At 41.3% G+C, this 72,089-nt stretch overlaps 3 protein-coding genes across 7 annotated transcripts in view; all 3 read left to right on the forward strand.

Moving 5' to 3' along the window:
• Nucleotides 1–461: 461 nt before the first annotated feature.
• poc1bl (POC1 centriolar protein homolog B (Chlamydomonas), like) lies at nt 462–20,190 on the forward strand. Of its 2 annotated transcripts, none has more exons than XM_028598055.1 (12): nt 462–482; nt 1,136–1,281; nt 4,101–4,547; nt 7,457–7,626; nt 9,237–9,426; nt 9,584–9,769; nt 11,517–11,634; nt 13,357–13,533; nt 14,832–14,963; nt 15,749–15,859; nt 18,160–18,312; nt 18,406–20,190. In XM_028598055.1, the coding sequence occupies exons 3-12, from the start codon at nt 4,165–4,167 to the stop codon at nt 18,535–18,537; spliced, it is 1,752 nt and encodes a 583-aa protein (XP_028453856.1). In that variant the 5' UTR covers nt 462–482; nt 1,136–1,281; nt 4,101–4,164; the 3' UTR covers nt 18,538–20,190. The 2 variants fall into 2 exon arrangements, with proteins under 2 accessions (XP_028453856.1, XP_028453855.1); XM_028598054.1 differs by lacking the exon at nt 462–482 and adding an exon at nt 602–775.
• Nucleotides 20,191–22,337: 2,147 nt separating this feature from the next.
• Nucleotides 22,338–34,955, forward strand: galnt12 (UDP-N-acetyl-alpha-D-galactosamine:polypeptide N-acetylgalactosaminyltransferase 12). Its single transcript, XM_028597440.1, is given in 11 exon segments — nt 22,338–23,337; nt 24,474–24,643; nt 27,934–28,123; nt 28,434–28,619; nt 28,821–28,938; nt 29,417–29,578; nt 29,580–29,594; nt 31,515–31,646; nt 31,888–32,001; nt 32,984–33,139; nt 34,699–34,955. Coding segments are annotated over 11 exon segments (1,734 nt in total). The 5' UTR covers nt 22,338–22,984; the 3' UTR covers nt 34,837–34,955.
• A 24,684-nt stretch (nt 34,956–59,639) lies between these two features.
• The window catches only part of gabbr2 (gamma-aminobutyric acid (GABA) B receptor, 2), a 198,783-nt gene continuing 186,333 nt past the window's right edge, over nt 59,640–72,089 (forward strand). For all 4 annotated transcript variants that reach the window (XM_028598347.1, XM_028598348.1, XM_028598349.1 and 1 more), the window contains exons 1-2: nt 59,640–59,834; nt 60,929–60,990. The gene's annotated coding sequence lies outside the window, so the exon portion shown is untranslated. The remainder of the gene's footprint in view (nt 59,835–60,928; nt 60,991–72,089) is intronic.

The following is a 72,089-nucleotide window of genomic DNA, read 5'->3' on the forward strand; positions in this document are numbered from 1 at the left end:
TCTAATTTCATAAATTACATATCTTTTTTAGAATCAGTAGAAACCTCTGTCAATTAGAGCAGTGGTTCCCAACCTTTTTTCCTTGGCGCCCCCCCTACTCATGTCTAAGAAAAGCTGAGCCCCCCCCCACCCAAAACCGAAGTTGAGGTAACTCTCGAGATAGAGCCTCTCTTTCTTTTTTGATACAGAGGAGTTATCAGCACTGTTTCTCCGGCATGTTTCATTCATAAAATAGTGATGCCGTGGGGCAGGAAAATTGAGGATACAACAAAATATATAGTTTTCATACAGACTTTTGTATACATTATATATTCTAGTGTATTATAATTTGTTTAACATGTGCAAAACATTTTTTTTTACCTCAACCTCAAACCAGATAAAGACTCGCGCCCCCCCTGTGATCTTTGCCGCCCCCCCTGGGGGTGCCCGGACCCCAGGTTGGGAACCACTGAATTAGAGGATGAACGTCAACTGACGCTGAGGTGAGTTTAGGAGGGCACACTGGCACGCACGCAAACACACGCACACGCACGCACACACACACACACACACACACACACACACACACACACACACACACACACACACACACACACACACACACACACACATTCGGTACAGAGTACACAGATTGAATAGGTTAAAAAATGTCTGGAGGAGCAATTATATATAGCTAGAGGTAAATCGCAGCACAGAGAAATAACAGCTAACAGTGGTTAGCATTGAGTTCTGTGTCAAACTAACTGGAGATGATGCTACAAACACCGGAAGTAAGGTACAATAAAGTATTTTTCTTTCTTTTCTTGTATGTCGAGTTTAGTATGAGGAAACAGTAAGAGGAAGTAATACGCTAATGTAAACGCTAATGTTAATTACACTTTATGCCAGGTAAAGGGCATTTTAATATTAGTGACCAGGATGACTTCATCTTATTTTCAACGAATACGTTAGGTCAGATGTTGTATTCTATGTAAAGAACCTCACTTAACATTTTAAATTAAAATATGTTTTTATTGTAAGTAAGTATTTCATTTGCATTTGTAGTGTTCGTCAAACGTTAAGCGGTTCCCGTTATGCTTTTATTGTGAAAGGTCGTACCGGAACCTCTATTATTTATGTGGTTGATTTGACACAGGTCACAAGCCCAACGTGGAGGAAAGGATGTGGGTAAACTGACATCTGCAAGCCAGAGGTTTGACTGGAAGACGACCGCAGTCAGGCTGACAAACAACGGCCTTAGCAACCTCGAAGAAACTCCGAATCATGTAACTTGTTTTGAAGGTAAACTCTAACAAGCTAATCTCGTACTTTCCTGAGAGAAATGCACTTTTGTAACAGTCGTGCACGTAATGTTCAAAGTATAGTGTGTTTGTTAGCGTTGTCGATAACTCGACTTCCTTCCTTAACGTTACCAGTAAAGTCACACATTTAGTCGGCGCGGTGGTTTGACAACGAAGTTAATGTTGACGTAAAAATGGACTGTTTTGCTGAAAAGTTTAGATTTGCCATTATTATTGTTCTGAGTCGCGTCTCCGCTAACCTGCATATTTAATGCGACGTTGATTAATAGCGTGCACCCTCTCTGCCGATTAAAAGTAATTGTAATCCTAACATCTAGCTATGTGACAGACGAACTGTTGCTGAACCGTGTGTTTTGACTACAGCTATACTCGACTCCCAACAACCTCTTTCCTCATAAACTTAAAAAAGATAATGTCCTAAAGATAAAAGCTAGATCTCTAGAGGCCGTAGAGAGGCTGACATTTAATTCAATATTAAATATGAAGGACATTGAGTTTTACTTTGTGTTTTCAAGTAGAGCATTTTTTTTGCCCAAGTGAAGCCAAAGAAGAGAATTTGGGTTGTTGGGTATATATTTGGATGTGTGTTAAGAGACGTTTTGATGAAAACAAATCTATCCAGCTTTTAAATTAAAACAGTTGCTGTCAGTATTGTATACACACAATGTAAGCAGTAAAGAGATGTTGAGAGGAGTTGGTGACCCTGTCTGGTATTTTTACAAACTGAAAAGGACAAACCTGTTTGGGTGGAGAGTTGTTTGTGTAACGTGTTCCACTGGTGCTTGTTGGCTATTTGTCCTCCTCTTGACTGGATATGAGGGAATGAGCTATGCATTGTACAGTACGCTGTTCCACATTCCACATTAAACAGACATTGAACACTGAAGTCTCTCTGATGTGCCACATAGTTAACCTGACATCTGAGAATCAAGTGACTCCAATATCAAGCCCAGTTTGTTTCTATGTACCGTAACATAAAATTATAAATTTGCAACATAAATTGTTGGACAACATTTTTCATTGCTCTCTCTTTTTAAATTCCTGTTAGCGTAACAGGATTAAACATGCACCACCGATTGCAGCTTGGGAAGCAAACGCAAATCTTATCTCTCTCTTTTTTTTCAGTTTCATTCCCTCTTAGCCACAAAGAATTGGGGCAGGATTTAAGCTGCATATTAGGATCTCTGTCCCCTACTGCTCGCATGGCTCCCCAGTTAGGCTATCCGATTCAGAGAGAGTGGAAGGTGTGATGGACAACCAATAAAAGGGTTTTTTGTCTGCAAGCGTCTCCATTTTGTAACCTCAGGACTCCCGAGTCCTCTGGCCAGGGCCCAGACTGGAGTGAAAGGGCTGTGCTAAGACTCACAGTGGAAACTGAGTTTCCTCTGAGTCTGTGTAGAGTCTGTACAGACTCTCACACAGCACTTTGCACCCACAACTTTTATTTGAGAATGTTTTCTCTGAAGACATAGAGTTCCCAGAATTAACCATTGTTTTGCAGAATTAGTTCTCAAAATCATTGTGCTCTCGTGAGGAAGGGAAGTGTGTGTGTGTGTGTGTGTGTGTGTGTGTGTGTGTGTGTGTGTGTGTGTGTGTGTGTGTGTGTGTGTGTGTGTGTGTGTGTGTGTGTGTGTGTGTGTGTGTGTGTGTGTGTGTGTGTGTGTGTGTGTGTGTGTGTGTGTGTGTGTGTGTGTGCGCACACTTCAGTATTTCTGCTAAGCCTGTCTGGCACTGACTGGTACTACTGTAAATGGCACCCTGCTCTAATATTGATGCAACACAATCATGTGATTACATTCAGTTCAGTGTCAACATAGCTAAGTGGTCTGTTTTTACCGCAACCCTCTTTTAAATCCTCGCGTGCTAAGATGATATGTCAGACACAAACGTCGAAATGGCTGTCGACAAACCAAAGCTAATCCCATTTCTAAATCGGGGAAAAAAGGGATCCGTCCTTGTACAAATATTCCACTCAAAAGACTTACTACTTTTTTTTTTTTTTGGCTCAGTGGAAATTCTTAAATGAGGAACCCTTCAAAATGCCTGAGTTTTAATCTAAGGGCTAAAACTAGTTAAAAACCACTCCGGTTTGTGTAATATTTCATGTAAAGATAAGATGAGCACAAGCTGAGAATGCTGTATTACAGGTGGTGTGTAATTAGTAACATTGCACAAGCTTAACTGAACATGTGTTTCATCAAAATAAACTTTTCCAAAAGATATTTTAGGGAGAGGGTGGGGTTGATCTTGTGGACAAGATTTAAGACTTCCTGGAAAAAAAACTCCTCATTATTTGAGATTGACTAAAACTGTACCACTTTAAGGAAGTTCATCAGGTTAACACATCTCTCATTGGAGTGCATCAAAGACATTTATTATTTAAGTCATAATTTAGCTTCTTCTGTCTTTGCAAATTGTATTTGATGAGCATCTTAATGCAGCCCTGAGCATGTGATTATATTTATGATGTCGGTGTTGAGATACTACTAGTCTGCTCTATTGGAGCGGTGTTCTCAGGGCACTTTCAAATTTAGAGGCAAGCACCATCTTACTTTGTGTTTAGGTGAGTAACTTCACTTAACTGTGAATTGGTTCGTTATTTGATTAAACCTCATTCTAATGGGGAGAGCTTTGATTAAAGAGTTCAATCTTGTAAATCTCCTCCTGTCAGTGGCAGTTACTTGGTGCCATGGTTGGATTTTTCTCACAATACCTACACTTATCTTACATGTTATTATTTTTTTAATTTCTTAATGATCACGTTTTGTATGTAATAATGTGTCTCTTTCTGTTCTCCAGAGGCTTGTGTCCTGTAGGGACCCCGAAAATCAGCCAGTCACGGTGCTGGCCTGGGCTTTCCGTCATGAGGGGACGTTGCTCTCGAAAACTTGGTGTGCTGGCCAAGGCTTGCTTCCTGCTCTGGGTGCTGTGGCTGGGCTACCTTCTGTTAGCACGCTCTTTCCCCTCCTCATCCTCCGTAGAGGAGGAAGATGAGGGCCGCAATGTTCTGGTGAGACAGCTCGCCATAGAGACGAACGAGGCCGATGGGCAGCTGGCTAGGCCCCTCTACGTTAAGCCATCACCAGACAACAATGCGCTCGGCGAGTGGGGCCGGGCCACACACCTCAACCTCAGCCCTGAGGAAAAGAAACTCGAGCAGGATGGCGTGGAGCGCTATGCTATCAATATCTATGTCAGTGATAAGATTTCCCTCCATCGGCACATCCGTGATCACAGGATGAATGAGTGAGTAGAGCAAAAAGGCATCCTAAACCGGAATGACCCATTAGTCAGAAAGTGAGACTAAGTTGACTTCACTAATTCTTTTTTCATTGCTTGCTATTTTCTTTGAGGTTCTAGCCAAAACATTCATCTCTGGCATTGAAAACTGCATTGAGCTGATAGCTATGCTACAACTGTGTCAGGGATAAATAACTCAATAGAGATTAGGTTGAGCTCTTTACTGGGGTCAGTTTTCCACTGGCAGTTAGAAACAAGGATGAAAGCTGTCAGGATGCATTGTAGTGCTTATTGAAGCTGGTGTAAGCAGCCTCCTGGCTGAATGGATTTATTCCATCTAGAGTTGTTGTGTACAGCTATTCTCAGCTCAGCCTCTGTGATGATGACAAGCAGAGTATGATGTCTTTTATTAATAGCTTCTTCTTTCACTTTTGCCTTATCCCTTACCATCACCCATCCTACTGAAACCCAGTCGTGGTATCCATCAGTGTGGTGAAAACTGTCCTTTGTGTAAAAGCCATGTATTTGTTTCATATGACCTGGAGTGTCCCAGATTCCCAGTTAAGCGTATTTTCTTAAGCAGTCAAATGATTACATCTAAGGATACATTCTTAAAAATGTCAAAATGTCAATGTCATTAAACGTGTCATGCTAAATCTTCTAAACTGGGCTTAAAACTACAGACAAAGAGGAATCAATGTAGTCCTGGTGAAACTGGAATAAACCATTTTACCAGCGTGACGTCTGCATATCTAAAGATAAGACTGATAAGATGCTTTGATCTTGTCACAAGGCTAAGGAAACTGCCCTTGAGGTTGAAAATCATTCCGTGGCCGCATTTTGTGGAGCTTTTTAAAACAGGATTCACTGCACTGTGCAGACTGTCACTTTTATGACAGTGCATGATGGGTATTTGCCCTGGCAGAATGACATATTTGACAAGTGCACAATTGATAAGACACAATGCGTAAGCAGGGATGAAGGTGCAGTTTTGGTGTCATGGAGCCTGTGCTTGGCTGTCCGCCTACTCATACCATGACGGAGATGCATAAGTATTTTTCATTCCACAGGAAATATTACAATAAACATAAAGGGCTTTATTTATTTATTTATTTTTTTACATTTTCACCCCAACCCCAGGTCCCACATAGAGTTTGCAAGAATAACAGTGGGAATAATTTGTACACTCACATATGTCTGTACACATAATGCAATTAGAAGAATATATAGGTCACATGTATACATATACAGAACCAATAAAATATCAATTAAAAGAAAAAAAGGGGGGCGGGGGACAAAAAGGAAAATTAAACGAGAAATCTTTCTCGTCATTAAAGCACAGCGGCAATGGTACACCAACAAGGAATGCAAATCGGTGGCACTATAGATCATATATTGCATGAACAATATTCTATTCAGAAGCGTGCAGATTTGTTTTGTAGATATTTCAGCTAGTTTTACTTAAATAGTGTGAGGAATAACATGTTTTTATAACTATACACTGGTAGCTAAGGTATAAATGATCTGCATAGAACTGCCTGTCAGTCGTTATGGGCTATTATATATGATGTGAGATTTGTGGATTGCATCCTTCACATATATCAGTTAACGGATGGTGAATCCGTCAAGCTGTCCCCAGTGTGCTTCTGTTTCTGTTTGGCTTTAGCCCTAGCAACATTGAAAGCAAATGTGTAACTGTGTAATTTATTTTTAGGTGGTGGTGTGTATGCGCTTGTTGTAGTCCTGCACCTACTCCATAATTACATCAGTTTCTGCCTGGGAACAGGTTTTGTGGCAGATGAACTTTACACTGCCCTCTCTCATCATGAAACTATGAACACAGTGCTTTTGAAGGAAGGGAAATTAGCTTATATGATTGGTCGTGCGTAAACCATTTGTTCTAATCCCAACCCACTTCCATCAGTGTCCTAGTTTTAAAACTATCAGAAGTCATTCAGCCCGTGCCATTGGTTACACTCTCAGCATTGTACGTCACTGATTGATCAAGATTTTCTGAAAAACACAGTTTGCAATGTTTCCTCTCTCGTGACACCTTTTGTTCTCATTACCTCAAGTTAGTTGTTTACAGCAGGGGTCGGCAACCTTTTTAATATGAAGTACCTTTTTTTTTTTTAAATGTTCTTGTTAATCAGTGTGCCATATCTGCATTAAGCCTGCCGTCATCCACCGAGCCCGCTCGGGCGGGGTGATCTTTTGTGCCGCATTCTGTGAAGAAGGCAATGAGTACTAGCCAATCAGAGGCAGAGTAAGGCGGGTCTTCACGGAATGCGGATGGGGAAAAAGTCAATCAAACTACCGTAAATAACGTACTGTGCTCCTGGCAATGGCTGTGAAAGAGGTTATTTGGCATGCAGATTGGAACATTTCCAAAAAACACACTTACTGCTAGTGTGGCAATGGTTGAGCTACAGGGTGCCAATGGTGGCACGCATGCCTAAGGTTGCTGAACCCTGGTTTACAGTTTCTCACTTTGATTTTCATCCAGTGTTGCCCTGTTCCCCTCTCTCTATTCTGCTCTTTTTGTCTCTGTTTGCTCAAGTTTCTGTGGTCTCTCCCAGAGCACTGCTGTGGTATGTTGCTCACTGGTGTGATACCCTCCCCACCCCCATCCATATTTCTGCGACTCTTTTTTATTGTTTTAAGGACTGCCATCTGGATTAAGACCAGATACCTCCTCCTACCACAATAGTTGCTGAAGCTGCTCTGGCCATAGGAAAAAAATAATTTCTGCTTTTATGGGTTTGTTCAGGATGCTGATGATTTTCTTCTTCTTTTTTTTATAAATATGTACTGTACATGTTTACTGTTGCTTATGTCAACTATCTCTCTCTCTTCCCCCACACTTCCTCCTCTCTCTCTCTCTCACACACACACACACACAAAACATACTTCAGATGCCGAAGTAAGAAGTTTGACTACCGGCGTTTACCCACAACCTCTGTGATCATAGCCTTCTACAACGAGGCCTGGTCCACTTTGCTGAGGACTATTCACAGTGTCCTGGAGACCACGCCTGCCATCCTGTTGAAAGAGATCATCCTCATTGATGACTACAGTGACCGAGGTCTGACACTCTACACTGATAAATAAACCAATGTGGGTTTTCTTTTGTCTGTAAAAATAAAACCGACAGAAAAAAGTATTTTAAGCTTAGAAACAAAGAGGACTGACCGCCTTGGCCTAGTTTAGTAAAGCGGACAAACCAAACCTCAGTTGTGCTTTAATTTCTCCACATTGACGGCTAACAAGAGAGCGAGTTAGGACTCCGCTATATATAGAAAAAAGATGCTATATATGGAACAGTGAATAGATAATGCCTTCAGGATATTTCTGAAAGCAATTAGAAAAACAGCCTCAGAAATTAGTCTGGACACATTTCTTTAATGATGAAATAAGGTATTGAGTTACTTCAAGGCGTACTGAAAAGTGTTTGGTTTTGTTTGTGGCCAAGTAATTTCAAATTATTTGTGTTCATTCATGTTGGTCTCCCTGCTTCCCTGCTCCAGCCCCTGCCCTTCTCTGTGTGTGTGTGTGTGTGTGTGTGTGTGTGTGTGTGTGTGTGTGTGTGTGTGTGTGTGTGTGTGTGTGTGTGTGTGTGTGTGTGTGTGTGTGTGTGTGTGTGTGTGTGTGTGTGTGTGTGTGTGTGTGTGTGTGTGTGTGTGTGTGTGTGTGTGTGTGTGTGTGTGTGTGTGTGTGTGTGTGTGTGTGTGTGTGTGTGTGTGTGTGTGTGTGTGTGTGTGTGTGTGTGTGTGTTAATATGAGGTTTCTTTTAACGGAAGGCTCTTATTTTTTGTTTTTTTGGATTGAAATACAAGAAGGCAAAACAAGAAGTATTGCATATCATTAAGTCTTGAATGTAGCTGCACAGCATCAGCCTCTTTGTGACACAGGTATAAATATCGGTATGAATTGTATGACAAAATAGTCTCAACTCAAAGGTCAACTTACTAGCTTTTCTGAGCTTTCAACCGCATCTCACGGCCTCCCATCAGCAAACTCTGTGAAGGATACTACTTTGTCTTAGAAACTGATGTCTGATTGTCTGTCTTAATGGAATTAGTATTCAGTCCCATCTAGTCTAGTCTGTGTGTGTCGGAGACATTACACCATATGGTTACTTCAGTGTGCACTGAGCTGCTATGACATAATTTCCTTTCCCTGACCATCCTGACCAAATGGAATGCTAGACATGCCACTCCCGAACCAGAATGGTTACTGCAGACAGCAACTGGAGGACTGACGGCTTTCTCTCCAATTCGATTGAACAGGGATTCAGTACAAGGCTTGTTATGCTAAAGCATAGCAAACCTTACCTAACTGAGAAAAGTGTTTTATTTAAATAGCTATTCACTCGTTATCAAATAACGGTTAAACCGACATTAACCAATATTTTTTTTATCTTAAGATAATTTTATGTTAACGTAGAATCAAATGACTTAAACTCACAAGCTTGAGCGTATTGTTCACCATAACAAGCTTTATAAGCCACTGATTTGGCAGTAGCTGTGTGTATCTTTCAACGTTTTTGCCATTTGTCTGTCCTCTAGTGGCTAAAAATCGATTTAAGGCAGCTTTAAAGAAAAAGAAGTTACATGTAGAACAACGAAATAATATAACTTAAATGTTAAAACTGATGGTTATGTGTGTGCTTTTGTGTCTGTTATTAAAAAATAGGCTACCTGAAATCCCAACTGGCTGACTACATCAGTGCTCTGGAACGAGTGCGACTCATCCGCACCAACAAAAGGGAGGGTCTGGTCCGGGCACGTCTCATTGGTGCCACCTATGCTACAGGGGACGTACTGACATTTCTTGACTGCCACTGTGAGTGTGTCCCTGGCTGGATTGAGCCTCTGCTGGAAAGGTGGGTACACCAAATTGATGAGTAAGAGCTTTCGGAAAATCTTTTGTATATGTTGTCAACCTGACTAGAAATTTAAACTATAACCAAACACTAATCCAGAGTTGAATATTTTTTTTCCCCTCTCCCTGTTTTCTGCATGTTCTTGCTTTGTGTTTAGGATTGGTGAGAATGCCAGTATCATTGTGTGCCCTGTGATTGACACCATTGACTGGAACACCTTCGAGTTTTACATGCAAACGGATGAGCCGATGATCGGAGGTTTTGACTGGAGACTCACCTTTCAGTGGCACTCAGTCCCCGAAGTGGAACGCAAGAGGCGCAAGTCACGCATTTACCCCATCAGGTGACCGTTTGATACGAAAAGGTCTACTCTCGTGTAGGGGAGGGCGGAAAATATCGATACAGCATAGTATCTACAATTTTATATTGTAGTGTTGACTATTGGTGCTTTCACAAAATATTTAAACAATGAGATTTTTGATAAATAATCATCAGTAATGTGGATATAATGACTAAGTGGGTAAAGGCAAATAATAGAACAGTTACAACAGTCTGGTAAGTTCAGAAAATGACATCACTTTACTGTAATGCAGTCTTTAAAACCAGGAAAAGACAACGCTTCTGCCATATTACGATATCCAAAATCTAAGACGATATGTAGTCTCATATTCCAATACCGATCAGGGTTCATACATTTAAAAAAAACCTGGAAACGTTATGGAATTTGAAAAATGCAAATTCCAGGCCTGGAAAGGTTTTGAAAACCCAAAAAGACCCAGAAAGTTTTGAAAAAGTCATGGAATTGTTTTTAATACCGCATAATAATATGTCATTAATAAATGTATTTTTAAGTCTTCTTAACCTCAGCGTTCTATTCGGGGAGCGATTATTATGAATCCCACTATGAACCACATAAATTGTCATTCATTTTATAATTATACCTCTGAGGGTAAACCTTAACACAGATTTTTATTCTTATTGTGTAATGTCGACTGACATTTTCAGGAACACATAGTCATGGAAATTTGCCAAAAAGTCATGGAAAAGTATTGGTTAAAATGCGTATGAACCCTGACCAATTTAATATCGGATATATTGCCCAGCTCTGTTATTATATAAGTGTTGGTCAGTTTGTCTGCTTGACAAGCTGATTTTGCAGCAATAAAATTCAAGTGAGATGAACACAGAGGAATTTATCTTTTTAGACAGAACAGATGTTAACAAAGTTTCCTTTCAGGGACATAATTTGAAATTGGGAAAAATTTGAAGTTGGAAAAAAGGTAATAAATTGCCATATATTTCACAGAATATTGCAATATGTTGAAAATTGCTATAATATCGTACTGTGAGGTAAGTATAGTGATGATATCGTATCGTGAGGCCTCTGGTGATTCCCACCCCTACTCTCATGGGAGATCACTTTACCAGATTATGTGTTATATTACTGTATTACTTTCTTTCTATTTTCACTTCTATACACCCTATGAATGTTTGACTAATCTTTGAAAAACTGGGATCACTAAATCAACTCAATTAGGGAAATCTATTTAGATTTGTTGATTTTTAACAAGCTCATTCTGAAAACACGGTGTAGCCTACTGTAATTATCAGTCCTTTTAGTTCCGTCTTTGCTATCGGAAAGCAACGTAAACTCTGATATAGTCCATAGCATTTTTATTTGAGGTCACCCTGCCTCAAGTTGAAGCTGCTGCTACTTTTAAAGAGCACCTTCACACAAAATCTTGTTTGGAGGAAAGGCATCACTGCACTGCCTTCTATGGGTTGAAAGATTAAAGTCTGTTGGCACTTCATGTGGTCTGTTGTGCTTGTGATCGCACTTATTCATTCATTCAAATTTTCACTGTACAGGGTGTGGGCAGGATGATTATTATCTTAGGTATAGTTACTCTTTAAAGGCTTCTTTTAATAAGGTGATTCGCATCTTCTAAAGGTGGTGTATTAGACAGTTGAATAACTCAATTTGCATTGGGTTAAAATCAAAAAAGGTTCAATTATTTCTGTGGAAGGGGATGGGAACATAGCAATGAAAATGTATGTTAACGTTACCTTATTTTCACTGTTTCACCCAGGTCTCCGACAATGGCAGGTGGATTATTTGCTGTAAGCAAGGCCTACTTTGAGCATCTGGGCACATATGACATGGGCATGGAGGTGTGGGGAGGAGAAAACCTGGAGCTCTCCTTCAGAGTGAGTTCAATTCTTCTTCAGTAAGGACCACATAGTCACTACTTTGCCATTGCTTTACCACTTAGCAACATGAGAACAGAGTAGGGCTTTTACACAATGTGGGTTGCTAACCTAGCTTGCTTTTTTACTAAAAATATTCCGATATTCCAATGTTCCCAATGTTCTGATACCAGTATCGGTATCTGCTCCGATACTGCCTAAAACGCTGGTATTGGGAAGTACTGGAGTTTATACACCGATCCGATATCATGTAATAAAGCCCTAAAGAAAATCTACGTTAAAAGTAGTTTATTTTCCGTTATAACTGACTGTCAAACTGGATAATAAAAGAAAGTTCTGTGGCCTTCATTGTTTGTGTTTGTTCATGTTTCACAAAGAGTTTAACCTGAGCCAGACAGACAACAAAGATAGAAATCTTATCACATCCATACAGGGATAGTAGTATACAGCTGTTAACACATAATAAAATATATGACACACTGGTATCGGATCGATACTAGGTATCGGCCAGTACGCAAGTTCAGGTATCAGAATCGTTATCGGGAAGCAAAAAATGGTATCGGGCTGTCTCTACTAAACACTCAGAACATCCATTGACTCAGCTTGTTTGTTACTGGGATAAAGAGCAGACCGAAACACCAATGAGGTTGATTGGCACTTAATTTCCAAAGAGAATCTCATCATTTGATTCATCCATCTAACCGCTGACAGTCAGTGGGTAGTTGGTGTGAGAGAGACACATGTCAGTGTCAGATCACAGTCAGCCATGGCATCTGACACTGCACCCTGATGTTGGCTGATACCTTGTTGTGATACGTTGGTGTCACTTTACACTTGTTTGCTTCAATCAAATTGGCCCAGATTTTATGCTATGTTTGAGTTTGTAGCAGGAGCATGCAAATGTAAATTGTTTGTGCATGATATGTAGGGCGTATGTGGTTTCAGTGTGAAGACGGATGGGCTGTTCCCCTGAGTGATGTGTTATGCATGTGGAAATAAAAATGCTTCTCACTGGGACTTTTTGAAATACATAATTTATGTTTAGTGAATTGGTTTTCAACCCGGAGTGCTAAAAAAATATGGTGCAAAGTAAAACGCACAGTGCATTAAGATGGAAGGGACTGTCATGTAATGGCTGTTTGGCTATGGATATATGATAATAATTTTGCCTTGTGTTATTGGAACATAGATCAGCCAAGTATTAAGATATACGGTCTAACAACCTTTCATTCTTTAGGTTTTTTTTTTTTTTTTTTTTTTCTCCATGCTGGAAGATCAAGCAATTATACAATGCATATGTATACCATAAATCCAAGGTGTTTTCAAATGCAGCCTCATGAGAGCCATGACTCAAGAAGCAGGGGTTGAATTTTCATGAGGTTGAAGGTAAAGCGCTGTGTTTGTCGTTCAGTAAGGATTTCTAGCATTGCATCAGTCCCCACAATCAACACCCATCAAGCTGGCCTATTGCAAATGACAACTTGCTGCTTACAAATGACCTGCTAGTTTATTGGCAGGTAGGTCAAACTTGAAGGACACACAAAGTAATAATTGCCAGCAGTAAATTCAAGTGCCAAAGTTCACCAGTTCTCAACACATGGTGGACAGTAGACATTGTACTATTTGGTTAATGATAACCCTATTTGTGTAACCACACACAGTACTGTTTATGCTGCTATCAATAAAAACCTATATGATATGCCATGTGTTTAACCCCGCCAGGTGTGGCAGTGCGGAGGCAGCCTGGAGATTCATCCCTGCTCTCATGTGGGCCATGTGTTCCCTAAAAAGGCCCCTTATGCACGGCCCAACTTTCTCCAGAACACCGTACGAGCTGCAGAGGTTTGGATGGACTCCTATAAACAGCACTTCTACAACAGGAATCCCCCTGCCAAAAAGGTAGGACAGTTACAAATAAAAAGAAGCAAGTTTATTTTAAACAGTATATGTAGCTTGGCATGTTGCTGTGATGCTGTGTTAAGGAATGCAAGAAGGTGACCTTAGAATACTTTGTGAATCACATTTGGACAAATAGATTCTCTAGGCGCTGAGCTCGGGCTTCTTACAAGCTCGTTTTTCATTCAACTGCTACTAAATTGAAACCCTGCAGTGATGCCATGTTACACCTAGCAGCACAACGTTAATAGGGTACAGAGCGGCTAACCTTTGATGTTAGATTTGAAGGTTCTATCTGATAAAATTCACCTGTCTAGGTGTCAACATGTGATGCAACGCTGTCTGTCTGACTGGGTCAGGCATATGTGTGAGACAGCGTGCACGAGTGTGCATGTTGCTCGTGTGCCTCTCAGGTTCTGAGTATTGGGAACCATCAAAAATTCATGTATCTCAGTTTCACCTATCTGAAAAAAAGTACATTATTAATGTCAGGGATCTTTGATCAAACAATAAATTACCTGGTCAGGGGGAGATTGAACACAGCACTGGCAGACCAGATCACCAGCTCCAAGTATATTATGCTGCTGTCATAATGTGTTAACAGACTGCAGAGCTACAGACAATGATATAGGTTTGGAATAGTACTCAATTCTTTTTCATTAAGCACATTTAGGGACTTATATTGATTTTGATATTCAGGTTTTTAATGAATATTTGTATCCTGGATTTGGAGATTTATTGTAGAATGATTTGGACTTTTTAGAAAGGATTACAAATTGTTCTTTTGTTTGTTTATATATTTGAGAAACTGCATTCCTCCGTTGTTTATCCCAGGAACATGTTCTGTGTGTTCTGACCTTGAAATGTTTGAAATGTTTGAAAAGTTTGTGACTGAAATAATTTAGTGTATCTATGATAGCCTGTAGTTACATTGCACCCTCAGGCAGTGCAAATGTGTAAAGGTGTGTCCATGTTCTGGATTTTGAATTGCTTAAGGAAAGCAGTTCCCCACCTCAGCAAACACAGCTGTCTGATAAATGTACATTTGCTGCAGCCAATCCCCTGCTAGTTGGTATTCCTGGTCGGTCATATCTACAATGTAAATATTTTCTTTTACGGTGTAACTGTTTAGTTTTAGCATCAGAAAAGGTCACTAGTGCGATATAATAATGAATACAGTCAAGATCAAAGGGTAGAGATAAGAGATGTTCTAAGGTGTGTCCTTAATAAACTTTGGCATCCTCTCCTGCCCTTTCACTGCCAGTGAAAGATGGCGTATTCATTGTGTGCTTACTTTCTAGGAGACGTATGGGGATATCTCCGAGCGGCTGCTGCTGAGGGACAGGCTGAAATGCAACAGTTTTGACTGGTATCTGAAGAATATCTACCCTGAACTACATGTACCTGAGGACAGGGAGGGCTGGCATGGGGCTGTGAGTGTCTGCTATAGCCGCATCTGTATTCCATTATTTGTCCTACTGCATCAGTGTTTCATTAACACTAATCACAGATCTTGTGCTGAGTTGCACCAGCCTAGTCACTGTTGTCAAAAAGAAATGGCATTGCAGTTGCGCTTTGCTTATTTCATTCCATTTTATTTTGAGTCTGAAACAGGGTGTTAGGCTGGGTCAGGATATGGGAAAATCCTGTTGAAAGTGAGAAGCCTGAATTAAGAACAAACAAAGGCTTTGAAACTCAAGACTTGGGCTGAAGACCAAAATAATCCACCTGGTGGATTATTCCATTGTAAAATGCTTTGCACATAATTACTGGTTGGCTAAATGTTAGATTTTTAAAACGATTAAATTTCAGCCACCACGATGCAACCATTGTGTCCGAAGAAACATTTTTAATTCATAAAGGATATCTTTAACATCCAAAATTCCCCCACCTTCCCATGCTTCCATTAACAAACCAGAAAATACGGCATTTTCTCAGAGGAAGAAATGTTGACATTTTGATAGGAAGGCATCAGCAAGGAAAAATGGGTCTATTTCATTTTAATTGCTTAATAGGTGTGCGTCTATGTGAAAATTAGCAAACAGCTTTAGTTTTCAAAAAATGCAATTTCAGAGGACTGTATCTAGCAGCTTCGGTGGTGCTGTTCTGTATGTGACCTTCCAGTCTGACCTGCCTGCAAAGAAATAAAACTCCTCACAGAAATCAATCAAGCACAGCATTTAAATTTGTATTGATATTATTGTTCTCCTCCTGCCAGGTGCGTAGCTCAGGGATACACTCCGAGTGTCTGGACTACAACTCCCCAGAGCACAGTCCCACAGGTGCCCACCTTTCTCTGTTTGGCTGCCACGGCCAGGGAGGCAACCAGGTACGTTAAGCATTTCACACCTCGTTTATTCTGTCTTTCTTCCTCCCTCTCATGCACGTATTCTCTCGTCACCATCTCACAACCTCTCTTGGCCCAGTGGGAGATGTATCTTAAAATGTCAACGCTTTCTGCTAACCCCTAAAACGAGCTGCCACAGTTGATTCACACCAGAAAATTGCTCTCTGCCGGTGTGTCCAGCATGACTTGAATTTAATGATGGGGAAAAAACGACTTTGGAATGGTATCCACATATACCCAAAAAATATCATGCACTTGAATCACAGGTACTTTTAAACTGAATACCTGCCAACTCCAGTGATGGATGGTTTAGCAAGCAGCAGATTATTTGTCTGTGAGGATGTATATTTAATGTTGGAGTCAGGCAACAGGCAGGGCTCCTTTCTGTGAATCTCCAACCCGCTCGATATCTCTGATTACCCCACCGATGGACTGCATCAGGTGTCCCCTGTCACAAAAAGCACCATTTGTGACTGAAAATAAATGGCTCCCCGCTGAAACAAAAACCTTGAGGGCCCTTCACCGCTCCCTCCTGCTCCCCCTTCCCTGGCCCACATTAGAACCACGCTCCATTTAAAAGATACATGAGCCTTGCCGGCAGAATGAATGGCACAGCCTGGGTAAATAAGTTTGAAGCCGGACACATGGGCCTAGAGTGAGTCTTTTATTAGAAACTACCATTATGGGCCACGATGCACCTGAAAGATGTATGAGATGTAAAGAGAAGGATGGGGAAGTATGACGATTGATTACCTGACCCTCTGTTCGACGGGTAGCCCAGGGAGTGTTGCATCTTTCGTCGCGACGGGCCAGGATGTTGAACTGACACCAGAGAGGGGAGGGTTGGGTTTGTGTTCACGTCTGGTTGATTGAGAGGGCCAAGGCCCTGTCTTTACTGATGAGGTCCTTTGACGCAAACGCAGACACGCCATGCAATAGGGGCTTAGCCAGGACTTGATGCCACAACAGCGTAAGAGGAAAACATCCTGTAATCCTAGTAGGAAAAAAACATGCCAAACTGCACTATTGTGCTTGTTGAAAGGCTTTCTTAATAAAGCAGAGAGATTAAGGTAGAAAGCGAGATGTACCAAAACGATTGGAAAGGAGGCCGAGCCGTGTTTCACTCTTCAGTCACTGCTATTTTTGCAGTTGTGTTTCTTTCTAAAATCAATCAGACAGTTGCAGCTGACTCAGAACGCTGCTGCTCAAGTCCTCACAAAGACCAAGAAAGTGGATCACATCACTCCAGTTCTGAAGTCTTTACACTGGCTTCCTGTGCCTCAAAGAATTGATTTAAAAATACTTCTGCTGGTTTATAAATCACTACACGGTTTAGGGCCAAAACACATTTCAGATCTGCTTGTAAACTATGAACCACCCAGACCTCTCTGATCATCTGGGACAGGTCAGCTTGCTGTCCCAGGAATTGGAACCAAACAGGGGGAAGCAGCATTCAGTTTTTATCCACATATCTGGAACAAACTTCCAGATAACTGTAGGTCCGCCGCAACTCTCAGTTCTTTTAAATCAAGGCTGAAGACCTATCTTTTTGATGTTGCGTTTCTTTAATTTCTTGTACTGCACTTTGGATTTTATTCTCGTATTTTATCTCGTTGTTTTTAATTTTAATAAAAACACTTTGAATTGCCGTGTTGCTGAAATGTACTACATAAATAAAGCTCAGTCCTTCCTTTTGTGATTGTTGCAGGCAAAAATCCTTGATTATGCGGCACGTTTTCTTAAAAAATGCGATGGAATATGCAGGATATTTATGCAATTTTATGCAATGAAAAAGCGGGAAATTGCAAAAATTGTGGGAACATGCAAAAACTGCGGTTTGATGAAAAAGAGGAAAAAAAGTGATTCCCCCAACACCCTGCTTTTCGATGATGTTCACGTCGCGTAATTACGTCACTTCATAACGTTCCCATGGCTCCTCTTGTGTGAAGTAAACGCAACATTTTTCAACTTCAAGATATATGTGACTTTTTTTGCAATGAAAATACGGGGATTATGAACTCACGCAAGCCCCGCATATTTTGCGCGGAAATCAGCAATTTATGCGGCGTACTTGAAAAAATGCTGCCCCCGCATAAATATGTGGACTTTGGCTGATTATGCATTGAATTATGCGATCGCATAATCACGTTTTTCTGGAGGGACTGAAAGATGCCTTGCCTTGCCTTTCCAAAGTAATTTCCATTTCATGGCAAAGACAAACATATTCACGCCAATATACACAGAGCAAGTAATCTCATAACCAGGTCTTTCTTCCGCTTCAGTACTTTGAATACACAAGTCAAAAGGAGATCCGTTTCAACTCGGTGACAGAGCTATGTGCTGAAGTACCTGAGGGACAGACCTCCATCGGTATGAGGCACTGCCCTAGTGATGGAGAGCTTAAGCCACCCAGTATCACCTGGGACTTCAGAAAGGTAGGGGTTCACATATAAGTAAAACCCAAGTACCCATTATTCCAATAGACAAATGTTCACCTTTTCACCCATTTTCTCCTTAAAACCATTCAGGATGGGACAATCTACCACCCTCAGTCAGACATGTGTGTGAGCGCCTACCGCACACCAGAGGGCCGCACAGACACCCAGATGAGGCGGTGTATCCCAGGAGACAAAAATCAGCAGTGGAAGTTTGAGTGGTAGGAGGAAGAAGAAAGAAAGTAGCATTGAACCACAAGTGACCTTCTTTTACCATAGTGCAATTATTACAGTGGATGTTTCTCTCCAAGCTGCTCTCCATTTGAATGGGAAATGGCGGGCGAATGAAAGGTGGTCAAAGAGTCACTTTAAGCCAATGAACCACCCAGTTCAGAGCTTTTATACCCATGTGAATGACTGAATTAATGCAGATTGCAGCGGAGTGATGAAGATTGCAAGGCAAGGTTTATTTGATCTTTTTAAACAGGCCGTCTGAACTTGGGACTTGTACTTTCTTGTCTCTTTCATCCAAGTACCTCTGCAACAAAAATGGAGTCCAGCGCACATCTGTCATTATCGTCTTGTGTTCTTGTCATCTAATGCAACAACTTGAAAACGGTGAAACTGATTTGACTGTCCAGCGCATGGAAAAAAAGTGCCTTTTGAAAGAGATTGAAGCCTTTCCTAGAAAATCATGTTGCACTACAAAATGTTACCTTGATGTGCAATGTAATATTAATTATTATTATTATTATTATTATTATTATTATTATTATTATTATTATTGTTGTTGTTAAAATCCTCATGCTTGTTTGTTTGAGTTGTCAAAAAAAGAAGCAATTTTAAAGACTAAACGCTGCTCAAAGAAGACTTGCCAGGAATGAAAGGTCAGCAGCATTTTTCTCCAAACCAGCTACTTCCAAACATGCTCCATCATGTAAGAGGAAAATGGGGAGAGTGCTGCTGTCATACTAGACTGCTTTTCTATTCTATGTTGTATCTGTGGAGTCCGTTTCATGGTAGAATGCTGTCTGAACAAGACGTGATGCATTGATTAAGCATTTGTACTGTGTGCAATTTGCCCCAGAGGGCTTTGTGGGTTGACCGGAATGTTTTAATCTATTCTTCCCTGTTGTGTTCCATTAAGGAATACCCTCTAAACCCATCTGTCACTGTACCTTTTTAAAAGGTTGTCATCCTTAAAGAACTTGTTAGTGCCGAACTGAAATGTGCCAGCTGATGTCAAATGTATTTCGAAATGTGTTTAAATGCAAAAACCTAAAACGACACTGGCTTGATGCACTTGATTTTATTTAGACACAAAAAGCCTTAAAGGGAGCATCTGTTTTATGTAGTCCTTCAACTTGACAGTGCCAGAATGTTTTCTTAAGACTCCTGTGTGTAAACCCGTACTTGAAGCAGCATAAAAAAAAAAAAAAAAAAAAAAAAAAACTTTTTCCTCCACTGAAGACCCATTGGTGTTTCTACTGGGATTCAGTGACCAAGAGATGCAGTGTAACTGTTGTTGAAATGTTTGTTGAATAGCAGCTGTATTTTCAGAAGCAATGTTTGGTGTCTGTGGTCCTTTGAAATCACGATATGAGATATTCATATTAGTTGATGGATACAGTAGGTAAAGATGTAAAAATGACCCCTGTTTTGTGTTACCTTTTGTAAATAATGTTTGGTTTAAGGGACCAGAGTGGGACAGTGCTGTCGTAAAGCACCTTTTTTTTTTTTAAACTACTGATAATGCAAAAGGGATGGTGACGATGATGATAATTACTTGATATGAAGAAGAGGGTGAGTGAAATGGGATGGATGTTTCACTGATTAAAGCTGTCAGGATGATTGAAAGAATAAAAAACTAACCACAGATGTACATTGTCATTTTCTTTGTTTCTATCTCAGCTCTCCACATGGCATATTGTATAGTGGAACTGTCAGTAATGCCACAGCAAAATCTTTTATTTATTTCATTTTTTTCTTTTTACGGTTTGCACACAGCATTGCACCCCTTTTCCCCCACTCAGACATGGATTACAGTATTCACAGTCATTTGGCCCCACCTACTGGTAGGAAAGCAAATAATTCAATTCAACAATAATTTGTACTGATAACACTGACCACTAATTGCAGGCCACAGTCTGTAGAATGGCCACAGGGTCAAGGTTAGAGAAGGAATTCAAATTGGTGATAGTGGAAACCACTGAGACCAAATGCTTTTATGTATTTATGCTATACATGGTATGGGTGGTAATTGTTAACAGCTACAGCTGTAGGATCTGCTTGCAGCAAGTTCATCTTCTCCATCTACTTTTCTCTATCCCCTTTCACACATGGCATCTGTAAAACAGTTTGCTTCATCCATCTGATTAGGTACTGGCCTCTGCTGTAGCTAGTGTCATTCACATTCATTGAAGCCTTTGATTGCTTATGACAGCTTTGGTGGTATTTTTGCCTCCAATACCTTTGTGCTTGTCATAGTTATTTTCTTTTCAGGATAGATTTAGTGCTTTGACAACTTTAGGTTGTGCTGTGTTTGCATTTCTGGCCTTTCGTCCACTTGCCCAATGTGACTGTCACACTCTAATTTTTACTGTTCGAAGGAAGCTCACATTCAAGCAGAGTCATCAACACACACAGCCGACATGAGGTGTGACAGACAGGATCAACTACTTTCCTATTGTGTCAGAAAAAAAGTTAATGAAGGACTTGGTTCAATGTAATGCTCTCCATCACGTCATGGGTGATTAAGGTATAGCTCTTTCACTGCTTATGATGGTTTACGTTTCCATTATGAACAATTTATTTTGTATTAGACCTAGGAAATATAAAAGTAAAAATAAAAGCTAAATGTATTTTTTTTTTTGTCCATGCCAGACATATACCTGCTTGTAGTGGAGTGACAACAGAGATAATCATACCTTAGCCCAAAGGTGCATACGCAGTTCACCATTGTTTCATTCCCCTGTTAATATGTTTGCACCAAATATCTGTTGCATGGAAAATGTTATCCATCATCCGGTCCTAATTGAAAACGCCCTCATGCATTAACATTAATATTGTGTCTCTGACAGACACGACAAGCCCAGTCTACCGTGATATATTACAACACTCCGGCTGACTTGTTGCCTTCCAGTATCTCTTTGTAGTTTTCACAATATGAGTCGTAGATCAAACAGTATGCCACTCAAATTACCTTATCGCCTTGAACGATCGCTTTAATTATTTAGGATTTTAATTTGCTTAAACATACATTTTGTGTCAGATTTCATCTTTAGTGTCAAGAGTTTTCATATCAGTTTCATATGAGTGACTGCATGGCGGCATAAGAAATAAGACCACGTACCAAGGTAAATTACTTCTAAACTTGGGTAATGGGTTCTCCCAGGGACAGTGAAGAGGTTTCAGAGTGGTATAGAGTGTTGGGAAAATATATAGCTAGAAATGTGTCGTATTTTGGGCTGTCTGTTCGTGAATAAATATCTCAGACTCAGGCCATAATATTTTTTACCCCATGTAAAAGATTTATCTTCCGCTACACTGGCGGGTGTAAAACTAATTTGTCAAGTTACAGGAGCCAACAAATGAAGCTTCCGGTTGAACTATTTTGCCTTCAAGTTAAAAGTGTGTTGACAAAATAGTGGGGCGCAGAAACAGGAGAGCTAGAATCAAAACTACAGCACCTTAATTTTTATAATTAAACTAACCATGAAAACAGAAACTTTCTAGCAACTAATGTTACGGTACAGTCCTATAATAAACTACACAGACTGTGTGCATTTGTGTTGCCTATCGCTACATTCAGAAAATGTATAGCTATATACAGGTAACATGGCATTGTATGCCATTATAATATGCCACTAGCTAATATACCTTTTCGATTTACCCCAAGAAAAAAAAATGAATAACTGTATTTTACCTGCTGTTAGATTTAATTGTAATAATTTAGGCACGCTGCAGTATTTTACTTTGATATTCGTAAACCGAAAACGTAGTTGCTACCTTGGCTCACTTTACAGTTTAACTTCAACTCAAATTCAAGTAGCCGCCCGGATGCAAACTTCCTCGTGTTTAAGGACAGCTGTAGCTAACACTAACGGTTTAACAAGTCAACGTTAGTAGTTGGACACACAATGTTGAGGACGGCTTGACAATTTCAGTTGAAATGGGTCTTTTTGAAACATGTTCTAAACGCATACTAAACTAGCTAAACAGTGGACGGTTTTTTGATTTGACCTAGATTTGTTTGGTTTCCAGTGGGAGCCTAGGTAGGTAGGTAGGGTTAGCTATAGCTAATCCGAGGAGATAACTATCGCTAATCCCAGTTTGTTAATCCTTTCACACTTCTTTTCAGCAAACCGTTAAAGAGAGCTTGGGAGGAGTGTCCAGATAAAGACGTTAAGTTTCCGCTCAACAAGTAACTTAACCAAAACTCACTAGCTTAGCTAGTAGATGGACATTTCTCAGACCGCAAGAAAACTTAATTTAAGTACAATCGCATTAATTGCGCCTAAAAGAATGCGGACTAAACTTGAAGTCGTCAAACGGAAACGTGACGAGGCTGGTAAAGGGTCACTACTCCAGTAGTAGCTAGTTGCCAGCGCAGTACAGCTTCTCAGGGCATGAGACTTCAACCCAAGTTTGCACCGAGGAAGAAGGCGACACGATGGCACACTGCGGAAGAAGGAATCGATCCAAGTTACTTTTGTTTTTCTTTGGTGTCACTTTGGTGGGATATCTAATATTTTCCAGACACAACTCCGCGGACGTGAGGGTGACAAATCGACGAGAGGCCCCCGGAGAGCGACAGTTGGATAATAAAGAGCTAAAGAAACCCGTCTACGAGAGGCTCCCTTTGGATTTAAATGCCCTGGGTGAAATGGGGAGAGCCGTCAAACTGAATCTGAACGGAGAGGAGAAAAGAAAAGAGGAGGAAAGCATAAAAAAGCATCAGATTAACACTTATGTCAGCGATAAAGTGTCGCTACACCGGAGGCTGCCAGAGAGATGGAACCCTCTGTAAGTAACTAGCTAGTTGAGTGGTGTCAACCATACCAAAGCAAATCTATTATTATTATTATTATTATTATTATCACACTGTAATAAAGTTCAAGGGGATTTATACACCTTGGGTGCCAAGCATAGCTAATATTCAGCCCAATAACTTCCATTGATTCAAGATGTTTATTAATATAATTATATAAGTAAATGTAAGGGACATATTAAAAGATAATAAAATAAAGTGATAACACATCTAAGAGACATTGTAGTACTAGTGAGTCATTTTTTGTTGGGGAGTAACTGCTGCTTGCCACATCTGAATGTTTTTCTATTGTGTTCACTTCTTTTGGTTGTGCCAACCTGGGGCGTAGCACAAAATTCTGGGCCCTGTAGAAAGGCATTTTCTATGGGCCCCTCCCTGCATCCACAGCTATTCATTCTAGGATCTTTTTGGGCTCTCCTTACATGAGGGCCCTGGGTACTCAGTCCCCTTTTCCCCCCCAGTCCGACGCCCCTGATGCCAACTGAGTATTCACTGCAGCCACATTTAAAGGTCCCATGACATGATGCTCTTTGGATGCTTTTATATAAACCTTAGTGGTCCCCTAATACTGTATCTGAAGTCTCTTTCCCAAAATTCAGCCTTGGTGCAAAATTACAGCCCCTAAAGCCAGTCCCCAATGAGCTTTCCTTAGTATGTGCCATTTCTGTGTCTGAAGCTATTGAGGAGGGGGGGGCAAGGTGGAGGGTGGGGATGTGTCCTTGACCAACTTTGCTCGTTTGAAAGCCATGATGTCTCTCTCTCATGGGTGGGCCAAATTCTCTGGGCGGGCAAAGCAGAGAAAGAGGAGGTAACCTTGCTCCTTATGACCTCATAAGGAGCAAGATTCCAGATCGGCCCATCTGAGCTTTCATTTTCTCAAAGGCAGAGCAAGATACCCAGGGCTCGGTTTACACCTATCACCATTTCTAGCCACCGGGGGACCATAGGCAGGCTGGGGGAAGTCATATTAATGTTAAAAAACCTCCATAAAGTGAAATTTTCATGCCATGGGACCTTTGACCAAGATGTCAGTGTGCAGTTTTAACCCAGTTACCCAGCTTCACTTCCTCCGTTTCAGTCCACTTACATGTAAATGATCCTTATGTTGCAGTTGCAAAGAGCTGAAGTATGACTACCGGTCCCTGCCGACAACCTCCGTAGTCATCGCCTTCTATAACGAGGCCTGGTCCACCCTGTTGAGGACAGTCCACAGCGTGCTGGAGACGTCGCCCGACATCCTGCTGAAAGAGGTGGTGCTGGTGGACGACTATAGTGATAGAGGTACGAGCGCATGACTGATGGAGGGAGACTGAGACAGACTGATGGACAGTAGGGCTGCACGATATGAGGAAAATATCTAATTGCAATTATTTTGACTGATATATAGCGATTGCGATATGATTCACAATATTGGAGGGGAATGATCGTTTTTGTATCATTATTCTCATTTTCATTGAAAATTATTAACATTGAAAGAAATTAAAATGATTATAGTGTGATTTTTTGCGAGGATCTGTACCAAACAAAGATTTTTTCCTTTAATCTGTAGGTTACGATTCGTAGGCCGGGACGTCTCTGCAGCACCACAATAGTTAATTCAGAATGGTTTGACACATATTTTGGCATTAACAAATATTGCGCCCCCCCCCCACTAGTCCATATTGCGATTTCGATACAATTGTGCAGCCCTAATGGACAGGCAGATGGGGCTGTGGGAAGGCAGCCTGGCTGATTGACAGTCCGAAAGGACAGAAAGGTTGTCAGAGGGACACACCATGAGGCACATAGACAGGTGGCAATCACCGGTTTGTCAGGTAAATAGAAGAGAGGAGGACAGACTGACATGTTGGCAATTAGGAAAGTCAAACAGAGATCCAGGAAGTTAGTGACAGGTGGTGAATCCAAGATGTAGATAAAGGGGAACTGAATATGCATCCAGATAGACTCACAGATATCGATGCTGTGTGTCTGGGCAATTCTTCTTCCATATGAAGATACAAAAACATCTTGCAAAATTATAATAATTAATGACCGTATACATGTAAATTGCATCAATGTAAATTGGCGGTGTAGTAAATTGTTTCAAGCATAGTGCTAATGATCAGACTCTAATTGGAAGGACCAGTGTGGCCAGTTGCAGATGAACTAAAGAGGGATTTATTGTCAAGGACGTGAGTGTGTTCTAATTTGAAGTCCTTCATTGTTTTGTCTTTTGTACGCAGACTGAATGAATCACCTTAAGGGATCTAAAAACTATAGAGCATTCTAAAACGTATAAGCTCATGACGGTATAAATGAAGCAATGCCTGCCTCTCCCTCAGCCCGAACATTGGCTGCATCTTTCGTCGCGACGGGCCAGAATGTTGAAATGACAGCACAGAGGGGAGGGTTGAGTTTGTGTTCACGTCTTTACTGATGAGGTCCTTTTGACGCAAAACGCAGACACGCCATGCAATAATAGGGGCTTAGCCAGGACTTGATGCCACAACAGCGTAAGAGGAAAACATCCTGTAATCCTAGTAGGAAAAAAACATGCCAAACTGCACTATTGTGCTTGTTGAAAGGCTTTCTTAGTAAAGCAGAGAGATTAAGGTAGAAAGCGAGATGTACCAAAACAAATGGAAAGGAGGCCGAGCCGTGTTTCACTCGCAGTCACTGCTGTTTTTGCAGTTGTGTTTCTTTCCAAAGTAATCACATAACCAGGTCTTTCTTCCGCTTCAGTACTTTGAATACACAAGTCAAAATGAGATCTGTTTCAACTCAGTGACAGAGAGATTTTGTTGCCAGCGGTTTAGACATTAATGGCTGTATGTTGAGTTATTTTGAGGGGACTGCACATTTACACTGTTATACAAGCTGTGAACTTAATACTTTACATTGTAGCAAAGTGTCATTTCTTCAGTGTTGTCCCATTAAAAGATATAATGAAATATTTACTAAAATGTGAGGGGTGTACTCACTATTGTGAGATACTGTACATGTGTACCGACAAGGCTAGCAGCAGCAGCACCGCGTCAGACACGTTTCTGGTGTGTAAAGACATAGATAAATCCACGCAGCTGACAAGCAACAGAAACGCCACGCTCAAGCCACGCTCACGCCACGCAGCCAGTGTGTAGCCGGCCTCATCACAACAGCATATAGGGAGGGCTGACGGTCTGTTTAAGAACCACAGATTAATGAGATCACTACCAACGCCAATTTTATTATTCAAACCCATCCAAGTACTGTTATTTTAGTGACAAGACACCTGGTGGATGATCGGAGTATAGTAATCGTGAATCAAACACTCTTATTAAACACTGTTCTACTCTTACTCCGCTTTACCAGCTGCTATCAAAACCTGGCAGCAGATAGTAATTGCTTTGCTATGCTCGTTGTCCTTGTTCCATTTCATCATTTAATGTTTGAAGTGATTTTGAGAAACACAACTGCTCTCAATACAAACATGGCCTTACACACACACACACACACACACACACACACACACACACACACACACACACACACACACACACACACACACACACATCAATGTATATCTATCTATCTATCTATCTATCTATCTATCTATCTACACTACCGGTCAAAAGTTTGGGGTCACTTAGAAATTTCCATTCCACTCCATTCCAGACACAATACCAGCTGAGATCAGTTGCATTGTTTTTTTAATCAGAACAGCAGTTTTCAGATTACATTATGTGCTTACATAATTGCTAAAGGGTTCTCAACTGTTGTAGACAGAAGTGGCTGAAGAAATGCTTGAAATCCATGTTTTTTGGTCTAAATGTCATACCCAAATTAAAAGTGGTACAGCTCCCATATACTTTGACACTCAGGGGTGTGCCTGATATCATTGGAAAGGTGATTGATGTGGGTGTGTTTGTGTATTTGAGAATTGTTGTATTTTGTAGTTTTTGGGCTTTTTTCTTTGCACTTTTCAAATGGAAATAAAAAAACGCACAGACATATCTGTAGAAAGAAATCATATAAAATCCATTTTTTGAGTCTTTTGGTGTCTGGATTGTTTCTGTAGTAAGCTGAGACATGGCTAATGCCCTGTGGCGTCTGTCACCTGTCAAATGTGTTTACAGCAGTGTATTCTAATCACTTTACAGATGTATGACTTGGACGGAAATAAAACCCCTCCATTCTAGCCTCTGTAACTCTGTGTCAGTAAGGCCTAGAATCGCCCTGACACTTGTAACAAAAACTTGAGAATGTTTCCTTTCCAATGATATCAGGCATACCCCTGAGTGTCAAAGTATATGGGAGCTGTACCACTTTTAATTTGAGTATGACGTTTAGACCAAAAAACATGGATTTCAAGCATTTCTTCAGCCACTTCTTTCTACAACAGTTGAGAACCCTTTAGCAATTATGTAAGCACATAATGTAATCTGAAAACTGCTGTTCTGATTAAAAAAACAATGCAACTGATCTCAGCAGGTATTGTCTGGAATGGAGTGGAATGGAAATTTCTAAGTGACCCCAAACTTTTGACCGGTAGTGTATATCTCTCTCTCTCTCTCTCTCTCTCAGACTTTGTTTTGTTTGTTTATTTCCTGAAGCTCATCTTAAGGAGCCACTGGAGAAGTACATCTCAGGATTGAGGAAGGTGCGTCTGATCCGGGCCACCAAGAGGGAGGGGTTGGTGCGGGCCCGGTTGCTCGGGGCGTCCATTACCACGGGTGATGTGCTGACCTTCCTGGACTGTCACTGCGAGTGCCATGAAGGCTGGTTAGAGCCCCTGCTCCACAGGTTCGAACACCCTCAGCAGGACAATTGACTCTTTCTCTGAGTATTTGTCAAAGTGTGGCCTTATAGTTTGAAAGTCTTTTAGCACAACTGAAGTGTCACAGAGTAAAGCACTGAATTCCCCCCCTCCCCCACCCCCCGCTCCCAGCCAGCTAAAGGAGGGCTGTTATGTATCTGACTCAGTAACTGCGCTCGCTTTAGAGCATGGCAGCACAACAAGTTGACACAGACATTTGAGATAAACACATTTTTTTTTCTTGCTTCGTAGCACTGCTTCTCCCTGTGAACAGCTTTTCTCTCCTTTCTCGTCCAGGATCAAAGAGGAGCCGTCGGCCGTGGTGTGTCCTGTCATTGATGTGATCGACTGGAACACCTTTGAGTATTTAGGGAACTCTGGTGAACCCCAGATTGGGGGGTTTGATTGGCGGTTGGTCTTCACTTGGCACGTTATCCCAGATTATGAACAGAAACGCCGTCGCTCGTCCATTGATGTCATCAGGTGTGTCTACGGGACGTGTTGAGAAGAGAAATCACACGTGGACACTTTTGAATAACTTTACAGAATAGGCTCTACATTAGTACTTATAGTACTACTGTCAGCCAATACTAAAACTGATATATATCACTTGTCTCATCCAGATAAAACACAATTTTTAAGATGCAGGGAAATGATCATCTAATATGTTTTTTTTCTCCTCAGATCTCCTACTATGGCAGGTGGCCTGTTTGCTGTGAGCAGGAACTACTTCCATTACCTGGGGACATACGACACAGGGATGGAGGTGTGGGGAGGAGAGAACCTGGAATTCTCTTTTAGGGTAAGACATTATTTTTGGGAGTTGTATGTACATGTATTCCGCGTGTGTAAGGCCCTACTTTATGCAAAATAGGCACAAATGATATACTGTCTCCATATTGAAATGAAATATGCACATTTTAGCTACACACAGCACTAAAAAGGCGTCAAGATCTGGTTTACATTTACCAAGAAGACCGAATCTTGTAATTACTCATTTGCTGTGAAAACCATCCTGGAAGAATTATTACTTAAACAACCAGTGAAAACAGACCAACAATTTTATTACTTTAATTGCAGGGAAGAATTTCAACATCACTTTTCTTCAATAACCGCAATATCCCAAAGGGAGGGAACCAAACGTATTTCCCTTCAACAGGAAAACAGCTTTTTTTGGTTCTGAGGTCCCTCCACAACAAGGCTGTGCTTTGTGTTGAATGATTGAATCATGGCGGACAGGCTAACCAAATCCTCGTGGTGGTGTTGTTGATGTCTCTTAGATTTGGCAGTGTGGGGGCAGCCTGGAGGTTCACCCATGCTCCCATGTGGGTCATGTGTTCCCTAAAAAGGCCCCTTACTCACGAAGCAAAGCTCTGGCAAACAGTGTGAGAGCCGCTGAGGTCTGGATGGATGAATACAAAGAGGTCTACTACCATCGAAACCCCCCACGCACGACTGGTGAGTCTGCACAGATGGTGTGCATCTATATATGCTACCGTAGTGGTGTCCAATACAACTATTTTAAACTATTTTAAGCAAACGTTACAGCATATTGATGATTGAATGATTTGTTTACTTTGTAGAGTATTGGGAAGACAGCTGCACTCATCACAATACTGATTTCACCAATGTACACACACGCACACACACACACACACACACACACACACACACACACACACACACACACACACACACATACATAGATACATACATACATACATACATACATACTCACTCACTCCCTCTGCACTCCCACTGTGGTGTAAAAGCTCACCTGATTAAGTGACACTTGGGATACATGAGCGGCAGACACCCAAGGTGACATGGGCATTCCGGTGTGTGATTACCACCTTTCCGTGTCATTCAGTTCCAACGGGTGTCACCCACCTGTCCTTGGAAGGATGAGATCATTCTAACTCATGGGGGTGCCCTGTGTGTGTGTGTGTGTGACTGGGCTTGACATGGGCTGGGCCGGGCCAGTGTGTGTCAGTGTATTTAAGAGGAGAAGCTCTCTATAAACACATATCAGGTGGTGCTCATCTCCCTGAGAGGACGTTGCCTTGCCAACCTTGCAGTGACTTCGCAAACCCAAAAAGTCCATAATGAACACTGCTGCTTATAGATAGACACATACATACATACACCATTTTGCCATATATTATATTAAATGAGACGGCCTTATCTCACTTTAATTTTTTTCAGTTATTTTGTCAGTTGTTTTCCTGGCATTTTCAGCAGTTTAGTGAGTTTTTAGTGAGACATTTCTTAAGATAAAATCTGTTGGAGCTAGCAGACATTGTCAAAGTGGAAGCTTTTGTCCCTTCAGGATCAATTGACTTCCTTTGCCAGAGATGCAGTCAGGTAGCGAGCTGTTTATTTGTGTAAATTAGTACTTGAGGTCTGGAATGACTATAGTAAGTCTTCACCCTTTTAGTCCTAATTTGGTTTCTAGCCCACAATCTAGGTAACTTTAGTCAGTCTAATACATGTGTTGATGGCTAATTTTAATCGAGTCAGTCTTGTACATTGACAACTAGCAGTCCAATGACAATCCAGTATATGGATCAGTTAGGGGTCACTGAAGAACAAGAAGCATCTAGAGGTCAGAGTTTGTTTTTACAGTCTATGGTAGTGGTCCACACCGGCCCTCAGTGTCCACTGACGAACCTTACTGGTCCCTCCCATTGACGACTGACTCTCTGTCCTTTGGGGATCTGTCACTTGAGTAAATAAATTGATGATGGGCCAATAGCTGTAATTGGGCAAACCACCAACATCCATCATCTTGCAGTGTTGCTGCAGCGAAGGTGTGGTGAGCATATGCTCAGCCACAAATCAGATTGGAGACTTCCTGCACTGTACAGTGATCATGTTTAGTGAAAAGTCCCGATCACTGTGGTGTGTATGTGTAAATATGAATGCATTAGGGCATTTCCATAAGCACTCCCATATTGTTAGCATTTACTGACATACACACACTCATAACACAAGTCCATCCTCTTGGTCCTGTTTGACTGTGATGTAAGAATGGTTTTCCGTTTGTTTGAAGGTGTGTTATTATTAGGGATGTGGTTGTGTAGAGTTATGGAACAACTATAGATGGTGCTATTGTATACCATTTCAGCACGGAACTATGCCATGAATATATCCTCTGACACTGCAGCTGTCTGACGCTGAATGCGTCAAGAGCGTACACACATGAGGTCTTTATTTGAATATAAGATGCCATTGATTGATACTTATCATCATGGAATATCCATATTAAAGAATTTCTGTTCCTCCTATTATTGTTTTGAGCCTCAGGTTATCATGGCAGAAAGATGGAATTAAAATAATAAGGTGGAAATGTGATTTGCGGTAATTTTTTTTTTTTAGGAGGCCTTTGGAGATGTGAGCGAGCGGAAGAAGCTCCGAGAGAAGCTGGGCTGTAAGAGCTTCAAGTGGTATCTGGATAATGTTTACCCTGATATTCACGTCCCAGAGGATCGGCCAGGCATGTTTGGAATGGTAAGAACACATCTGAGTCGCTGATTGGCAGTGTACGTGTACCAATTCTTACCAGTTTGATTGAATCCAATGAAGCTAAGCAGTGCAGACGAGAAACGTATCAAAAGAAAAGTTAAAGGTGTGATATATCATTACAATAATTAACTTTGGCATGATTTTCCTCACCCATGTATGACCGTAAGCTATATTTGATCAATATCTGTAAATATATATTGACATGACTTGCTTTTGCTCATAATAGCTGAAGAACCGCGGCAAGACTCAACATTGTTTTGACTACAACCCAGTAGATGAACACGTAGTGGTGGGCCAAAGGGTCATCCTCTACCCGTGTCACGGCATGGGTCAGAACCAGGTAATGGATGTCAGTCTTTCAGGCCATCAGCCATAAAAAGTTTCTTGATTTATTGTCTGGTGAAAAGTCACTTGATTCTGTTAATGGGCATTAAAATGTCTTAATTTGTTTTACTTGAGAACTAGAGTCTTATGTTTCCCATCTAGTTGCTTTTTTTTTTTTTTTTTTTTTTCCACTTTACCACATAACAAATATTTGGTAAAGTTGTGATCTTACAAACCTGGGAATAGTGGCCTAGTTTGCCTATCCCAGGTTCAAAAATGATATGTTGTCCTTGTTGATACAAAGGAGAGTGCTTTTGCAAATGCCTTTATCCTTTGTGGTTGACAGTAGTCCAGAAAGCACTCTGTACTTTTCCATTGTTATTCCAGCAGCCCTCTGTGGACACACACTGATGTTTCGGCTGTAGGACGCGGGGGCTCAGCAGTGCTTGTGTTGTCTGCGTTATCATACTGCTCTGCGTGTTGCAGAAAGGCAGAATCACTCCACTTTTTTCATTTTCATTCATAGTATACACACACACACACTCTATGAATTAAAGGTGGTGTGTGTGTGTGTGTGTGTGTGTGTGTGCGTGCGTATACTATGAATGAAAATGAAAAAAGTGGAGTGATTCTGCCTTTCTGCAACATGCAGAGCAGTATGATAATGCAGTCAACACATAACAAATTGTGTGTGTGTCTTTTCCTTCTGAGTCACACAGCTTGTACGGATTCTCTGACGGTGATTAAAACTACCTTCTTCTGTTATAACTGAAATATTGCAAAAGCTAAATGCAAGTTGTCCTTCCATCAGTTGAGTTGAAGTGAATTGAGTCAAACCAGATCTTTCTTTTACTCTCATTTCTTCATCAGCAGAAACAATTTGGCGATATTAAACCTTTCCTTGAAAAGAAATCTGAATAGAATGTTTCCATTCATCTTTTATTTGGCATGACACAATTGTGCATGAAAAGATTTAGAGCTGTTTCGTCCTCCCGCAGTTCTTTGAATACTCCACGGACGGTGAGATCCGCTATAACACGAGGGAACCTGCTGGATGCGTTGTGGGTGACAACATCAGCACGTACCTGACTCTCCAACGGTGTAAAAAAAGGGGGCAGCATATACCTCCAGACCAGAAATTTATCTTCAGAGAGGTAAGGAGTATATTTCTGTTTTTAGAAAGCAAGAAAGAAGCAACTTATCAATCCTTCAATAGGGGAATTCAATTTTAGTAAATATATCTGTATCTATTAAGTCCTGATTTACCTAAATAGGCAGTGTTTGTTGCCAGACAGTAGTGACAGAGTAATGAGACAGGAAGTGACATGCTTTCAGTGGAAGTGCAGATTAGAGTGTTTTTGAGTCGCTGTCTGCGAGAGAATGAGAAGTGTAACATATCTGAGTTGAAGCCCACAAAACAGTTTCCCTTTGAATTTTCTCTGACTTCTTGTTCATCGGTCCACATTATTTAATATGTATTACATCCCGTTTGCTTTACACCACATATGCTAGGAACCAAATCGCACTTGCTGTAGAAGACACCCATCCAGTCACCTACAAACCTCACCTCTTTCTGCTTTCTCTTGCTGTTACAGACCCTCTGCTCATACAGTAGGTGCAGATATGCTTTTACCCCATACAAGGGCAGGGTCAAAAATAAAGCTACTGTGATGATTTTCTTTCTGAAAATCTCACTGTTAAAAAAGGCTGTTAGCTGAAAGAATTGAATCACAAAGTCCCCCGCCATGTCCAAAAAATCGAATTCATGCCACAGTCAGTCATGTCAAGCACATAGCTGAGCTACTCCACAGTTGTTGAGCCAAAGTGTTGCTGATACTAAACTGTAAATCACAGAGCATCAGCAAGCTGGGTATTCACCACGCTGTGCTGCAAGTTGTTTAGCATGTGTCCAGTGTAGTCACACCCATAGACTGTTAATATTAATGGACAACGCATCCGGTTCGGCAAAGTGCTGCAAATGCGGAAGTGACTTAAACCTGCATTCTATCTGAATTCCAGCAGGGGGCGACACATGCGGTTGCAAAAGGAGGTTGGTTAGAAGTCTATGAGAACGTGACCCACTTCTAACTTGATTTATTACCTCAGTAAACATTTTCATGAGTTTATGGTCTCAATCGCTAGTTTTAAGTCTTCTGCAACACAGAATGATGTTCATTTTTTTTAATTATGGTCTCGTTGATTTTAAAATCGGCGATAAAGCAGGTGGTGTTTTAGGGCGTGGCTATGATGTGATTGCCAGTGAAAGTGTGTAACGTAACATGGCTCCTCCCTCTCGTCTAAAATCGTCACATCCGCAACCAGGATGGCTGCGCCCATAACGGCAAACTCGGCAACGGATAGCAGATCTCCACAAACCAATGGGTGACGTCACACATACTCTGTCCATTAATATTAACAGTCTATGGCCACACCACACTAATGGCAGCAGCTAAACCACATTATGTAAATGCATCCAATAGTACGCTTTTCGTGCTCTTAAAACAGTGTTGAAGATATATCATGATTTATGAAAAATGATTAAGATCCTATCCATACTGACTGAGGATGTATATGTATTGTATAGCGGTAATGGCTACTATTTTAACTACTTGTTGGCCATTTGAGTGATTAACCAACACGTAACTATTGTCTTTTAGCACTATAATATTACCTTTCTTCATACTGCATGTTTTCCAACTTTGGCTGTTTTCAGGACGGGAGCCTGTACCACGCGGTGAGCCAGAAGTGTGTTCAGGCGGTAGACAAGACCGACAACGGGACACCAGCCCCTTCCCTCCAACCCTGCTCTGACATCCTCCTCCAAAAGTGGTTCTTTGAGGAGAGAATGTAATGGTATCAACTTAGAATATATGTACAAATCTATGTTTATTCAGATAAATAATATATTCATACATACATACATACATATACACAGTACAGGCCAAAAGTTTGGACACACTTTCTCATTCAATGCGTTTCCTTTTTATTTACATTGTAGATTCTCACTGAAGGCATCAAAACTATGAATGAACACATATGGAATTATGTACTTAAGAAAAAAGTGTGAAATAACTGAAAACATGTCTTATATTTTAGATTCTTTAAAGTAGCCACCCTTTGCTTTTTTATCAATAAGAGAAAAACTTCCACTAATTAACCCTGACAAAGCCCACCTGTGAAGTGAAAACCATTTCAGGTGACTACCTCATAAAGCTCATTGAGAGAACACCAAGGGTTTGCAGAGTTATCAAAAAAAGCAAAGGGGGGCTACTTTGAATAATCTAAAATATAAGACATGTTTTCAGTTATTTCACACTTTTTTCTTAAGTACATAATTCCATATGTGTTCATTCATAGTTTTGATGCCTTCAGTGAGAATCTACAATGTAAATAGTCATGAAAATAAACACATTGAATGAGGTGTGTCCAAACTTGTACTGTATGGCCTGTACTGTGTGTGTGTGTGTGTATATATATATATATATATATATATATATATATATATATATATATATATATATATATATATATATATATACATACATACATACATACATACATACATACATACATACATACATACATACATACATACATACATACATACATTTAATGGATCAATAGAAAATTATACTGACCAGTACTTACTTTCTGAAATACTAAGGTGTTCCTGGAAGACAGGAGCCTTCTGGAGTGCATAGTTTTTTGTAATCATGTAGGATTAGTGAGAACCTGCACAACTGTGCATGCATTGTTCTTGTTTTACATCTACTTACTCCACTACTGGTGCAATCTTAGAGATCAATTTAGATCACTTGCTTTATGCGCACATGGACACTTAAACACGTGTGCATCTAAATTAAAATATCTGCTTTATACCTCTCTTATGAACTCGTGGCTAACATCACAGTGATTTTCAGAGCCACATCTTTTAAAATGTTTGCGTCTTCTCCTGTAGAGGGGGCCAACACTCCTCTCTGCGAGTTCCTCTCTTTCACTGTTTGTGGAGAGAAAGTGGGTAAGATCTTCAGGTATTTTGTTAAGAACCTTTTCAGGACATTTTGAGTGCTTTCTACTCTTACATACCAGTGGCTTAGAAAAAGCTTGAGATCACAGGCATTATGCAAGTACCTAGTACCTCTTCAACTTAATCACCTAACTACTGATAACAGGAGAAACTCCAGTTGTATTCCCTGTCATTTTGCAATGCTAATTTAACTTGAAGGTAAAATGACATGGGTCATTTAGCTGGTTTTGTAGTAATTCTTCTAACTTTTTTCCAACGTAGTGTACTTGCTTCTGATTTGTGCTCTTTAAATGATATGCAGCTTTAAAAGACTAAATCATAGCCATATTTTCTGGATTTACTTGTTTACTGTTGTCAACTATGTTTATTTAAAATGTATTTTCTAGATAAGACTAAATGACTGTTATTTCATAGCTGTGCTGCAGACGTTAGTCAAGCGGGAATTTATTCACTTAATGCTGGTAAGCAATAACCACAAGAATAAGAGCCTCTTTCCCATCTTGCTTGTACACTTGGAGCCCATTAAAAGTGCCTAAATGTAAAAAAACAACAAATGTATAGTTCTATTTTAAGATGTCCCTTCAGGAAGATGCTTTTGTACTGAATGTATACTTTATCACACAGTGAGACAGAACTGTAGTTAGAGTTCTGACGAAGTGTCTGCACTTTTGCGAAGAATACAGCGCGCACAGGCTGGTATTCCTGTGAGTGCACATGTATTACTTCGGTGCGTATCACGGATTTGTGCACTCTTGTTTCTATTCGTCAGTATCAGACAACTATATGCTGCTCTGTTTTGGTCAGTTGTGTGGCTGTCCCTCAGGCTATGCAGAGGGACCAAGGGAAAAACAGCAGAGGAGGAGTAGACAGTTGTTGGTGTCTCCAGAGTGCCGGGATGCCAGATGGCTTCCTGATTGATTTTCTGGTTCTCTTCCAATTCTTCACCACCAACCTCTCCCTTTCGGTGTCAGAGGTCTGCAGCAGAGGACTTGGTTTTGGACTTGCGTCAGCCAAATTCTCCTCAGATGAGCACTTGTTACTCGTGTGCTTGAGCTTTTGATTTATGAATGGAAGTCATCAGGAGTACAGTTTTTGGCAGCAGAAGCAGATAATGGAGGAGACTGAATGAAGCAATTTGTGACCTTTCTTACAATTAACCTTCCCAGGCTGTTCTCAAAGGAGCTTTGTTAGGGGGAACAATCATATTGAAATGGATTTTATTTTTATTTTTTTTATTGATTCAGAATGTGTACTCACAATAAGATACAGTGGACATTCCATAGTCCACACACCCCTGTTAAAATGCCATGTTTTTGTGATGTGTAAAAAAAAAAAAAAAAAAAAAAAAAAACCAAGATAAATCATGTCAGAACTCTTTCCACCCTTAATGTGACCTATAACATGAACAATTTAATTGAGGAAAAAAAACGAAATCTTTGAGGGGGAAAAATAAGTGTGCACACCCTTTAATACTTTGTTGAAGCACCTTTTGATTTTATTACAGCACTCCTTTTGGGTAGGGGTCTATTAGCATAGCACATCTTAACTTGGCAATATTTGCCCATTCTTCTTTGCAAAAGCGCTCCAAATCTGTCCAATTGCGAGGACATTACCTGTGCACAGCCCTCTTTAAATCACACCACAGATGTTCAATTGGATTCAGGTCTGGGCTCTGGCTGGGCCATTCCAAAACGTTAATCTTCTTCAGGTGAAGCCATGCTTTTCTGGTTTTGGATGTGTGCTTTGGGTCATTGTCGCGCTGGAAGGATGAACTTCCTCTTCAGCTTTCTAACGGAAGCCTGAAAGGTTTTGTGCCAAAATTGCCTGGTATTTGGAACTGTTCATAATTTCCTCCACCCTGACTAAGGTCCCGGTTCCAGCTGAAGAAAAACATACCTTTCGGAATTATGGCCAAAAAGTTCAACCTTGGTTTCATCAGACCATAACACATTTTCCCACATGCTTTTGGGAGACTTGAGGTTTGTTTTTGCAAACTTCAGCCGGGCTTGGGTGTGTTTTTTTTTTTTTTTTTTGGAAGAACAAGCTTCCGTCTTGCCACCCTACCCCATAGCTCATTCATATGAAGAATACGGTAGATTGTTGTCACATGTAGCACACAGCCAGTACTTGCCAGAAATTGCTACAGCTGCTTTAATGTTGCTGTAGGCCTCTCGGAAGGTAATGTCTCTGTTGTGCCATATTTTCGCCACTTGATGACTTTATCCACTGTGTTCCATGGTATATCTAATGCTTTGGAAATTCTTTTGAACCCTTCTCCTGACTGATATCTTTCAACAATGAGATCCCTCTGATGCTTTGGAAGCTCTCTGCAGACCATGGCATTTTCTCTGAGATGCAACTAAGAAAATGTCAGGAAAATCCTACTAGAACAGCTGAACTTTATTTGTGATTAATCAGAGTCCCTTTAAATGATGGCAGGTGTGACTTCTATTTAACATGAGTTTGAATGTGATTGGTTAATTCTGAACACAGTCACATCCCCAGTTGTAAGAGGGTGTGCACACTTCTGCAACCAGGTTATTGTAAGGTTTTTATTTCCGCCCCCTTCAAGATTTCAGTTTGTTTTTCAATTGAATTGTTCCTAATAGGTCACATTAAAAGTGGAAAAAAGATGATTTGTCTTTGTCTCATTCTTTTACATTACAAAAACTTGGCATTTTAACAGAGGTGTGTGGACTTTTTATGTCCACTGTACACTGGATTTGGAAAAAGACCATTTTGCCAGTACCACAGCAGGGACCTGAGTAGAACTGGAATCCTTTCATTTGCCAAATATAATGAATGTACAGTAATGTGCAGGAACATAACATCTGTGCATATGCACTCACACAGTACAAGCCTAAAAGGGACAGCGCAGGATTAGCTTTACTTGCCGCTCTGAACATATATTTATACTTTTATTGCAGTGTGCAGAGCATTGTATCATGAGATAGCTGCACTGTGTAAGATGAAGGCACAAAAAGTTCCAAGTATATTGGAAGATAGACATACTTTGTGGGGTTAAATATAATTTTGCTGGCACTTGAGTGCTACCTGATTGTGCAGACAAAGCTTGCTGATAAGTGGAATAGACTAAAATGACCAGTAGGAAGTAGAGGTGTGAATCTTCACTGATCTCCCAATTTGATTTGATTAAGATTATCATGTCAGAGATTCAATTAGATTCAATATCTCGATGCGTCAAATACATTTTTCTATTAAAAATGCAAAACAACAGAATATGTAAACAGAAATGTTGTTAGGCCTACATTAAATTGTAAACAGAAATAATCGATTATGAGCCTGCCAATTATCGATGCATGTCCACGATTCGATGCATCGATTATTTGATTAATTTCAACACCTCTAGTAGGAAGATTATAGTCTGCTTCACAGAGGGAGAATGTTTTGGGCGGCAAATCTTGACCTCGGTCTTAATAGAAGAACAGTTTGGGAACAGGTTGTTCTTGAGGTATTCATGGCCCTTGGCAATCCTGCCGTTTCCTTGCAGTGATTTTAGACTAAGAAAAGCTGCTTCAATGAGTATTGACCATAAGAGATCAGATTCACCAGGAAGAGGTGAAGTTGCCCTTTTAATACAATGCTCATGCTTTATGAATTCAACACTTAATAAAGTGACCGCTTTTCCATTCCTATTAGTTTGTGTCTTTAGCCTGTGAGTGCAGTATAAATATTCTATCCCGTTATTAAAAGGGTTATTTATTGTCCCCTGTGGCCATCTGTTATGCAAGACATGTCCTACACAGTAAAACATTTTTTATGTTGCCGTTATGTACTGTACTGTACTGTCACCCAACCCTAATAGACCATGCAGTGCTGTTTTACAATATCATGCCCATATCTTCTGTTTATAATGGTAAACAGTTCCCGGTGGACACATTTCAGTTATTTAAATGGTAAACCTGCACAAACAACACTGCTGGAATCTAACACTGTGTCTGGTATATTAATGCTGTCAGTAACTCCAATGGCCTTATATTGTTATTAGTAAAGTGAAGGATATGATTAATACTATTTTTGTATTTGTTGGATCCAATAAATGGCCCACATCTGATGTCAATGAACCCGTGTAACAGCTGTCAGTTGTGAAGTAAGTAAACACAAATGTAATGCTGGATTTGTGTTTTTGCCTGTTCTTGCTTAATATGTCTGTTGTTTAATATTGAGTTTTTTGTCTTTACATTGTGTAACACTATTGGCAGGTTTTGTTTATGCAAAACAATCCTAAAAATACTTTTGTTCTCACTTTACATTAAAGTCTGACTCATCAGCATCTACGATGAGGAAAAAAACAGACTATCATCCACATTTAACTGTGATGGAGACGTGACTCAAGATGTTGTAATGAGAGAAGAAGATAAATAGAAGGGGGGTTCCAACCATATCTGATTGGTTTGTTCACCAGCTGCTGAGTGAGATGGTGAAATGTTCCCACACCAAGTCGCTCTGTTCCCCCTGGTGTTGACGCTCTGCCCTGCAGTCGCTCTCAATTACTCATAGATGATGCTCTGCTGTGTGTGTGTGTGTGTGTGTGTGTGTGTGTGTGTGTGTGTGTGTGTGTGTGTGTGTGTGTGTGTGTGTGTGTGTGTGTGTGTGTGTCATATCTTTGTGACAACGACATGGTGAACGTTGGATAAAAGATGAAACCAGAACAAGATTTTATATTTTTTATTTTTTTTAAGGTAAAAAAATACAAAAAGGAAAACAGTTGCATTTTATCATATTAGAAAATGTATAATTCCAGCTGTTAAAGTGTACGACTGCTGAAAATAATAGAATGGAACGTTTGTACTCCATGTGAGACAAGCTGGTTTCTGTCTCGCACAGGATGACATGCTCTGATAGAAAACTTGCCAGAAATCTTCACATTCTGACAAATGCTGCCTATACACCACGGCCTCTTCCTAGGAAAATGAGAAGCGCTGCAGAAGGCTGTGATGCTGCTGTCTAGCACTGTCTCATCCTTTTGGGTGCTTCCCTGTGAGATATGCAGTACAGAATAGCTCTACAACATATCCTGAAATTCAGAAAACTGCGCCCACGGAAACGCTGCATGTTGTCACAATCGCTTCGCACAGTGTAGGCCTAGTTTTTGATCTGGTGTGGCATAGTTGCAGCATTTCGGTCCCCCCACACCCCATATGTGTCTTTAATGATAATGCAAAACAAGGCTCCCCATGGAGATGCTCAGGCATCAGTTGTCGGGGAGCGAGAGGAACCATAGAAAGAGCGGCACACAGTCACACAACCACTGACAGAAGGCTATTTCCACACTGCATGTCTGTATAGTTTATGTAATCCCCAGTACCCAGAACGGCTCAGGAGCAGCGACTGCTGGCTGCATACATTAGATGACACACTTTCACTTTCAGGAGGGACTCCAGACGGTGCAGTAAACAAGTGAGGCCTAGATACAGAGACAGCATGCATTTCTTATGCACCGCCGCTGCCTGGCATCTGATTGGGGTGGATCATGTAGTGAAGAAAGCAGCAAGGCTTCCATGAAGTCACTCAGTCGGTAAATTAGTTAAAATGACCATAACCAACTATTTTACAGTTCATCAGTCGTGTCTGAGCAATATTGCAGTGTTATTTGCTGGATCGTTTGTCCATCCATCCATCCATCCATCTTCGTCCGCTTATCCGGTGTCGGGTCGCGGGGGGAGCAGCTCCAGCAGGGGACCCCAAACTTCCCTTTCCCGAGCAACATTAACCAGCTCCGACTGGGGGATCCCGAGGCGTTCCCAGGCCAGGTTGGAGATATAATCCCTCCACCTAGTCCTGGGTCTTCCCCGAGGCCTCCTCCCAGCTGGACGTGCCTGGAACACCTCCCTAGGGAGGCGCCCAGGGGGCATCCTTACCAGATGCCCGAACCACCTCAACTGGCTCCTTTCGACGCAAAGGAGCAGCGGCTCTACTCCGAGCTCCTCACGGATGACTGAGCTTCTCACCCTATCTCTAAGGGAGACGCCAGCCACCCTCCTGAGGAAACCCATTTCGCCGCTTGTACCCTGGATCTCGTTCTTTCGGTCATGACCCAGCCTTCATGACCATAGGTGAGGGTAGGAACGAAAACTGACCGGTAGATCGAGAGCTTTGCCTTCTGGCTCAGCTCTCTTTTTCGTCACAACGGTGCGATAGATTGAATGCAATACCGCACCCGCTGCGCCCGATTCTCCGACCAATCTCCCGCTCCATTGTCCCCTCACTCGCGAACAAAACCCCAAGGTACTTGAACTCCTTCACTTGGGGTAAGGACTCATTCCCTACCTGGAGAAGGCATTCCATCGGTTTCCTGCTGAGAACCATGGCCTCCGATTTAGAGGTGCTGATCCTCATCCCAACCGCTTCACACTCGGTTGCGAACCGATCCAGTGAGTGCTGAAGGTCGCAGGCCGATGATGCCATCAGGACCACATCATCTGCAAAGAGCAGCGATGAGATCCCCAGCCCACCAAACTGCAACCCCTCCCCACCCCGACTACGCCTCGATATCCTGTCCATAAATATTACAAACAGGATTGGTGACAAAGCGCAGCCCTGGCGGAGGCCAACCCTCACCTGAAACGAGTCCGACTTACTACCGAGAACCCGGACACAGCTCTCACTTTGGTCATACAGAGATTGGATGGCCCTGAGTAGAGACCCCCTCACCCCATACTCCCGCAGCACCTCCCACAGTATCTCCCGGGGACCCGGTCATACGCCTTCTCCAAATCCACAAAACACATGTAGACCGGTTGGGCATACTCCCAGGCTCCCTCCAGGATCCTTGCGAGAGTGAAGAGCTGGTCCGTTGTTCCACGACCAGGACGGAATCCGCATTGTTCCTCCTCAACCCGAGGTTCGACTATCGGCCGAACCCTCCTTTCCAGCACCTTGGAGTAGACTTTACCAGGGAGGCTGAGAAGTGTGATACCCCTATAATTGGCACACACCCTCTGGTCCCCCTTTTTAAAAGAGGAACCACCACCCCAGTCTGCCACTCCTTTGGCACCGTCCCCAGACTTCCACGCAATGTTGAAGAGGCGTGTCAACCAGGACAACCCCTCCACACCCAGAGCCTTGAGCATTTCTGGACGGATCTCATCAATCCCCGGGCTTTGCCACTGTGTAGTTGTTTGACTACATCAGTGACTTCCGCCTGGGAAATCGACGACAATCCCCGTTATCCTCCAGCTCTGCCTCTAACATAGAGGGCGTATTAGTCGGATTCAGGAGTTCCTCAAAGTGCTCCTTCCACCGCCCTATTACCTCCTCAGTGGAGGTCAACAGTGTCCCATCCTTACTGTACACAGCTTGGATGGTTCCCCGCCCCCCCTCCTGAGGTGGCGAACAGTTTTCCAGAAACACTTTGGTGCCGACCGAAAGTCCTTCTCCATGTCTTCTCCAAACTTCTCCCACACCCGCTGCTTTGCCTCTTTCACGGCAGAGGCTGCAGCCCTTCGGCCCTTCGGTACCCTGCAACTGCCTCCCGAGTCCTCCGAGATAACATATCCCGGAAGGACTCCTTCTTCAGTCGGACGGCTTCCCTGACCACTGGTGTCCACCACGGTGTTCGTGGGTTACCGCCCCTTGAGGCACCTAAGATCCTAAGACCACAGCTCCTCGCCGCAGCTTCAGCAATGGAAACTTTGAACATTGTCCACTGGGTTCAATGCCCCCAGCCTCCACAGGGATGCACGAAAAGCTCCGCCGGAGGTGTGAGTTGAAAGTCTGTCGGACAGGGGCCTCCTCCAGACGTTCCCAATTTACCCGCACTACACGCTTGGGCTTACCAGGTCTGTCCAGAGTCTTCCCCACCCCTGACCCAACTCACCACCAGATGGTGATCGGTTGACAGCTCTGCCCCTCTCTTCACCCGAGTGTCCAAAACATACGGCCTCAGATCAGATGAAACGATTATGAAATCGATCATTGACCTTCGGCCTAGGGTGCTCTGGTACCAGGTACACTTATGAGCATCCCTATGTTCGAACATGGTGTTCGTTATAGACAATCCATGACTAGCACAGAAGTCCAACAACAAACAACCACTCTGGTTTAGATCAGGGAGGCCGTTCCTCCCAATCACGCCTCCAGGTGTCTCCATCATTGCCCACGTGTGCGTTGAAGTCCCCCAGCAGAACAATGGAGTCCCCCACTGGAGCCCCATGCAGGACTCCAGTCAAGGTCTCCAAGAAGGCCGAATACTCCGAACTCCTGTTTGGTGCATATGCACAAACAACAGTCAGAGTTTTCCCCCACAACCCGCAGGCGTGGGAGGCGACCCTCTCGTCCACCGGGTAAACTCCAACACAGCGGGCGCCAGCCGGGGCTTGTGAGTATCCCCACACCCGCCCGGGCGCCTCACACCCTGGGCAACTCCGGAGAAGAAAAGAGTCCAACCCCTATCCAGGAGTATGGTTCCAGAACCGAGACTGTGCGTGAGGTAAGCCCCACCAGATCTAACCGTAGCGCCCACCTCCCGCACCAGTTCCGGCTCCTTCCCCACACAGAGGTGACGTTCCACGTCCCCAGAGCCAGCGTCTGCCGCCCGGGTCTGGTCCGTCGAGGCCCCTGACCTTCACTGCCACCCATGTGGATCGTTTGTGTCATTTCCAATTGGCAGTTTTTCCAGGAAGGATGGAAAAACAGCATTTAACCTTGCCAGCTTCACTGTTCTGAAGAAAACCATGAGAGAGAGCCACAAATAACAACAACAAAGAAATCAGGAGGGTGCAAAAAAACACTTTGGATTTGGTAGAAGCGTCCTGCTCAACACTTTTATCTGGCCAGGTATGGCAAACCGGTCTACAAACAAAAAGTATCTAATCCGGGCAGATCGTCAACGAGGGGACTTACTTCTAATTGTGTTTAACCTACTATTAGCGGGTGATATTCATCAATGCCCGGGCCCATTGTCTAGCCCCATAGTTGCAAATGAAACTCCTATGGTCTCCAAACACACCACGGCGGGCGAGTATTCCGTTTTACAGTTACAAACAAACATCAGCAATGCTGAGATTTTAAAATCGGATTACCAACCTAAGGTGGCTGCGTGCTTCCCGAGTGCCATGTGGACCGAGTCGGCCTCGGTTGCTGGATGGACGGGACCTGGGGGCCTGGATGGCGAGATGGATGTTCCGACGGTGTGTGGCGGAGAGCCGCTGACACCCGAACGGAGGGGGGATGAACGGATATCCGATGGTACACTGCAGCTGACACCCGAACGGAGGGGGGATGAGCGGACACCCGATGGTACACTGCAGCTGACACCCGAACGGAGGGGGGATGAGCGGACACCCGAGGGCACACTGCAGCGACCCTACGGAGTGGCGAAATCCAGAGGCTACCGCGGTGCTGGCTACGGGAAGGCCTACAGCGTGGCGAGCTCCCGAGGCTACCACGGTGCCAGCTGCGAGGAGGCATTCTCGAGGTCGACCACTGTGAACGATCCACGGACTGTTGGGTCCAACTTGGCAGGCTCTATTCATCACAAGCGACAGGTCAACTCCCGTGGCTGGTCAGGTAACCGTTGGCCAACAAAAAACAATCCCAGAGTTTTGAATGGCTGCTCAAATAAAACTCCATCAAATGCCCTTAGCGATAACAATTCAGCTCAATTTAATCAGCTACGAAAAACCACAGGATTAAATCCAGCAATTAAGAAACTAAGAAGATTGAACTTCTTTCAAACTGTAAACAATGCTAAAATACTGTGGGATCCCGGTGCTAAACCCAAAGGTTTATTTGGGGGGCACTTGAATATTCGCAGCATTGTCCCAAAAAGTGAACAAATTAAATATCTTCTTGCAGATTCTAATCTAGATTTCCTCTGGTTGTCGGAGACATGGCTTCATAAAAACTCCCCATCTTCTGCCCTGTCTATCCATGGCTATAATGTGTTTAGGAAAGATAGAGTTGGGGGAAGAGGTGGAGGTTTGTTGTTTTATATTAAAGATCAAATATCATGTAGGCTACAGAGATTCATTACTCGGCTGAGAATGACATAGAATGTATTTGTTTAAACGTAACACTGTCACCGCAAATGGGTTTTATTCTTATTGGTGTATATAGACCACCCTCTGCAAAATCAGTTTTCTTTGAAAAATGAAATGCTATACTAAGACAATGCCGTTCAGATAAGGACGTTATTATAATGGGTGATTTTAATGTAAACTGGGATGATAAATCAGCTAAAAAGACATTGGAAAAAATCACAAGTAAATTTGATCTCAGACAGCTAGTGAACGGACCGACTAGGATAACGTCATTATCCAGAACACAAATTGATTTAATTTTCAGTAATAAACCTGACAGAGTACTTAAATCATTCAACATGATCACAGGTCTATCAGACCATAATCTAATCCTCATAGTTAGGAAACTCACAAAAAAGCAGGCCTATATGTCATCTAATGCAAAGCGCGGCCAATTTAGAATACCAAAGAGTGAATTATGTAACTATGAAAATGCAATTAAAAACATAAATTGGAATGAACTACTGTCTGGCTCAAATGTGGATGCTGACACTTATGTGTTTTTATCCACAATTCAAAATATAACAGAACAATTTCTAAAGAAAAGTAAAGTTAAAGGTGATGGTAAGTGTACTCTGCCCTGGATAAATGGTGATATACGGAAACTAATGAAAAAGAGGGACCTTGCTCTGCGAACCTCTCTTAAGACAAAACTATTGAATGACAGACACATCTTTACTTCACTTAGAAATAAGATAATAAAGGACATCCGAGCGGCTAAAGCTAATTTCTTTGTAAGCCTGATAGGGGAAACTAAGGGAAATCCTAAACAAATCTGGGACAATTTAAAAAAATTAACTGGAAAACTGCCAAATGACATAACAAAACAGCTAGAAATTAATGACAACGGCTGCCTGGTAAAAGGAGCTGCAGAAACAGCAACTCTCCTTAACTTTTACTTCGTAAACTCTGTTAAGGAAATAGTAAACTGTAATTATTCTGCACCTCCAGATTTACCATCTATAGATGACTCTCAACCAGTCTTCTCCCTAACAGATGTAACTGAATCTGTAGTAAAAACAACTTTGAACTCTCTTAAAAATTCTAAATCTAGGGATGTTTTTGGACTGGATGCCATGCTTATAAAAAGACATACAGGTACCTTAATTGAGCCAATAACAAAGTTAATAAATGCTTCAATTAGAGAACAGAAATTTCCCAAAGATTGGAAGTCAGCCATAGTGGTCCCAGTCTATAAAACAGACAAAACTACAGACCTATTAGCATTTTACCAGTTGTTTCAAAAATTGCCGAGAAATGTGTTGTTGAACAAATGGCCACTCATCTCAACACTAGTCCTTACACACTGCATCCTATGCAATTTGGTTTTGCGGATGACACTATAATATACGTCCATGCAAAAACCAAAAAAGAAGCAATTCTTAAACTTAATTCAACAATGGAAAATGTAACTACATGGCTTGAAAATTCTCACCTGTGTTTTAAATCTATCAAACTGTTTGTGTGTTTTTTTCAAAGACACACTCCGTTTCAGATTGTGAGCACAAAGTTTATGTGTCTGGTGAGAATATTCAAGTTGTCTCTCATGTTAAATATCTTGGTATCATCCTTGATTCCAACTTGTCTTTCAAAAAACAAGTGAAAAAAGTTATTGGAATAACTAGATACAATATCGCCAATTTTAGGTATATAAGAAGCTGCCTAACAACTTCAGCAGCAAAATTATACTTGAATTCAATGATTATTCCTCATCTACTATATTGTATGACAAGCTGGACGCAAGCGAACGATACAACCCTTAAGCCTGTTCTTTCTCTGTATAAACAGGCCCTCAAAGTGCTAGACAGAAAACAAAATACTTATCATTATTGTAAAATTCTTAACAAATATGACATCCTTAGTTGCGAAAATCTAATTAAATATAATGACATCTGTCTAATGTTCAAGATCCTAAATGGTAAAGCTCCACCATCACTCAATTCTTTTATTAAACAAAAAAACTCTAAGAATAGAACCACTCGGTCTGTTCTGAGAGGGGACTGTGTAACCCCTTACAGGTCCAGTTCCTTTAGTCAATCGTGCTTTTCTGTTAGAGCTTCTAATAGGTGGAACACTCTACCAAATGAAATAAGAAACTGCACCACCTACCATAATTTCACACAAAGTCTCAAGACCTGGCTCTTGGATAGTCAGACTTGTGAACATTTTTAGTCGCTTAGTATTTTTTATATTAATGTTGTTAGTATTGCTAACCTTCTGCTAATATGTTTAATGTGTCGATATTTTGCTAGGTATTAAACTTAGCTTGCTTTGCGTTGCTTGAATATGTATGAATAACAAATTTGTATTTTAAATATTTTTACCATCATATTAACCTAGTGCCAGCCTATGTTTCTTGGCCGTGTTTCGATGCTTGTATAATATCTTGTACTGAATGTGAATGCTGTTTGATGTTTCGATATGCTAGTGCTTTGCTGCTTCTTGTGGCTCTGCATGGCAAACAGGGATAGCTTCTCTGATGCTCTAGCTGTCTGTGTTGTGTCTTGTTGACTTCTGTCTGTATAATTTAACCTGTACTAATGTCTTGCTTCTTCCTTTTGCTCTGGTCTAAAATCATCTGGCCAAAAGGACTGCAGTTGAAAATTAGCCGGCTGGCTAACACTGGCACATTTACAGAAATGTTGATTAATGTGTGTTGTCTTTTTATAAATAAAGAATAAGAAAAAAATAAAGTTAGATTTGAATGTAAGGTTTTTATGGAAAACATACATTTAGTGATGTAAAACACAAAAAAACACTAACGCTTGAGCAGTGAGCATGGAAAGAATAATCTGATACAAATGATGCACTCAGAATTTCTCCAAATACTTTAGGGGCCAACTTCACAGACCTGCCTCGATTTAAAGCCGTTTTCAGTTGAAAGCCTAATTCAGTGTAGGATCCATGGATGTATTAAGAGAAGGATCAGGCTGATTTAATCCACGTCTGTGAAACCAGCTGATACAGCATCAAAGGCAGCTTGCTTGGTGCATATTTGGCTCGAGTTACTAAGGCTGTTTTTCACTAGAGTTGGATCAAACTAGGAACTGTCAAGGATTGTCTTGGCTTTCCAAAATCTGATTCTGCTCAGAACAACCACAGACAAGACACACTGGACTTTTTTCACCTTCTGCAGTGCAGTGATTCCAAAATTCATACACACAGTGAAGGCACCACTAGAGCCGCTTGATAATTTGCCAACTTTTCATTTTCTCATTAAAAGAAATGTTATGACCCTGTTCTCAATCTAAGGAGTTTTTAAACACAAGTGTGAATCATTAAAACAAGCTGATGGGAATATTTGACTTTGAAGGTGGTTGAGGATAATATCTCACCCTTTTCAATTACTGCAACTGTCAGTGTTAGCTGTAAATTAGTGGACCATAGTTATGTTAATGACATCAGTGGACTAGTCATTGACAATGAGTGACTTGTCACTTGCTCAGACTTGTTAGGCAGATGAGTCTGACCTCTCTGTTGCAGGTGGTTGTTGATCAACCATCATGCTCATTTTCTTGCTGTTTGTGATTTGTTTTAACCATCAAAACACAGATGACATACGTTCAGATTACAGCATAGTTTTTTTTTTCAAGCTAGCGACATGGGTCTAGGGATGGCAATGATGGTCAGTTGGTTGGTTCATCACTTTGGTCCAGACTGAAATATCTCAACAACTATTGGATGTATTGCCATTAAATTGGGCCCAGATGTGGCCGGGTTGGATCAGTGGGTTGAGCAGGCGCACATATACTTGGAGGTTTATGCCTCGACGCAGAGGTCCAGGGTTTGAGTCTGACCTGTGACAATTTCCTGCATGTCTTCCCCCTCTCTTTCCCCTTTCTCACCTAGCTGTCCTGTCGATTAAAGGCGGAAAAGCCCAAAAAATAATCTTTAAAAAAAGAATTGGGGCCAGATAATGAATCCTGATGACTTGGAGATCCCTCCTGAGTATTATCTAAACATCTACTACATCGGGGCACAAAAATGTCCGTTTAACTTTTTCCTCTAGCACCATCATCAGACCAAAATTTCAATTTGTCCAATACTGGTTTATCTACATGCAAAACTAGACGTATCAGCCTCAGCTGTACTTTGTGTTTAGTGATAATTGGCAAATGTTAGCATGCTGCTAACACGCAAACTAAGCTGGTGAACATGGTAGACACCTGCCCGACATCCGCATGTTGGTATTGTCGTCGTGAACATGCAGCATCTCTGTGCCTCAATACATAATCACAGAGACGCTAACATGGCTGTAGACTTTTAGTTTTGTTACCCTCTATGTTCACATTACAGCTTATTGTTTCAATCGGTATATTACCAAATGTGGAGCATTATGTATTATTTTTAAACTTGGGTTAAATAATTGAAGGAAAACTATTTCAGGAACATCATGTTTAAAATGTTGCGCATTAATCTGGCTGGGTTGGCTCGGTCGGTAGAGCAGGTGCACATGCACGTAGAGGTGTATGTCTCGATGCAAAGGTCCAGGGTTCGAGTCTGACCCGTGATGATTTCCTGCGCGTCTTCCCCCTTACTCACCTAACTGTCCTATCCATTAAAAGCAGAAATGTAACACGTTCTTTCACACAGTGAAAAAGGAAATGTTCTTTTGGTCACAGGGGATGTTAGACAATAGGTTATAAAACAGATACCACTGGCTTTGGAGCATAAAATGTGCTTCAGTTTGAAATACAACATCTCGGTTGTTGGGCCTGCACTCGCTGGTTACTCAGTTACTTCAGCTTAGTTTAGAAAAGTGCTCTTTCTTAATCATGATTCTCTGCATGATGTGAAATATACGTTCTACAGATGAGATACTGACTTATTTACAAGGGAGCAGTTTCTGTTGTGTTTTTCAATGACTTGATCAACTGGCAGGCACTTGTGAGCTTGTTGGACATCTATTTTATTGGCTTTGATGACCATGTTTTTACGACCAAATCTAGACCAAAAAACTGCACGTGGCACATTTTATTCTGAATAGCTACATTTTAAAGTGCATTATTTTCACTGGTTTTGCTGTTGTGATGCACCAGAATCGCATAATGCAGATCTTGTGTGATATTTATGGTGACACTGCTGATGTATTTAATTAATGAGAAGCATTTCCACGGTGAGAGAGAGGAGAACAGTCACAGCACATATCACACTTGTCCGCTAAAAGCTGGAGTCTGTCACTTTTCCCTCCCAAAGCGAATGGACATTGCAGAGCGTGGAAATATTGAGTATGTGTTATTTCTAATGTAGATTACAAAAATTGGGATACACATAGGAATCGAGACAACACTCTGCTGTGGTTTCTTATTTAGTGCACATGTTTCCTATATGTTGTTTTCTATGTTCATTTTCTCATTGATGTTTCTCCACTGCGATTTCTACTTTATTTTCTTTTCCTGTCAGATGCAATGTTGAAAGTTGTCTAAGAGCAAATCATATTTGGCAAAAATTATGTACTTTGCTAAAGACAACACCAGAGTCACATTGATTCACACTCCAACAGACTGTGATTTTTCCCAGCCTTCCCCTAACGTAGCATACATTGACAGAATACCTCTTTAATGTGTTCCTAGGAGATAAAATGCTTCCACAGGCGATTAACCATTCCACCCCACTCCCATTCATTTCACTTCATCAGATTACTTGATTGCTTTCTAAATGGACTGCCTCTCCCCCCAGGGAAATCTACTGTATGTATTTCCTTTGGACAAAATGAGACGTCTGTGATTTATTTTTTCTTGCACACTGTGTTTTTAAGACATTCTATCAGCCTTACTTCCGTTCAGTCAAGTGTACCTCAGGTTTAGAGATATTATTCATCTTTTTCAACACATTTTAAATTCAAGGCCAACATGGTGGACTAGAGCTGTTTTTGTGACTAGTAAAATGGAAAGTATCACTGGTAGCTTACAAATCATGTAGACTGAATCAAACAGCGTTCGGTTTTGACCACAAACTGACCATCGGCTATCTAAAGGCTGCCAGTCGGACTCTTGCTGCCTGCAGGACATGTGTTAAAGGAATAGCTTGAGATTTTTGGAAATATGCTTATCCGCTTGGACAAAGCCAGGCTAGCTGTTTCCATTCTTTAAGCTAACCAGCTCCTGGCTCCAGCTTCATACTTAACAGACAGATATGCGAGTGGTTTCGATCTTTCCGTCTTACTGGAACCACATCTGTAAAGTTTCGTAACAGCATACTGCGACACTATCGCGGTGACAAAATCTAGCAGCACACACAAACACTGAGCAATGTACACCAAACTGCCTCTGTGGTAGTTGTCGCTACAGCAGCACACACACATACACACACACAGCAGACAGTGATGCTGTCGTGCCTAATAATAGGCCTAAGTGTATTTTTTTCAAATATCAAACCACCACCATCTGCATCCCAACATGCCCCATCTCAGAACCAGGGCCACCTCAAGTCACAAGAACGTGGATCAACCATTCCTGAGCTAGATCATGAACAACGTAGATGAAAGGCTATACCTATATGTTGTGCCCTTTACAACGTCTTTAAACACATCAGATCAATTGTGTGTGTGCAATGTGCAAGAAGATTCACTGCATGTGAACTGACACAGTGGAGACTTCATTTTCGCTGTTGAGAAATGTCTGAGTGAGATCTTGCGGCCTGATGCTGTTTTCTCATCACTCTCCCAGGAGATGAAACAAGTCCAACACCTTGACGTGCTGCTGATTTAGAGTGCTAAAGACATTGACATTGCATTTCACAGTGTATGATTAAATTGAATTCTGTCTTCTCTTGAGGGTATTTTTCACTTAAGGGGAGTAGTGATGCAGGTCAAATGAACAGATCCCTTGCTGTCTGGGTGCAGTCATGTGTGAATTAAACGCCTCATCACTTTTCAGAGGCAGTGTCAGCTGTGTAAGTTAATTGTGATGGTCTTCCACGTTTACAATATACACACAAGCATGCATGAGCCTGTATATGAAATACAACCTGACACACCACGCTCAGAAGTCTATTGTCCATGCTTTATCTTTTATGCAGCAGTGAGCTTGAGGTTACCATATTCTGAAGGAAAAACCTTTTTTTTTTTTTTTTTTTATATCATTTTCCTGCCAGAGAATTAATTACTGTAGTCTATTAATCTTATCTGTTGGTGCAGAGGCTGTGGATAAGAAACTGGTGAGTGAAAAAAGTAGCAGGAAGCAGTCATGCTCCAAGCACAAGCATCTAAGAGCTGGCTAATGTTGTTTTAAGAGAGAAGCAGCACTTAAGAGTTCTTTAGCTGTCGCCAAGTCTAGAAAAAAATAAAAAAAAAACTATCTGTGCTTCTGCATAATTCATTACCTATTTGATGATGTGCTTGGTCAGACAGACAACCAACCATCCTGGCAATGGAAATGTAACTTAGATTGATGCAACATACATATGGTATTAATCATGCAAGTCACTGAGCTGATGCCTTATCCAGTGTTGATAAAACATAATAATCAGGGGATGTCTGTTGATGTTGTTACACTCCCACACAGGAGTTTTACTTTCTAAAATAAGTACTTATACAGCAAGTTAGCTGACAGAAATGATTAACACAATGGTCCAGGAGAGTATCAATCTTCTCATCTAATTCTCAGCAAGAAAGCATAAAAATGTACTTCCAAAAATGTCAACGGTTCTTTTAACAGTTTGCCTTTGAACTCAGGTTTAAGTGTTGGAGTTATACAGTCTTCAGGGCCCTGCATAAGGTACACTGAATGAACCCTATTGAAAAGGTAGGTGTATGTTTCCCTACACAAGCAGCAGGGTATTCCTTGTGTAACACACACACACACACACACACACACACACACACACACACACACACACACACACACACACACACACACACACACACACACGCAGTGCCAGCCTGGTTGGGCAGCGGAGTTCCAGTGAATGCCAGAGCATGGGGAGGTTCCGGCAGTGAGCCAAATCACTGACCTTTCCAGCATGCCCGATCGATAAGGCTCAACATCGCAGGGCTCCGGAAATCTCTCAGCAGAGAGACAAGAAGCAGAAGACTCACACTGTCAGATGATGCGCTAATTGCTTGTGGTCGCTAACCTCACTTACCCCTGCTGGGTGGATCTCAGTGGTACGACCCAACCCCCCCACACCCTGCATCTGGGTCCTTCTGTGGATTATGGACCTGCAAATCACTGGTGCAGGTCGCTGTGTATCGGCTAGGTCACATAAGGTGGCATACACACATGCACAAAGTCCGATACACTGCAATGACTACAGTTTATGTTAACATACTAGAATGTATCTTTTATAATACTGAGTCCCATAAGCCTCATGTAAATACTGTACTTAAGATGTGTTTTACAGGCTTGATTAATAGTGTGGCATAATGGTATGTTATGAAACTCAAATTTTACTTGTTTTGAATGCACTTGCATTCCTTTATTGATTTGATAAATGAAAAGGAACACAAAACATAAGCTTCCCTGGGTAATGAAATCTGCTAAATGCACAAAAAAATGCATATATCAGCCCTCTTTTCACCCTGGAAAGCTTAACTGCCAGTACTCAAACTGTTCTGTATAAAGACTGAGTGCTTTGAATAATAGTGCCCCAAAGTGACAGGTGAGCCATGCTCAGCGGGTAGTGCTATGGAAATGGTGCATTGAGGACTGCGGTCATTGAGCCTGCTCGCTGGTAATGAACCTGCAGGCATGTGGAGGAGTGGCAGTGAGCAGGGCCAACTCCTCTTACTGCCTAACTCTGCTTTCATCGCCCTGCTTTCATCAAACTCAAGTGCCACAGCTATTAGACCTTTGTGCAATGTTGAAGGGGGGAAGCTGAATGTGCCAGCACGGTTGGCTAGGTTACTTCCAAACTGGTTCCCACCGCAGCTCTTTTATGAACTTAAAAGAAAATTTGATTGATTGATTACTTAAACATACTGCATTCACATATATCATCCCTTTTAATTACATTATTTGTGCTATAAATTTTCCTCTAAACATAGACTCTAAGAGTAATTTACAAATTCTGAATTGATTTATTTCTGTAATTTTGAACCAAATAACATGGTGAGACTTTACAAGAAAACTACAGTACTATACATATTTGTAACCAAAATCTCTGAATTGCATTTTTTTTTCATTATTATCATGGTAAAAGGTTTCTCATCTTTTGCAACTGACAGAGAAAAACCATTTCTCTTCCCTTTTGAACGGATGAAGTTGCTCACTACCTGTGGAAGCTTTCATAATAAATTCACAACTCCTGTCCTAAGGTTGTCTCTTTATTTTTTTTTTTTTTTTTTTTTTTTTTTTCTCATTCTCCACTTTCATCATTACTTCATTGTGCCCCTTGCTTTATGAATCTGAATAGCTTGGTTAATGTACACTGTTTCTTGCTGAAATTCAGAGCACTTAATCACATCCATTTCTGGGGGTGCCTGCAGATCTTCTACTGGGTGCCAGAATAACAGTCTTGATGGCTGTCAGGGTCAGCAGTGTGGCAGGTACAGTATGTAGTTTTCTTTCTCTACCAACATGCTTTCGTGAAGCAAACGCACAAAAGACGCAATGGAAGACATGGAGACACAAAATCTATTGAGTGGAGGCAGCCAGAGGCAGACTATGAAGCTCCAGCCAGAGGAGCCGGTGAGTGAGTAGCAGGTGGCCTGGCCCCGGGGACTCCTAATGAAGAGAGTCTGCCTGCCTGCTTATCGATCCAGCCACATCAGCTGACCTGATGCCTGGCTTACTGGCTTACTGGGGGGGATGACTTAATGGGCACCTGGGGCAGCACACACACACACACACACACACACACACACAACTTTACTGGGGGGGTGACTTAATGGGCACCTGGGGCACACACACACACACACACACACACACACACACACAACAGAACTTACTGGGGGGGGGTGACTTGATGGGCACCTGGGGCCACACACACACACACACACACAAAACAGAAAACCTTGCGCCCAACAGTTGTGTGTGTTTGCATGGGAATGTTTATGTTTTACTAGGAAATGATATATTATATAATTATATAATATATAATAAATTATATATAGGTATGAGTCAGTTGTCTGTAATGCTGAACCTCTTTCTCGTCTTTTGGTACATACAGCACATGAAAAGACGAGGCAGAAGAGACAACAGCTGTCCACTTGTCACACTGTAACACAGCATTTCGAAACCACTGTCCAGCACAATCTACTCACACACACACACCTCTGCCATCACAGATGCTCCTTCAAGCTCATTATTTCTGGGACTGTCAGCTTGTGGCTTGTTGTGTTGGTTGGGTTATGCATCTGAAGCCCAGCTATCAAATATGAATAAAGCACTGACTTCCTCATCTATCTTTCATGGCTTTCATTTGTTGAGCTATCTGCCTGCAAAAATATTTTGCATGTTCCCCCTACTGCTGTGAATAATGTGCTCGAGGAGCAGTAGGTCTATTATAAAACTGAACATGGCGTTCTGGCTTGTCTGAATATTATTGTTCAGGGAGGATTTGGTAAAAATATTTGTGTGAATGGGGCTTTATAATAATAATTAATATTAGAATTTTTCATTTCAACATACATTAAGGCTGAAGGCATTAATATTTTATAAGCCCACCTCTTATCCAAAAATGAATAGTATATACTTCAAACCTGTAATGACAACAACATGCCAGCCCTGAGCGCCTTCACAAAAAAAAGAACTATAGGAAAGATGTTGGAAGGCATCACAATAACAGATAATTTCTCAGAGATAAAGAAGCGCTTTGTGTTTCGGAGAAGCTAACACTGTTAGAGAACAAAGCTCAGGTGACAATACAATTGAAAATAATCCTGAAAAGCCTCCTATTCACGGTCTAGGAACAGTTCATAGGTCTGGCATCATGATGATAACCCAGATACGAGTGCAGCTCTCTTTGTGAGAAAGCTGGCCCTGTTCGGATCACAGACAGTGACTGTCCTGGATTTGCAAACCACACATGAAATAATTCTGGGACTGAGCTGTTTTTCTGCACAAGTGCACATGGACTTGACACCTCACTGCACGGTTCACGTTGCTGAGCCCTTAGGATGACAGCATCAGTAATCCACAAGCAATCACTGATCAATACAAACGTTGGAACTCGGAGACGCTGGACATCTCCTGTGTCCATTAGTACAATCACAGGTGGAGAGAAACAGAAACTATATCACAAAGTGCTCTTTATTCACCCCCGTGGAGACATCTTTATCATGGAGAGCCACACCAATCGGCTGACACATATATAAATCATCCAGTGGCTTTTAACATATTAAGGGCACACACCTCTTTGTCCTGGTGGATGGAAAGGGGTTGTGTATAATTAATGCTGGTAGGGTGAGTTGAGGTGGGAGGTCTTGGAAAGCTTCTGTCCACCCCTGCCATCTTTGAGCATGTGAGCTGTGGGGCAGCACGTGCACATGCATCAACGTCTGTCATTAATTCGACCGACAGAAATGCCTAGAGATTCATTTTCTGCGCCTCTTTTTTGTGCAACTTATTCTTCATCTGTCTATCTAATTTCCCCTCAATTCCTCCTTTGCCCTCTCTGTCCTTCGCTCTACTTTCTTTTCACTCTCCTGAAAGTGTCGTTAGTGCATTATTCTGAGCGACGATTTTGTGTGCGGAAGAATGTCCATGCATGTGATGAGTGTGAGAGTCTAATTGTGTGTGTGTGTGTGTGTGTGTGTGTGTGTGTGTGTGTGTGTGTGTGTGTGTGTGTGTGTGTGTGTGTGTGCATGTTTATCTGTGTAAGTCAGTAGCCCAGTTGTGCTAGCTTTTGTGTGTATCTCTTCATACCCACTAATTAGAGTGACAGTTTTTATTAACAGTTTGGGGCTAATGTGCGATAGCGTGACTCCAGCTTTTCCACTAGCTCGTTTACCCTGCTCTTTTGCCACCCCGGGCCCTAATTATCGGGCTGACGATCTGACATCCGACCACTAAAACAGAGACGACACATTGACATATTGTCACTTCCAACTTTAGACTGAACCTCTCTAAACCTGAGGTTACAACGCATTCCACAGAATTGCTCCATCTAGTCCGTCTACCTCTAAATGTGTCGGAAAACTGCCCAGATAATGAAACTGCATCATCCTAAATCTGAATCTGAATTTGAAAGTTAAATTAATTCAATTAATACACAATTTCCCAGTCTCAGATTATGCATGCATATAATTATTTACGTAAAGGGTGATTAATCAGTCTCGTAAAACAATAAAACAACAGCAGACGGTGGTTGGCTTTCAGTATGCATTATTAATTCCACTAAAATTGTGATATGATTACATTTTTCACCCGTTGCTAGAGTAGGTGGGGTGAAGTGATGATAACAGATGAATAACTGATGATTAAAAGACAGAGCAGTTCTTTCTGGTAATTGAGGAAGGTCAACATACATAGATCACAAAGGATGTCAGTTTTTTTTTTCTCCATATAAAGACGTAAATTCTTGCACGAATCACACATGCATGTAATAAATACATTTAATTTACTCAAATATCAATGGTTCACCATTACACCACACAAAATATTTTAAGGAAAATATCTTATTTATTATTTATCATTTATTTACATATGTATTTATATTTGCTTTACACACACACACACACACACACACACACACACACACACACACACACACACACACACACACACACACACACACACACACACACACACACACAGTTTTAATCTTGTTATATTCTACCTACAGGCATGTGGAATTGCTGCTAAAATGATCAGCCTTGCTATAGAGCCGCTCTGTTGTAGCTGACGTTGGAAACATTCATTGTAAGTGTGATTATGTAAGACATAGTTTTTGCTATTACTAAGACTTGACAGTAATCAAAATAGTGTCCTCCCACAGCACAGCCGAAGCCGAAGCTCTTTTGAAGGCAGTGGCCTACTTTACACAGTCTCTTCTCATATTCTTGATTTCATTTCAGAATGGAATACGAAAGGCTACGATAACGTCTTCTGACCAGGACAAATGTAGCATGCCCATTCAAGACTATCTCCTATCTAGGGTGCACAGCAGAGGACATCCTTTAAAACAGAAACATGCAGTAGGCTACTCCCTGCTCTGGTGCTGTTCGTGTAGTAGATCATTTCATTTGCTATGGTCTTTCTGTCTGCAAACTAGCCATAGTTTGTGCCTTTTGCATTTGACAATTTGGCAATGAAACCTACTTTCAAGTCACACTGCTAAGCATCTGTTTTTCTTAGAGATAAATACCACACTCTCAGAACCCCTGTAGGTCATAGACAACACTTACTGCTGCTTTGAATGCATTTCCAGATTCCTTGAATACTTTTAAAAAAAAATCGAAATCTAAATGTAATATATTCAATTTGCTGCACAATAAAGATAATGTTAATGTTTACCAAGTTGCGACTCTGTTTCCAGAACCAAATAAATGCCTGAAGTGACACTTCCTTCTTGGATGGAGTGCATCAAAATATGAACCGTTATCATACAATATAATGTATGTAAATGTATAACACTTTGTGAAGTACCTGTCAACTTTGAACACATCAGTAATGGTTAGTGCAGCCCCCTCCCCTCTCTAGGTTGACTGCACTTAGTCGTTGCTGTTGTTGAGTTGCCTCCGCATGCTAACAAATGAATGGGAACAATTAGATCCTAGGCTAGTCGCTACCTTTAATGTGGTAAAATGGTAAAAAATCCTCTTTATTGTGCAGTCCACGGACTAACTTTCGTTCCAGATGGATAGAAGAGTCTAAATATATGTTCTAATAAAAAGAGGTAAGTGTCAACCGAGCTACAGTTTTGTTGTTTTTAAACTTTGGTTTGGATAGTTTTTGGACAGATTAACTTTAGGTCCAAAAGTGAAAACAATGATAGTTAACTTAAACGTTACTGTAAGAGGCACAATTGGAACTAACCTTCTCAGAAAGATAAGCGTTACGTTACTGTTAAAATGTAGGTAACGTTAGCTATAGCTATGCTTGGTTTGGCTAACTGGTTTAATAATTTACTCAGTTTGCTTGATTTTGTTACTCTAATTATGTTAATTTTCACCGTTTTAGCCAAGCAATTATATTAACCTACTGTAAGCAAGCTGTAAAAATTAGCCAGACACTATACTTTATGTTATATGTGTCACTGTACAGATGACTTCTCTTTGAGTAGTACCATACACATTAGCATGCTAGATGATCACTGCTACAAAAGTGGAATAGCAGGAGTGTGAGCAGAACCCATTAGCTCCCATCTCTGAACTGGAATATAAACCTCATGTTTATTGTCCGTAATGTACAAAACGAGCTGACCTTCCGGACAAAAACTAAAACATGAACCATGCTGCTTTAGCTCAATCAGGAGTGGCCTACACATGGTTCACCCACACAGGTGTTTTCACTTAATTTCCCTGATAAGACCTCTTATCTCCTCAGGACTTTGTGGGCATGTAGAGACCTCATTTTCGACTCTTTGGTGGGTCAACTGTTTGTTTTGTAACCTTATGCTAGCTGAGCATTTAAGTCTAATCAGCCAGTATAACTAAAAACACCTGTGTGGGTGTACAAACCAAACTGCCACTGCCTTAACATAAACAAAAACAGAAAAATACTTACCTATAACTATCAAAAGCAAAATAAAACAAAAAAATAGACGTGGTGGGATATTAGATAAAAGTACAAATTTGCTGTAAAATAAAAAAATATCGTGCCATCATTTTTCAAACTCTCTACTCATTGGCCTGGTTCCTTTTCATCCCAACATCATCCTGAGCCTGTAAGAAGCCTGCTGTTTTTTGTTTTGTTTTTAAATTAGTGTTTTGGGATTTAATCACTGTAATTATTTGTGTGGTTTAAATGTAGTTGGTCTTATATTTGTAGATAGCCAGTGAATTGATGGAGATGTGAGGAACATACCCATTTGTCTTCTTGTGCATTTCCAGGTAAGTTCCTTTTTAAGTGACTATGTTCTTTTAGTTATTAAAGAGTCTGCATGCCATGCTTCTATCAATATGTTGTACAATCTATAGTTGTAAAAAAACTCATTCCATGGCATTGCCATGACCTCCAACTGCAGTCAAATAAAACATCCAGTAAAGCAAGATTAATGTCAAGGTATAATATCCCACAGATGTTGCACGACAGTCTAGACATTAGAAGTTTAACTAGTAATCTTTTTTTAGGAAGTTTTGTTGTCAAGTACCCCAACAGAGGCCAATCTTAGTCATCCCTCTTTCTTATCGCAAGGGGAACTTGCATTCTCCACAGCCATGCATGGAACGTGCCCTGTTGAAGAATAGCTCCTCAACTTGTTGGTATGCATGGAATTCGCAGGACTGTGACTCCAGATTCGGAAACCAATTATTTGAATAGCTGCAACTGGCAGGGCAAGCATGTTGAGAACAAGGGAAAGAAGAATCTCAGCAATTCATAATAAAATGTTCCCTGCTGTAAAGTAGAGTTACTTGTCTGCACCTTTTCATGATATAGTCCGATGTCCTTGGGTTGGAGTTTTGAGATCAGTAATGTGTGAAATAACTCTGAACTAAGGTGTTGATCTGGGGTAAATGAAAGTCTATTCTAGCTTTTTTTTTTTCTAGTGTGTGTGCGTCTGTGCGCTAAGCAGGTCACAGCAAAGCCTTTTCATGGTGCAGAGTTTATGTTCAAGGATGTGGAATGTGATACCAATCAAACTAAGCCTAAATGACTTATAACCAGAACTCAACATAATGTCCCATTGCTATAGAATTAGTGATGGGATGGATACATTGGCTAACCTTTTCATTTCGTCCACACTCCAGAAGCATTAATCAAAACAGCAGAGTGGCGTGATCAAGTGTAGGTATAAGAAAAAAACTGTTAGAGAATAAGTTTCCATTAAAGTGACACAAAGTTGATTATTTATCCATCAGACCATTCAGTTATTTGCTCATTTTGTAAACAAGTCACAAAAGATGAACATGGATATTCCATCGGTGAGCACAACCATCTGAGCTATGAAATATGAGATCATCGGAAATATAATTTTTCATTCATCCTGTTCTGAATACCTGGCATTTAAAATGCATAGAGCTGTGTGTGTGTGTGTGTGTGTGTGTGTGTGTGTGTGTGTGTGTGTGTGTGTGTGTGTGTGTGTGTTTGTGTGTGAGAGCTGTTTGGTAGTACAGTTGCTTAAAACTCATTCTTCAGTTTGTTTCTGATTGGTTTCTATGACCAACAATACACAAGACAACATTATTTGATATAGTCAAATAAACACATTCATACTACCTGAAAGCTGTCGTCTTAACTTGCTACGTCACTAAGCATGGTCATTGAATCTACAGGCATACTGTAAGATTTCATCTCATAATTATTTTACTGCATGCCCTTCATACCACAGAATTATGTTCCAATTAGTGGTGATATATTGGCTTGACATCTCGTTTAGTGAGGATGGGCAGATTGCACAGTCATGATTGAAAGCTTAATGAATGACTCATAATCTGAAATGAAATGGACATTTTCATTTGGGCATCTGCTGCAACTATCATTGGCTGGACACGTAGCATTAGAAAAAACAAACCATGCCAATTTAGAGGTGTTCTTTCATCGTACCTGGAAATGTCTGTGCTGTTGATAATCCAAACCACAGTATGTGCTTATTAAGAAACCAATTTTCAGAGCTTACCAACAGTGTTGGTCATCTCACTTTAAAAAAGTAATTAGTTACAAATTACTTCTCCCAAAAAGTAATTGACTTAGTAACTCAGTTACCACATTGTAAAAGTAATTACAGTTACAAATTACTTCTCCCAAAAAGTAATTGACTTAGTAACTCAGTTTTTTATGTTCTATAACGCTATTACGTTCTATAACATCTTTAACGTCAAAGATGTTTATATTAACTGACTGAAGAATAAAAACACTATATACAGTATCACCTGTTGCTTCATTCAACCAAGTAACGTGCCACTTTATATTCTCAGTAACGATAACGACGTTGCAACGATGGGAAAAGTAATTAATTAGATTACTCCGTTGCTGAAAAAATAACGCCATTAGTAACGCCGTTATACTTAAATGCCGTTACTCCCAACGCTGCTTACCAATTAAACAAAAGTTTCCTCACCTTGCATTTAAGTAAGTCTTATTTGCTGTTTGACGCGGTGTCCTACTCCACACCGTTTGTACTCTATGACATATTGCTAACTTGCTGCTATCTGGATTTTGGAAGAAAGTTTTGAGCAGGGAGGGATGTTGTCTTGTGCGAAAAAAAACGATGGCACAACAACTTGACCTACTTCTTCATCTGGACACACTAGAAAAGAAGGATGACTACTGGGAGGAAAAGGGAGCTGTGTGATGGAACTAATTGTAGCATTGTATCCTTTTTCTTTTTTAAGTTTGACTATTGATATTTAATAGGGGAGGTATCTTACGCCATTTTTGGATTCTAACCTCGCCTGCACAATGTTCAAAATATTTCTCAAATACTTTGTCCAGAACTAACGAGACCCTTACCATATTGGGTTCCTTAAGGAGTTAAGATGTCTGATTTGGGAAAATCTTGTATATAAACAATGTGCTTGTCGGAAAGAGAGGGAAAGACTTAGATAATCCAGCAATCCCCCAGGGCTATACCCAGTGCCTGTTGTGTGCTTGGAGCTGCTTGGCATTATGATAAATGACCTGTGTATTAAAAAGCCAGGAGGGTTCTGCCATAGCTGCCAAACTCTGCCATATCAACCACTAACTCGTTATGCTTTAAACCCCTAATGACGATTGAGGAATTTGGTTGTTAGAGGAGGGGTGGAAATCACGTTGTGGTTAATAGTATTATGCAGAGGTTGTTTTGTAATGCCCATTTTCAGATTGCAAGCCCAGCCTAAAGAATAATTCATCTGGGAAAAATGAAATGCTTCCAGATGGTATATTTTACTTGCATACGCTGACTTTATCCTCTGTAAGATGATTAAACATTCTTATATGCTGTATGTCAATATCATTTTGAAAATGAAAACCTGCATCCTGTCACATGTGTTGCACTTTGAACTTTATCAACTAAGCAACATTGTTGCTTCCTATTCTTAGTGGGCGATGTGGAGCGACACCTGTATCCACCCGGTGATCATAACAATGCGGTCTTTATGCCCTGCGCCATTTTTATCCTCATCCTGGATTTAACCCCCCCCCGCCCTTATACACACACACACACACACACACACACACACACACACACACACACACACACACACACACACACACACACACACACACACACACACACACTACACTCCCATTTGTGCTTTTCATTCAGGCGCTTTTTAAACGAACCCTCTTGAAGCTGATTGTAATTGTGCATGTGATATAATTACGTAGGTCAAGGTTTTGAAATACAGTCGCAGCTGAATACTTAAAAGCACTTTAATATTTTTCCCACATGTGGAGAACAGTTACCCCCTGGCATCATATTATGTTTGCTTACCACATGTGTTTAACAATACCATAAATTGTGTTGCAAACTATTGCAATTACTGTCAGTTTTCTTTTACCTTGGGGCCGCAGGAGAAGGCAGTCCTTGTACACAGAGACGAGAATAAAAATGTGTATACCCTGCCTTGGGGAAGCAAAGGAAATGGGTTAATGTACACATGTCAACAAGAGCAGAGGACAAGTTCAGCTGCGCCGCTGCAGTGTGCGCAGTACAGTACAGCACCACGGACAGCGCAGAGGCTTCCCAGTGTGGACACCTCGCTGTCCGTGGTTCTGAAATTCAGCTGAACTCGTGGCTCAGAATCCAGTGGTTCTCAGACATTTTAATTATTTCACAGTGGAGAGAGTTAAACCGATAAAAATGACAATAGGCATTTGTTTACAGCCTCTCCCAGTTCCAGTGTCTGGATTGAGTTCACTTTTACCGTGGAACTTTTCCTGCCTGGGATCCCCTCAAACAAGGACGCCATGGGATGTCTGAACCTAACTTCACAACCTGCGTTTTGGCACATTGTGTTTACCTGCTCTGTTAGGTGGCTCAGTTTATTACACCACTAAATCAAAGCAAAAAAAGAACCCATCCCTTCTAGTATGTTCATGTCTAATAAAGATTCTGAATATATTGTGATGTTCTATAGTTGGAATTCTCTTTTCATCATCGGGTTGAGACGCACACAGCCAGCTATTGTGTCTTATCATGCGCAAAGACAAATCTGCAGGTTCGGCTACGTGGGGAATCAAAGCCCAGCCGCCTGTGGGAACTATCTCACCATCGCTTAGGATATGCATTTATAATGAGTCACTAAAAATATAGCTCTCGGAAGTGTTTTTGATGTGACTGTTGTATGACGTGCCACATAACGGAGCAATACACGTGTATACAGCCCTATATATTTTCATTAGCCTGCCCCATACATGCCTGAAACGTCGTCTGCCTCCTATAACATAAAAGCCCTGTAAATCACCATTGGCTGTCAGGCCGCTGACAAGTCTGCCCGGCATACAGCTTATGCAGCCTTTCCACCAGGCTGTTGTAACCCCCTCCTCCCCTCCCTAGTTTCCTCCCCTCCTCCACATTCAGTGCTCCCTCTTGCGCGTACGGTGAGCAGCAGCAGCAGCAACTGCTTCAGCGCTTCTCTGACGCACCATCGGAGATGAGCATCCCAGTCCCACGGGCTGTCAAGGCAGACTCTCTCGACATCTCCCAATCGGAGCTCTGCGGCCAAGCTTCCAACATCAGCTCCATTTGTTTTGTTTTGAGTCGGTTTCTGTATCGCTTCGTTGTCTCGCAATTTGTCAGATTCAGCACTGCGTTTGGCAGGGATGCCCACAGTTGCCAGCTCTTGGTTTGGAATTTACTTCGGAGGTGATTTTTGTATCCTCAACAACTGTCAACGAGAGTGATTGATTCCTGTCTTTACTTAGGGGCTCTTCTCTTTGTTTTCGGGGCATCATTCAGGACAGTCTTGTGCTTCTAAAATAGCCACACTATAGGTGAAAAGGGGGGAGTTGAATTAGAGGGCTGTTTTGACAGGAGATCGTTTGGATGACGGACACCGAGAGGCAATAGCTCTCCTTCTACAACGCGAATCTGCACCCTTGGAATATTCTTACAGAGGCACTCTTATAGAGTACAAATATTTTTCTCAGTTTGCGGTCATAATCCATATACGACGAGTTTGCCCACTGCAGGTGCTGCTGCGGCTTTCGTGTCTGCTGTGTTCTGAAATACGATTTCCTTGACGGGCGGGCGTCTGAGCATCCCGGACGAGCCCGAATTTGCGATGCCCAAACAGTGAGGGTACGGTGGGATCTCATTTGGTCACCCTGTACGGTAGTATGGCTCCAGCCCGGAGGGACTGCAGCGGCTGGGAGATGTTCCTCCCGACGGGATGCCTGCTCCTCTCTGTTTTGCTATTTCACCCTGCCCTGGCCAAGGTGTGTAACGACCGCACCAAACACGGACAGGACAACAGCTGGTTCGCCAGGGACGGGGAAAACTTGCCCATTATGGTTCTTATGCCCATGAACGAGTCGGCCCTGATGAGCAGCATCAGCCAGGGGATCGAGCCGGCGGTCCAACTGGCCATCCAGCACATACGAGAGTCCAGGAAGTACTCGTTCTCACTCATCACCAAAATCTATGACACCGAGGTAAACATACAGACTAAATCCTTTCACTAAGCTGCTGCTGGTTGGCGTGTTTAAAACAGTTGTGTGTGTGTGTGTGTGTGTGTGTGTGTGTGTGTGTGTGTGTGTGCGTGCGTGCGTGTGTATATGTGCATGTGTGTATGGTGCGCGCATCGCCCCGCAGCGCTCCACACATTTTGCGACCAAGGGGAAATGCTGGTTCTGTTATGTTTGGTATATGTGCAGCCTCGTTGTCAGTGAGAGTGTTTCATTGCGCAAAAGTCAACCGCTATCACTTTTTTCCTAAATGACAACACGGTGTTAATGCCTTTTTCCGATCTTCGTCTATCTCGCTGCTGTCTCCTGTCGTTAATGGTGCATTTTATAATGTCACCCGGCACACTCTTGTGCTCTCCCTATATAGGACGTTTTAATGGTTAAATCAATCTCAGGCTGAAACCGAATGATAAGGCATGTCTGATCATCGCCATCGCTCAATTGGATTTAAATTAAAACGCTGCATTCGGTATTTTTGTTGTCGTCACTTTATAAGATGTGTGTGTATAAAGAAAGATTGCTTTGCGCTTTACATAGTTTTAGTCACGATTCAGTAAATCTTAACGATAAAAGAGCTGCTTCGCATTGTGCCTGAAGATGGCGGTAATTGGATGCCCGGTTTCTTCTGACTCCTTGCACCCTTATATGAAGTTGCATCTGACAGCGTTCCAGCTCCAACTAAACATCTGTTTATTTGATAACAATAACATGAATAATAAATCAATAGTTGGAGTCCTCTTGATGTTTAGTCATCGCTAAATCTCTGCAAGATTATACATTGTAGGTGTGTTCTCCCATATTTAGTTTACACATTAATTATTTGAATCAGCCACAGTATTTATAGTGGCCTTCTTTAGTGATTTAATGTACATGCTTTTCAGTACACAATGCAATTGAGTGAGTTTAAAGCTGCTGCATCATATAGTTGCCATGCCAACATGTAAGGATGTTGATAGTTTGACAGATCTGTTTAAGAATACAATTTGACAATAAGACAGATATTGCATAAGATGACATTGCCTTCCTACTTAAAAAAACAACCTATTATTTATTATATTTGTTTTAACCTTCGGTTCATCCAAATTTGTCATATTAAAACATCTCATGGTAACTTTCCCCCCTTTTAGATAGTAATTATTTTGATTATTCCTGTCTAACACTTATTTAGTATAGTGTATGTGCACAGGTGTGTATGTGTGAAAGAGTAGACAAATCTCTGTTGACAGAGGTAAGCCCTCACAGGCGGCATGTGCTCAGACCATGGGATTAATATGCTCTTATGAGAGTTATGATTTTTCTCCTATTTGCCAGGAGAGAAAGATGAGCTGGAAGCATGAGGTCAGTGGGCCAGCCTGACATCCACTCGCTAGGAATGTCTGAAAGTGATGTCAGCTTTCTAATACTGACAATCAATGGGAACTCATGAAAACAGTGCTTTTTGATGACTTTGTGGTCAAAGGCTAAACTCTGTTACACTGTGGCACAGCCAATCCCGTGGTATTTGGCATTTGTTTGTATACAGGCCAGCTGAAAATCCAAGCTCGGATCATGTTTTTGGAAATGCCAAATTGAAAATATTCTATGCCTATACTAAAACCCCAATACAGATGCATGCTGAAATATAGTCAACTACAGCTGCAAGATTGACCGTTTAATCCATTAGTTGTCAACTATTTAATTAATCGCTAAATATTTTGATAATCAATGAATCAGTTTGTCTTTTTTTATGGAAAGAATTTCCAAATTGTTGGATTCCAGCTTCTAAAATGTGAATATTTTCTAGTTTCTTTACTTCTCTATGACAGTAAACTGAATATCTTTGAGTTGTGGACCATTTGAGGATGTCCTCTTGGCCTTTTGGAAAACACTGATCAACATTTTCTGACTTTTATAGACCAAAGAACTAATCGATTAATTGAGAAAATAATCAACAGATTAATGGACAATTAAAAATAATCGTTAGTTGCAGCCCTATTGTCAACCCTCTTTTCATTATTCAGTTAGACCTTATTGTACCAGATTAATTCTGTAAATGAAGAACGTGCACAGTGGTAGCCTGTTAGCTCTGGATTTAATAACTAAGAAAAAAGCGCCCTGCCAACAACCCAGAGTATATTTACAAGCTCTGGCACAGCCTGGCATGGTCAAAGTCAACAAGGGACCACAGAGAGCACTGTAAAGTGCAAATAGCAATCTATTACTGCAATAGAATATTGTTATATGTTTACAGAGAATAATAAAGATTCAGAGACTTTAGCGGGAGAAACATGATTTCAATAACATCTTCAAACTATTATTGTTTGTTCATATCAAGTGAAGCTGTCTGAGTGTCCCATTCATGAGCATTTACAGGTGGATAAGACCTTTGCCCAGTACAGAGTTATTGCTGTAGTGTTGACTATATTTTGCTTTTGGAGCCTCTGACATGTTTATTGGAGCGTTAATGTGAAGTTGGTAATGGCTATGCTATTAACAATTTATCATACACGTGTACATTAAACGTCTATCGACGTATAATCTTTTACTTACATGTGAATAAAAGTCCTGAACACATTTGCACACAGCTTTCCCACATACTGTACCACATGCTTATGTCAGAAAACAATACATGCATCAGTAGGTTCGTTGTAGCTAGCAGCAGGCCAAGTGTGTGTCTGTATGTTGTATGTACGTGTGTATGTATGTGTGGGCACTGGGATTAAGCCTGCCAGATGTAAGTAATCAGTCCCTGAGCAGAGGCTCTTTATCCCTTTATCCCCTGTCGGTGGAGCCATGGGTAGACTGAGCAGGCCCAGTCCATCCCCTGGTGGTTTGGAGCTGGGTGGTGGTGCTGATGATGGGGATGTTGAGGCACTTGGAGGGGGGGGGGTATTAGTCCAATACTAAAAGGCCTGAGAACTGAGGCTGTGCTGCCACTGTAGGTTGAGGTAGTTAGTTGCTGGAGTATTGGAGAATCTGTTACTAGAAGAAGAGCAGATGTCCTAATGGGAAATCCCTGGAGATGAGATCTAATGCGGTTTGGTGTGAAACCAGTTTGATCAGGCTAAAGCTAGATTCCTAAGATATTTCAACAATATAGGCACTGTAGCAGGCTGAGGCAATTGCAGATGAGAATACATACTTGCTTTAAACCCAGCGCATTGCAGGTAGAAAAAAAAGCTGGATGGATTATATCAACTGGGAGGCTTAGTGCTGGAGCAGGAGTTGCACCTCCACCACAGCTCTAGATGAGAAGAGTGTGGGTTTTAGTGTAACCGAGGACTGATACTGTAACTCTGCAGGCTTAGAGGATCTAAGCTTTGGAGAGGACTGGATGGAAGGGAGACTTTGGGCAGTGAGAGCGTTCTAGGGTAAGCTACACTAGTTTACCGACTTAGGTTATGTGATAGGCCCTTGAGAGGAGCCACTCAGGGAAAGATCACTTTTTAGTAGAATAGTTAACAAGGTGCTTTGCATATTGATAGTTTTGAATTAATTGGTATGTTATTTTCAGCTATGGGAAAAACGTATCCAACAATAGATACAAATGGTAACCCACCAAATCAGTGAACTCGGTATCAATGAAAACAAATGGATTCATACACACTTTTCATTCCATCAAAGTTTTCTAGTCGTGTGTACATAGACTCTGCGGTGATTTCTTAGGAGGACAGGTGGGACTAAGGCACAAGGATTGTTTTAGGATATTGAGGTACAATTGGAAAACAGGCCTGCCGCGTCACAGATTGAGGGAGAAAATAAGACAAAGAAAGTCTAAATCCTTTCATTGGGAGGAATGTCTCATCTAAGGCAACATGAATTTTGATATCAACTCTTTGAATGTTCTCTTCTGTGATCACTTGGAAGAAATCTTAAACTTGATGTACTTTAAGGGGATGTGCTCCCTTGCTATCATGTTCCCTATGTTCTAGCAGTTAGAGAAGAGTGAACACATGTATTTTTAAAGGCAAATCGGAAATCAATACAACCACAACGACACAGAGTCTGCCGTTGGAGATGCAAATCTTGCCCATGTACAGTGCACCAGATACAGTGTGCAGATCGGTATTTATAGCGTATGACTGTCCATCCATGCAATACTGTGGGCCACCTGAGACTATGTTAGCAGTGACCTATGTTCAGAGGTACTGCACACAGACTGCTTCTCCTGCTCTCCTCTGAGGACTATATGCAACATGTCACATTTGTGCACATGTTGGCAAGCCTGAAACCACCGTACAGTACATTCATTCACAGGAGGAAGAGCACCCCCCTGAGCGTATGTAAGGCGTTGTGTCATTTTGTCAGAAGAAGATAAGTTTTCAGTGAAAAGGCTTTACCATAATGGAGGTCAGGATGATGCTTAGCATAAGTCTTAAGTCAAAGTGAGCTGGTTCAGCTTTGAGGAAAATTTGCTTTAGCAATTGTCATTTGTTTATAGTTTATGGCACACATAATAATTCAGCGAGAGCATTCCAGAGTGCCTTTTACTGATCTTACTGATTCACACACTGTAACTCACCTTTTGAGCTTTTGTGTAAAAGCATCTGACATGGGCCAAATGAAGCAGCGCCTTTGGACATCTTGTATGTCAGGGTCTCATATTGTGTGCCACATATTATCTAAATATCTGACATCCATTCAGCGCCGAGGCGGTGACCCGGGGGGGTCAACAAAGATTGCCTGTCACTGCTCCTAGGAGAGGGTGAATTTTCAGGCATAGTAAGGAAACACAGCCTGTGACAGCCTGGGTACTCTCTCGGCATACAGAAAGTGCTGAGTGTGGCTTTATGCACTGACCCGACACAGATAGTGGGGATCAATGTGCAGCAGCCCTTCTCATAGAACGAACAGGATCTCAGGGGAGAATCAGAGAGAGAGGCGAGAGAGAAAGAGATGTGTAGGGCTATGAGATGGAGATCACGAAATAGGATTATATCATCTTCGGTGCAGGAAGAGGAAATGGTCAGCCTCTTAATTCTTATCGGATCATGATGTAATGCCATTTGCATTGTTTCTCTGATGTAGTTTAATGGCCACATAAAAAAAGAAGAGGTATACACATTAGATCAGTTAAGGGCTCCCAATATCTTATGTTTTTATGTCAATGATATACATTTTCAGGTTCATGAGTTTTTGTTTTCATATAATTTTTAGTTTTTTTCCACTCTGATTCACACAGAATTAGACACGGATGGGTCACAGTTTTATAAAGAAAAAGAAAGGAAAAATGTGAGCTCTAATTGCTGACCTTTGTCTGTGTCAGGCCACCAGTGGCCTGGAGGGCTCGAGCAAGATAACCGTAAACGTGAACTTTCTCCTGCTAAGAGTCTTTGATGTGCCCCGAACTGGCTTTATAACAGATACTATGACACACAAGCACGCACATAATATGGCACAT

Source organism: Perca flavescens, chromosome 14 (genome assembly GCF_004354835.1).
Source record: "Perca flavescens isolate YP-PL-M2 chromosome 14, PFLA_1.0, whole genome shotgun sequence".
Classification (NCBI taxonomy): Eukaryota; Metazoa; Chordata; class Actinopteri; order Perciformes; family Percidae; genus Perca; species Perca flavescens.

Excerpts from the sequence above, each read along its gene's own strand:
- poc1bl (XM_028598055.1), top strand. The coding sequence starts at position 4,165 with ATGAGGGGACGTTGCTCTCGAAAACTTGGTGTGCTGGCCAAGGCTTGC. Across the intron at positions 9,770-11,516 it reads TCACGCATTTACCCCATCAG|GTCTCCGACAATGGCAGGTG; the intron begins GTGACCGTTTGA and ends TGTTTCACCCAG. Across the intron at positions 15,860-18,159 it reads ACGGCCAGGGAGGCAACCAG|TACTTTGAATACACAAGTCA; the intron begins GTACGTTAAGCA and ends CTTCCGCTTCAG.